The following is a 72,089-nucleotide window of genomic DNA, read 5'->3' on the forward strand; positions in this document are numbered from 1 at the left end:
ACCCGGGCATTTCCTCCGCGGGACGACCCGTCAGCATACCTACAGACATAACGCTGTTAGTTGGGTTCTTTGCCGAATACCTTTAAAGGATTCGTTCAAGCACTTACTAAAAATGCCGCATCGAAGCCTCTTATTCTCCTTCTCGGAGTCTGCAAACTGGCCCCGAACGTGTTTTAGTTCCACATTGAGCCTTATATTGGCATCTTGGAGATTGTTTTTCTCCCACCTAACCTCCGTCAGCACGCGTTTGCCAGCTTCTAGCTGCCGCATAACATGCTGGTCCCCCGGATTTTCTCCGGATTCATCTGCAAAATCTATTGTTAGATTTGCAGCCACGCCGCGCACTATATGGTAACCATCATTCTTTAAAATGTTTCCAGTGGGGGGCTTTTTCTGTTCCTGCAGTGCGGTCATAGCGGCCCGTAGTTGGGTCTTGCATTCCTCCAGATCCTGGGACAGCTTAGTATTCTTCTCTGTAAGAACCTGCACAAGAAGGATGATTCTTAAATCAGTTCTGCTAACCGTTTCAAGTCTCACGGGCTACTGATACATATAAATCGTCAGATTCACTAACCCGTACATCCTTTACATACTGATTCGTGGCTCGGGCTAGACCATCTTGAGCGGCACGGAGGTACGCTTCTCTAGAATTAAAGGCATCAAACGCCTCTGGTGAGAAACAAGCATCACAGAGTACGGCCCGGCGGCGCCTATGATTCATAGTGCTTTCCAGTTCTGAGTTTGTAGCAGATAACCTATCCGCATCCTCTGTAGGGGGATTATTCAGTGCCTGCCCCATATCGGCTTTTGCATCCGTGTCCGGTCCTGGTGCCCGACTGGTGGAAGCGTGATCGGCGATATCGCCGGACATATTCCAGCGAGCGTTTTTTCTGTTAAAGAAACACAAGTGTCATTATACTTTGAGAAAGACAACAACCATGGAGCAGGGTTTGTTGTACCTTTGTGCCGGCATCTCCGTCCTAACCGCCTTCCTTTTTGGCCTACCCGGCCTCGGCGCCTCCTGTTGGCGCGTTGCTGCAGGGCGTCCCGAATGCCTTCCCTGTAAAAAGGCCATGTGAATATGGTGGGTGAAGTGTCTAAAAGGGGATCCTACCTTTTTGAGTTGGGACTTTTCGATTTTTCTTACGTGCGATGTAGGGAGCAGCCCGGAATAGTCGGCCGTAATGGCCACCATGGCATCATCACATCTCAATTGATAGAACTGCCGGTTTATCAGCTCCACGGAGATAATCGGATCTTCTTCGAGTCCGGAGTCGAGAGCCCGGTCAGGGTCCTCCGGTTGTGGAGAAGGGCTGCGCACCTCCTTTATGGCCTTTCGCAGTTCCTGCCGTAAATTGGCAAGGTGAATACTTACAACGAAAAATGCGGGAAGATGGAAGTAAGGGGGTATATCTTACCCAGCTTGGAGGATTGTACATGGAGAATCCGTCTCGTGGCTTGATGCGAGTGAACTCCTCCTCCTCTCCCTTGAACAGTTCGGACAGCATTTTGGCTAATGCGGCAGCATCGCCCGGACCCTTACGACCGTAGCGGGTGGCGTCATCCTCCCCGTTGAAATACCATAAGGGATGCCCACGATATTGAAGTGGTTGCACTCCCCGCATTATGCAAATCGACATAACTTCGGTTATTGTCAAACCTGACTGAGCCAGTGCCTTAATCTGGTTCATCAGATAGAGGACTTCTCTGTTGTCTTCCACCTGGGGGCTCCGCGGGCGCCAACTTTGGCGCTTCTTCAGAGGAGCATTGTTGAACTCAGGGAGACCCTGCCGAACAGGGTCCAGAAGGGGAACGTCCTCCATATAAAACCATTCTGAAGGCCAGTCTTTGGACGGCTTCTTCAGAGTACCGGACAGATATCCGGTATCGGCGATGCGCCATAATTCAGCTCCGCCCACTTGATAAAGTGATTCCCTTTGTGTGCGAGGGACAAGGCAAAATAGCCTTTTCCACAGCTCGAGGTGAGCCTCGCAGCGCAGGAACAACTCGCAAAGAGCCACGTAGCCGGAGATGTGTAGGATGGAGGCAGGGGTGAGATTGTGTAGTTGGAGGCCGTAGAACTCCAGGAGCCCGCGGAGGAACGGATGAATTAGAAATCCGAGTCCCCTTAGTAAGTAAGGAACAAGGCAAACCCGTTCCCCCATGGAGGGATAGGGAAAGTTCTCCGCTTGCTCCCTGCCATTGTAGGTGGCGAGCCCGGCTCGAACGGGCACCATGTATGCTGGAGGAAGAAATCCTTTGGTCTGCAGTTCGACCAATTGACTATGTGGAACTGAACACCTCTCCCAATCACCGAGCTTAGGGCTACGGGGGCGGGAGGAGGAGCTGCGGAGGTTGGCCATGCTGGAATGGATCTTTCCGAAACGCGCTCTGATGGATTCTCGCTGAGGGGAGAATGGTGTGGATCGGATCTAAGAATCCCAATCCCTTTATAGACAATTTATTTATCTGGCTAGGGGTGAATGTAAAAATACCCTGGCACCTCGTATTCAATTGATAAATTGCCCTTATTGGGCGCAGAAGCCAAGAGGATAAAAATTTATGGGGCCGGATACTATTTACAAACACTTGGAAATTGGAGAAGAACCCGCCTTGCAATGCTGAAGACAATACTGCGCGCCGGACTCATCGTCATTGAAGCCTGCTTCGGGGGCTACTGAGGGAGTCCTGGATTAGGGGGTCTCCGGACAGCCAGACTATATCCATTGGCCAGACTATTAGACTATGAAGATACAGGATTGAAGACTTCATCTCGTGCCTGGATGGGACTCTACTTGGCGTGGAAGGCAAGCGGCAATATGGATATGTATATCTCCTCCTTTGTAACCGACCTTGTGTAACCCTAGCCCCTCCGGTGTCTATATAAACCGGAGGGTTTTAGTTCGTAGGACAACATACAATCATACCATAGGCTAGCTTCTAGGGTTTAGCCTCTCCGATCTCGTGGTAGATCTACTCTTGTACTACCCATATCATCAATATTAATCAAGCAGGACGTAGGGTTTTACCTCCATCAAGAGGGCCCGAACCTGGGTAAAACATTGTGTCCCCTGCCTCCTGTTACCATCCGCCTTAGATGCATAGTTCGGGACCCCCTACCCGAGATCCGCCGGTTTTGACACCGACAGTGGTAGACTAGCAGATGTAGGGGATGTAGGTTGGTACGGTCTACCCGTTCGTAAGGTGCTAGCGCTTCTGAAAGACTATGTATCTGTCATCCGTTTCTCAAACACCATGTAGTGCGAGAAATCCAACGGAGGAGATCGAGTCTTGTGGGTAAAAGTGCGCAAACCTCTACAGAGTGTATAAACTAATGATGGTTAGCTGTGTCCCTGGTTATGGACATCTTGAGTATCTAGTACTTGGATTATCATGTGAATATCATCATGTTACTCTAAATTAATATTGTGGGGTTTTGTCTTAATGCTGATGCTTAATTGGGATTGAGAATGCTGTCAACCATTCTCAATGTTTAACAACTACCATGATAGTTAACCATAGAGCTTTCCACCAGCCAAATATGCATGTAGTATAGCCTTATTTGTTCATTACTCTCTATGTGTTACATTGCCAGCATATTCCATGTGCTGACCCATTTCGGGCTGCAACGTTAATGTTGTAGACTTTTCAGGCGATGAGTAAGGTGCTTTTAGGTCGTGGTTCTATACTCAGTGATGCCATTGGAGTTGATGGACTCACTTATCTTCCAAGCCTTCCGCTGTTATCGTTATTAGATGGCCTTAAGCCATATTTATTGTAATAAGTTCTCTTTTGAGACTCTCAATGTAATAAGTGTGTGATTGCTACTCTGTTATAAAGCCTTCAAGTACTGTGTGGTGTCAGCATTACTGATCCAGGGATGACACCTGAGCACAGAGATTGGACCATTTGAGGTCTAGTCACTACAGATAATGAGGGTATCGGGATTTGCATGGTGTAAGGACAATAGATACTTAGTATACTGGCGTCTAAAGCGGGAATTTATGTCCGCCCTGTTCTCGTTCAACGATGAGTACGGTGCTCACCACCTGATGTGTTGCCGATATGTATAATGACATCGGTTCACCGGCGTTTGGTGCGGCCATGATTGGATTGCTCGCAAGAAGGGTTTTTATTTCCTCTAGTCCGGCTGTTGCCGCGTCCGTCCACTCGAAGTGGTCGGTTCGCCGTAGAAGGAGATAGTGTGGCAATGCCTTTTCTCCCAATCTAGAGATAAAAGCGGCTTAGAGCTGCTATGCAACCCACGTGCTTTTGAACTTGCTTAAGGTCTGTTGGCTTAGCCAATTGTGACAAAGCCCGGATTTTGGCCGGGTTTGCTTCAATTCCTCTATTGGAAATGATGAAGCCCAACAGTTTTCCAGCAGGGACGCCGAAAACACACTTCTCCGGATTGAGCTTAATGTCATACACGCGGAGGTCGTCGAACGTGAGACGTAAATCATCTATTAGTGTTTCGACGTGCCTAGTTTTGATGATGGCGTCGTCCACGTAAGCTTCAACTGTCTTGTCGATCTGTTTCTCCAGGCATGTTTGAATCATGCGTTGGTACGTGGCGCCGGCGTTCTTGCACCCGAAGGGCATATTGTTGAAGCAGAATGGCCCATATGGGGTGATGAATGCCGTTGCAGCTTGATCAGATTCCTTCATTTTGATTTGATGGTATCTGGAATATGCGTCAAGAAAACACGGTGAGTCGTGTCCTGCGGTGGCGTCAATGATTTGATCGATGCGGGGGAGGGGGAAGGGATCCTTGGGGCATGCCTTGTTGAGGTCTTTAAAATCGACACACAGGCGCCAGGATTTGTCCTTATTTGGTACCATCACCAAATTTGCCAGCTAGTCCAGAATTTTTATTTCTCTAATGAATCTGGCCTCGATTAGCTTGGCAAGCTCTTCCCCAATAGCTTGGCGTTTGGGTTCGGAGAAGCGCCGCAGTGTTTGCTTGACTGGTTTGTGTCCCTTCAATATATTGAGGTTGTGTTCGGCCAACTCGCGTGGGATTCCTGGCATGTCAGAAGGGTGGCAGGCAAATATATCCCAATTCTCGCGTACGAACTCTCGTAGAGCAGCGTCAACCGTTGGGTCTAGTTGTGCTCCTATGGATGTTGTCTTCTTTGGGCCCGTTGGGTGGACTTGGAATTTGACTATTTCTTTTGTCGGCTTGAATGAGGTAGATTTGGGTCGCTTGTCTAGGACCACATCATATCTGTCCACCGTGGAGCGCAGCGTGGTTAATTCTTCGGCCGTGAGGGCTTCAGATAATGCCTTAAGGGCCAGGGACGCGGTTTTATTCTCGGCGCGGAGTGCTATGTCCGGATCACTAACTAGAGTGATTATGCCGTTGGGCCCAGGCATCTTAAGCTTCATGTACCCATAATGGGATATTGCGTGAAAGCGCGTGAATGCATCTCGCCCCAAGAGGGCGTGATATCCGCTGTTGAAGGGGGGCACCTGGAAAGTTATTTCTTCGGACCAATAGTTCTTCGGCGTGCCGAATACCACATCGAGTGTGATTTTTCCCGCACACCGTGCCTCCCGACTAGGAATGATTCCTCAGAAGGTCGTGTTGCTTTTCTCAATGCGGCTCATGTCTATTTCCATCTTTCGTATTGTATCCTCATAGATGAGGTTTAGTCCGCTGGCACCGTCCATGAGAACCTTGGTGAGCCGAAAGCCATCCACAATTGGGCTGAGGACCAAGGCGGCTGGTGCTCGGACAGTCCTGTGTTTTGGTTCATCGCCAGCGTTAAAGGTTATCGCTGTGTCATTCCAGGGGTTTATTATTGCGATCTGGCAGACTTTGGCGAGCTCGCAGAGTGCCCTTTTGCACCTATTGTTTGAAGTGAATGTCTCAAAGACTACCAGAACTCTGGGTTTGTCGTCTTCTGGAGGGTGTTGCTCCGGGATGTCCTTGGTGAGGATGTCCTCACCATTTTTGGCTACCTGCCGGAGTATCCAACATGCTCTAAGGCTATGGGTTGGTATAGTATCTGGTGTGTTGTGTATTTTGCAGGGGCCATCAAGCCATCCCTCCAGAACGGTTCCACGTCGCGTAATGGGTTTGTATTTCTTGGCTATTGGTCTGGGCGCGTTAGAGGGGTGCACCCTTTTTGACTAGACCAGTGGTTGAGTTGGGGCCGATAGCTCCCAAACTGTGTGATTTCTCTAGGCGCTCTCCATTGCGCTGTACTTCTGTACAATAGTTGCCAAGTTAGTGAAGTGTAGTATGCGGCAGCGATTAATGGCGTTGAGGAGTCCTTCGTTCGTGTAGTTATTGCGGAATGCTGATATCGCGTCCTCGTCGCGGCAATCCTTGACCTTCTCCTTGACAAGGAGAAATCTGGCCTAGAAGTGGTGGACCGTTTCTCGAGACTGTTGTTTTGTGCTCGTGAGAGCACTTATGTCTGGGTGGGTGGGTGGAATTGGATCTGAACCCTGACTCGATCGATGATCCGGAGTCTGGGGTTTTTCCAGACTGAACAGTCCGGGCTCCGAGTGTCTTCTGATTTTTGAAGCCTACCATCCGACTCTAAGTTCGGAGGGCAAGGCGTGTCCTTCTGCCGGTTGGTGTCCGGCTTCTCGAGGTCGAAGATCCAAACATAATTCGTCCTCAATGTAGAGGAAGGTTTATCTTGCTCCTCGACTACCGCTATCTGGTGGGTGATTGGTGGAGAATTAATCTCTCTATGGTCGGGTCTAAGCCCAATCCGGTCGTAGTCTGTAGCGACTCCCAAGGCGGTAATGCGATCTAGGAGTTCATTCAAAGACGATAACTCCGTCGGATCCATCCGTTTGGCATATTAAGAATCAACGCAGATGTGTTTTTCGATGACTCGAGAGGTCATCCTCGCTGGCTTAGAGGCCGAGCGGGCGATCATGGTAAAATCGCCCAGCCGGAGGGTTTGGCCCGAGGCTAGAGCTCCTCCGGAGGTAATATTTTCCTTGACGGTAAGTCAAGCCATCAACCTCTACGACAACGGCACAGTGGAACTCTCAATGAAAGAACCAATGTCGGTGTAAAAACCGGCGGATCTCGGGTAGGGTGTCCCGAACTATGCGTCCAAGGTTGATGGTAACAGGAAACAGGGGACACGAAGCTTTATCCAGGTTCGGGCCCTCTTGATGGAGGTAATACCCTACGTCCTACTTGATTGATATTGATGAATATGAGTATTACCAGAGTTGATCTACCACGAGATCGTAACGTCTAAACCCTAGAAGTCTAGCCTGTATGACTAAGGTATTGAGTATCCCCTATCCGGACTAAGTCCTCCGGTTTATATAGACACCGGGGGATCTAGTGTTACATAGAGTCGGTTACATAATATGGAATCTTCATAGTTGTTCGCCAAGCCTGCCTTCCACACCAAGGAGAGTCCCATCCGGACACGGGCACCGTCTTCGGTCTTCATATCTTCACAGCCCATCAGTCCGGCCCATAGATAATAGGCCGGACGCCCGAGGACCCCTTAGTCCAGGACTCCCTCACCCATACCCGATACTCAATTCTCCTTTGGTGATGAAGAAGATCGAGACGGTGATGAAGCGATCCTATCCTTAAGGATCAAGAGATTCTCCAATCGATGGATGATGCTCCGGAGGTGGATGATATGCTTTTGATGCAGGATATTTTCACGAGTGAGATACTTATTTTGTATGCGAACTATTTCAATGATGAAAAAGGCTTCAATCTCAGGAGGTGTAAGGTGAACAAGGTAGGGTTTAAGTATATCTTCCTCATCCTCCTCGGCTGGCAGTGCTTGTTCAAAGACCGGAGACTGATCTACAATAACCTCCTTTCTCTCATCTCCTCTGATGGCTTCCGCGGGCTCTTCTCTCTTCAGCTCGATCTTCATCAACCAAGCTTCGTCTTCCACGTTTTTGGAGGAAGAAGAAGACATGGTGCCTAACTCAACAGATCTGACAGAAAACAGCAAGAAAAGAGAATAGGGGATTTTTCTGCGATATGGTGGCCAACAGGTTTGGGAAGTATATATATATATATATATGTATATATATATATATTATCTTGGGGGACAAGCAAACGGAAGAAAAACGGAGTCCGGAAGGTGTCCAAGGTGGGCACAACCCACCTGGGCGCACCAGGCAAGCCTGGCGCGCCCTGGTGTCTTGTGCCCACCACGGTACGCTTCTCAGTAGTTTCTTATTTTCCTATTTTTCTAAATATTCCAAAACTGACAAAAATATTTTTGCGGATTTTTCGGAGTCTGTTTACTTACCGTATCACATACCTCCTTATTTTCACGATTCTGGAGTGTTCCAGAAGGACTCTTTTATGTGTTCTTCCGTGTTATAGTTTGGATAATATTATTTTCAACATTAATGGGCGTTCCTGAGATATGATGTTTTATTCGTTGCCCATTGACAACCTTCGGATTAGTACCTTCGACATTATTTATTTTGATGGCCCTAGACCGATAAGCCTCCTTGATAACATAAGGGCCTTCCCATTTTGAGAGGAGTTTTCCTACAAAGAATCTGAAACTAGAGTTGTACAAAAGAACATATTCTCTGACTTTAAACTCACGCTTTAGGATTCTTTTGTCATGCCATCTTTTAACTTTTTCTTTGAATAATTTTGCATTTTCATAAGCTTGGGTTCTCCATTCATCTAATGATCTAATATCAAATAACCTCTTTTCACCAGCAATTTTGAAATCATAGTTGAGCTCTTTGATAGCCCAATATGCTTTATGTTCTAACTCAAGAGGCAAATGACATTCTTTTCCATAAACCATTTTATAAGGAGATATACCCATAGGATTTTTATATGCTATTCTATAAGCCCAAAGTGCATCATCTACTTTCTTACACCAATTCTTCCTGGACCTATTGACAGTCTTTTGCAAAATTAATTTTATTTCTCTATTGCTAAGTTCAACTTGACAACTAGACTCATGATGACAGGGTGATGCAATTCTGTGGTTAACATCATACTTGGCAAGCATTTTATGGAAAGAACCATGAATAAAGTGTGAACCACCATCAGTCATTAAATATCTAGGGACTCCAAACCATGGGAAAATAACTTCCTTAAGCATTTTAATAGAGGTGTTGTGATCATCACTACTGGTTGGGATAGCTTCTACCCATTTAGTAACATAATCAACATCAACCAATATATGTGTATACCCATTAGAGGAAGGAGAAGGTCCCATATAATCAAATCCCCAAACATCAAATGGTTCAACAGCAAGTGAATAATTCATAGGCATTTCTTGATGCTTACCGATATTACCTATTCTTCGACATTCATCACAAGATAAGATGAACTTACGAGCATCCTTGAAGAGAGTAGGCCAATAAAATCCAGATTGCAATACCTTGTGAGAAGTTCTATCTCCAGCATGATGCCCTCCATAAGCTTCAGAGTGACATTTCCGTAGGATTTGTTCGTGTTCATGCTCAGGTACACAACGTCTAATAATACCATCTACTCCTTCTTTATAAAGATGTGGGTCATCCCAAAAGTAATGTCGTAAATCATAGACGATTTTTTTCTTTTGTTGATACATAAAGCTAGGTGGTAAATATTTAGCAACAATGTAATTAGCATAGTCAGCATACCAAGGAGTACTATGAGCAACATTTATTGCAGCTAACTGCTCATCAGGAAAACTATCATCAATAGGTAGTGGGTCATCAGGCACATTTTCAAGCCTAGACAAATTATCAACTACGGGGTTCTCAGCTCCTTTTCTATCAATGATATGTAAATCAAATTCTTGTAACTAGAGAACCATCAAATAAGTCTAGGTTTAGCATCTTTCTTTTCCATAAGATATTTAATAGCAGCATGATCGGTGTGAACAATTACTTTGGAATCAACAATATAAGGTCTAAATTTATCACAAGCAAACACCGCTGCTAAGAATTCTTTTTCAGTAGTAGCATAATTTTTTTGAGCACTGTCTAGATTTTTACTAGTATAATGAATAACATTCAGTTTCTTATCAACTCTTTGTCCTAGAACAACACCAACAACATAATCAGTAGCATCACACATAATTTCAAAAGGCAAGTTCCAATCAGGTGGTTGAACAATAGGTGCAGAAATTAAGGCTTTCTTGAGTGTTTCAAAGGCTTCTAAACAATCATCATAAAAAACAAATGGAATATCCTTTTGCAAAAGATTCGTAAGAGGCCTATAAATTCTAGAGAAGTCTTTGATAAATCTCCTATAGAAACCAACATGACCAAGGAAACTACGAATACCTTTGATATCTTTAGGACATGGCATTTTCTCAATTTGTCCACTTCAATACCTTTTTCAGAAATTTATGGCCCAAGACAATACCTTCATTAACCATAAAGTGGCACTTCTCCCAATTCAAGACAAGATTTGTTTGTTCACATCTCTGCAAAACTTGATCAAGATTGCTTAAACAATCATCAAAAGACTTCCCATAAACAGACAAGTCATCCATGAAAACCTCAACAATCTTTTCACAAAAGTCAGAGAATATAGCAGTCATACATGTTTGAAAAGTAGCAGGTGCATTACATAAACCGAAAGGCATAAGTCTATAAGCATAGGTTCCAAAGGGACAAGTAAAAGTGGTCTTTTCTTGATCAGGTTGAGAAACAGGTATTTGTGAAAAAACAGAATATCCATCAAGGAAGCAAAAGTGTGTGTGCTTAGACAATATTTCAAGCATTTGATCAATGAAAGGTAGAGGGTAATGGTCTTTTCTAGTTGCTTTGTTTAATTTTCTAAGATCAATTACCATTCTATAGCCTGTAACAATTATTTGTGGAATAAGTTCATTCTTATCATTAGGAACAATAGTTATACCTCCTTTCTTAGGGACACAATGAACGATACTTACCCATCTACTATCAGCTATAGGATAGATTATACCTGCTTCCAGAAGTTTTAAGATTTCCATTCTTACCACTTCCTTCATTTTTGGATTTAACCGACGTTGGTGATCAACAACAGGTTTAGCATCAGGTTCCATATTAATTTTGTGCTGACATGGAGTGGGACTATTTCCCTTTAAATCATCAAGAGTATATCCAATAGTAGGTCGGTGCTTCCTTAGAACTTTCAATAATCTTTCTTCTTCATGTTATGAAAGGTTAGAACTAATAATAACATGATATATCTTATTTTCACCTAGATAAGCATATTTCAAAGTGTCTGGCAATTGTTTTAATTCAAACACAGGATCACCTTTAGGTGGAGGAGGTCCTCCTAGAGTTTCAATAGGAAAATTGTGTTTAAGCAGAGGACGTTGTTCAAAGAAAATCTTAGCTATTTCATTTCTTTCATGCATATGTAAATCATTTTCATGGTCTAGCAGATATTATTCTAAAGGATCAGTAGGAGGCACAACAATAGATGCAAGACCAATTAATTCATCTTTACTAGGCAATTCTTTTTCATGAAGCTTTCTACTATACTTGGAAAAATTAAACTCATGAGACTCATCACCAAAACTAACACCGACAGTTTGTTTCTCACAGTCAATTTTAGCATTAACGGTGTTCAAGAAAGGCATGCCAAAGATAATGGGATAAAAGTCATCTTGTGGGGAACCAAGAACAAGAAAATCAGTAGGGTATTTTATTTTCCCACACAAGACTTCAACATCTCTAACAATCCCAATTGGTGATATAGTGTCTCGATTAGCAAGTTTAATAGTAACATCCATGTCTTGTATCTCTGCAGGTGCTATGTCATTCATAATTTCATGATATAAAGTGTAAGGAATAGCACTCACACTAGCACCTATGTCACATAAACCATGATAACAGTGATCTCCTATTTTAACTGAGACAACGGGCATGCCAACAACATTTCTATGTTTATCCTTTTTATCAGGTTTGGCAATTCTAGCAGCTTCTTCACAAAAGTAAATAACATGCCCATCCACATCTTTTTTCAAGAGATCTTTAACCATATCAATACTAGGTTCTACTTCAATTTGTTTATCAGGTTTAGGTGTTATAATATAGCTTTTGTTAACCACAGTTGAAACTTTAGCATGTTCCTTTATCCTAACAGGGAAAGGTGGTTTCTCAATATAAGTAGAAGGAACAGCATGATCAACATTGTAAAGTGTAGTTTCTTATTTAACTGGTACCGGTTCTTTAATTTATTCTTTAATAGGTGGGTGATATTTAAACCACTTCTCCTTAGGGATATCAACATGAGTAGCGAATGATTCACGGAAGGAGGTTACTATCTTAGAGTCAAGTGCATATTTAGTGCTAAACTTTTGAAAAGCATCGGTATCCATAAAAGATTTAACATAATCATACTTAAGTTTAATACCTGACTCTTTGCCTTCATCGAGTTCCCAATCTTCAGAGTTGCGTTTAGTTCTTTCCAAAAGATCCCACCAGAATTCAATAGTCTTCTTCATAAAAGAACCAACACAAGAGGTATCAAGCATGGTTTGATCATTACGAGGAAGCTGAGCATAAAAGTTCTGGATAATAATTTCTCTTGAGAGCTCATGATTGGGCCATGAATGTAACATTGACTTAAGCCTCCCCCAAGATAGAGCGATACTTTCTCCTTCATGAGGCCAAAAATTATATATATAATTCCGATCAAGATGAACTAGATGCATGGGATAAATTTTTTGATGGAACTCCAATTTCAAACGATTCCAATTCCAAGATCCAATATCGCATAGCCTATACCATGCCAATGCCTTTCCCGTCAAAGATAAAGGGAAAACCTTTTTCATAACTTCATATCTGGGTAAACCTGCAAGCTTGAACAATCCACAAATTTGTTCTACATATATCAAGTGCATATCAGGATGTTCGGTTCCATCTCCTGCATAAGGATTAGCTAGCAGTTGTTCTATCATACCCGAAGGAATTTCATATTCAATATTTTCAGTAGGTGTAGTAGGTCGAGGGGTGGCTAATTGTGGTTCCTGTCGAGGTGAAGATACCCCGAACAAACCCCTCAAAGGACTGTTTTCCATAGTAACAAGTGACAATACATTTCAGCACACTATATAAATGTTTCCTTACCAATTCCACTTACCAAAGGCCCTTCACTCCCCGGAAATGGCGCCATAAAATAGCCTTGATGACCCACAAGTATAGGGGATCAATTGTAGCTCTTTTCGATAAGTAAGAGTGTCGAACCCAATGAGGAGGAGAAGGAAATGACAAGTGATTTTCAGCAAGGTAATGTCTGCAAGTGCTGAAATTGTAAGTAACAGAGTAGTTTGATAGCAAGATGACTTGTAACGAGCAAGTAACGATAGTAGTAACAAAAGTGCAGCAAGGTAGCCCAATCCTTTTGAGTCAAAGGACATGCCAAAATGGTCTCTTATGATAAGCAAAGCGTTCTTGAGGGTACACGGAATTTTCATCTAGTCAATTTCATCATGTTGGCTTAATTCGTGTTCGGTACTTTGATAATTTGATATGTGGGTGGACTGGTGCTTAGGTGTTGTTCTTACTTGAACAAACCTCCTACATATGATTAACCCTCCCGCAGGCATACGCAACTATGAGAAAAGTATTAAGAATAAATTCTAACCATAGCATTAAACTTTTGGATCCAATCGGTCCCTAACGGAATAGCGCATAAACTGGGGTTTAAGATTCTGTCACTCTCGCAACCCATCATCTAACTCCTACTCCACAATGCATTCCCTTAGGCCCAAATATGGTGAAGTTTCATGTAGTTAACGCTCACATGACACCACTAAGGGAAGCACAACATACATACTATCAGAATATCGAACACATATTAAGTTCACATGATTACTTGCAACATGAATTCTCCCGTGACCTCAAGAACAAAAGTAACTACTCACAAATGATAATCATGCTCAAGATCAGAGGGGTATTAAATAGCATATTGGATCTGAACATATAATCTACCACCAAATAAACCATATAGTAATCAACTACAAGATGTAATCAACACTAGTAGTCACCCACAAGCACCAATCTATAGTTCCCGTAACAAGATTGAACACAAGAGATGAACTAGGGTTTGAGATGAGATGGTGTTGTTGAATATGTTAATGGAGATTGCCCGCCCCAAGATGGGAGAGTTGTTGGTGATGATGATGAAGATGATTTCCCCCTCCGAGAGGGAAGTTCCCCCGACGGAATCGCTCCACCGGAGGGCAAAAGTGCTCCAGCCCAAGTTCCGCCTCAAGACGGCGGCGCTCCATCCCAAAAGTCCTCTCCTGATCTTTTCTAGGTCAAAATGACTTATATACCAGAAGATGGGCACCAGAGGTGGGACTGGGTGAGCACAACCCACCAGGGCGCGCATGGGCTCCCTAGCATGCCCCAGTGGGTTGTGCCCACCTGGTGGCCCCCCTCTGGTAGTTATTTGCTCCAATATTCTTCATATATTTGATAAAAAATCTCCGTGAAGTTTTGGCTTGTTTGGAGTTGTGCAGAATAGGTGGCCTGACGTAGCTTTTCCAGGTCCAGATTTCCAGCTGCCGGAATTCTCTCTCTTTGTGTATACCTTGCATATTATGAGATAAAAGGCATTAGAATTACTCCAAAAAGCATTATTATGGATAAAAACATTATAAATAATAGTAAGAAAACATGATGCAAAATTGACGTATCAAGACTCCATTGTTCCTTGTCTACGGAGCTAAAGCGGTTCTCCCACATGAGGTCAGGCATCGCTCCGCGCGGGACTTGGCATTTGACAAGGCACGCCAGGACGCCTCACGGGGGATGGACCTCGTGCTGGGGGAGGAACACCGCCGCCAAGCCTCGCTTCGAGCATCGAAGTACCAGAAGGCACTGCGGTGGTACCACTGCCGTAGCGTTTGCTCCAGGACGCTCGAGGTGGGTGATCTCGTGCTGAGGCGGGTGCTCTCCAGGGAGGGGCTGCATAAGCTCTCGCCCATGTGGGAGGGGCCATTCAGGATCACCCATGTCTCCACGCTTGGTGCCGCACGCCTGGAGACGCAGGACGGGATCCCCATCCATAACACATGGAACATCCAGACCTCCGGAAGTTCTCCCAATGAAGCAAGGCCCCGTGCCTATGAAGGTCTTCACTCACGACACTCTCACGTAATAATGAGTTGGGGTTGTACACACCTGGAGTCTCCTGAGGTCGTCCCTGGGCCTCACGGGGGCTCCCACCCACGTCCTAGTGGAGGCCCCATGCTCCGCGCTAGTGGGAAGACAAGAAGACTATTCTAGGTGCCGGACGCGGCTATTCTTTTGCTTGCTTTCTGTAGCTGGTTTTCAACTTCTTGAATGACATTTGAAGCTTTTGCGTCTTCCATTCACCAGATTTAGAATTTTCTCTCTTGATTCACTCGCTTTTCCAAACTTGTCCCAGGAAGAGCGGCAGTTGCCCGTCGGTCCTACTCGCGTGTCCCGCGCACGGGGGCTAGGTAGGTGTGTACGCCTGGGCTCGCCCGCATCCACACCTCACAGAAGCCTTATTGCCCTAGATCTTTGGTGTCCTTAACCCTCGCGAGATGCTCTTGAACGAGCTCGTGGGTATGCGTACCCTCTTAAGTCCATGCCTCTAGGCATCGCGATGTGGTGTACCAGCCACAACCAACCCACGCTCGGGGGCTTGTGCGAGGTAGGACGAGATGCCTCATGAGGCCTTCTAAAAACTCTGCAGCTATACAACATCTACTGAGGCTTGACGGCTCCTGAGTTGGCAGGAAGGAAGCCCTTGGAAGATACCTCTGGAATGGCGCGCCCTCGCGACATGGGAGACTACCACAACCCTAACCACACCTAGTAGAAACACGGGTATCACGGCACAATCAGAATAAAAATATAGCATAGTGGCACAAGCGCCATGGTTCATTACACACCCCAGCAGGGCCCTCTACTTTTTTCGAATACAGGAGAAAGGAAAGGAAAAACAAAAGCATGCCGCACGATGATACGTCTCCAACGTATCTATAATTTTTGAATGCTCCATGCTATATTATCTACTGTTTTGGACATTATCGGGCTTTATTATCCACTTTTATATTATTTTTTCGGACTAACCTATTAACCGGAGGCCCAGCCCAGAACTGCTGTTTTTTTTGCCTGTTTTAGGGTTTCGAAGAAAAGGAATATCAAACGAAGTCCAAACCGAATGAAACCTTCGGGAATGTGATTTTCTCACCAAATACAAACTCAGGAGACTTGGACCCTACGTCAAGCCAACCAACAGGAGGCCACGAGGTAGGGGGCGCGCCTGCCCCCCCCCCCTAGGCGCGCCCTCCACCCTCATGGGCCCCCTGTTGCTCCACCGACGTACTTCTTCCTCCTATATATACCCACGTACCGCCAAACGGTCAGATACGGAGCCAAAAACCTAATTCCACCGCCGCAACTTTCTGTATCCATGAGATCCCATCTTGGGGCCTATTCCGGAGCTCCGCCGGAGGGGGCATCGATCACGGAGGGCTTCTACATCAACACCATAGCCCTTCCGATGAAGTGTGAGTAGTTTACTTCAGACCTACGGGTCCATAGTTAGTAGCTAGATGGCTTCTTCTCTCTTTTTGGATCTCAATACAATGTTCTCCCCCTCTCTTGTGGAGATCTATTCGATGTAATCTTCTTTTTGCGGTGTGTTTGTTGAGACCGATGAATTGTGGGTTTATGATCAAGTCTATCTATGAATAATATATGAATCTTCTCTGAATTCTTTTATGTATGATTGGTTATTGTAACATCCCAAATTTTCAATTTGGAATGTTATACATTAGATCATCATGCATATCATATTTTATTTTGCATTTTGGTTGATCCTAGAAATTCTACGCAACTCAATGACCCAGGAGAGAGTTGGGGATTTCATAATTTTCATATTTGAGTTTTCTCAAATTTTGAGAATAGGATCATTTGATTTTATTTATTTTATCATCAATTATTTCTAATACAAAAATATGAGAGAGGGAATAAAATGACTTTCCCAAAATAAAGAAATATTGAGGATTTAATAATAAAATCAAATAAGATTTTATTTCGGAGTTTTTCGGTGTTTTATTTGAATTTAGGAAAAATGTGTGTTTTTCAAAATTGCATTTAGGGCCCAAATAAATGTTCACCTTGTGCGGCTTGATTTTAGAAGCCCGTGGAAATTTATTTCGGAATTTTTGGAGTCCGTTTAGTATTTCTTTTTATTTTTCTTCCGAGCGGAATAATTAAAAAAAACGAACCGACTTGGGGCCGTACCCGAGCGGGACACCGCCCGGGGGTAGCCTTTAAATAGCGCCGCCCCGAGCCGCCCCAGCCCATCAGCCCCGCCTCGATCCGTGCACGCCGCCTGAGCCGCCGCCGCCGACGACGATCCCGCCGCCCGAGGTTCGTCGCGCCTAGTTTTCCGTGCCGAAAAAAGAGAAAAATAATTCGGTGTTCATCGTTTTTTTTCTCAGATTAAATCCGCGATTTTTCTGATCGCGATTCCTGATCCGATTTTTGTTTTAGTTTAACTTTTCGCTCGTTTATCGGAATCAGGCGATTCAAGCGCCTAGAGTTTCGTCTCGAAACCCTCTATCCGTTTAACCAACTTAAACAAGATTTTGCAACTGTAAAATTTGCCCTAGATCCAGATTAGTAGAACGAAGTTGTTTTCTTTCGTAGTTTGATTTTCGTTGCTTCGTTCGATTTGATTCTTTTTGCCAACCGGAGTTCTTAAGTTGAACCATCTGGTTAGATCTCTTATTTGAGTTTTACCCGTGCTTTAGATGAGTACTTATTGTATGCTTGTTTGTTTGTCTGTGATAGAATACCCGGAGTGCGCCGCCTGTTACTTCGAATCGTTAGGTTTCGCGGATCATCAGTAAGGCAAGTAACACTTTGATCATACCTTTTCTACTACCCAGTTTTATTGCATTAGATCAATCCTCACACATTGCATGATTAGGATCTAATTAAACTGTGGGATGGGAAGTAGATGAGGTAGTACCTATTACCTGTTTATTATCAAACCTTTGGGAGTTACTTCTACGTTTGCTTATTATGCCATGCTATGCTAGTAGACGTGGGTTGGGTGAGTGAAATCCATGACATATGTGAGATTGTTAATTAATGGTTTATCTAAGGTGGCAACTTAAACACACATCTGGGTGGATTGAGGCACCTGGGTATTCCATGATTTGCATGTTTTCTTTTGGACCGCCACCCAGGCTCAAAGGGATCATGAGACTATTCATACTAGAAACTTCCGTGTGCAGCCACAAGCTATTATGGGCTCTAGCATAGTTGACTAAGTTGTGCGAACTCTTATAGTGGTAGACTAGCAGATGTAGGGGATGTAGGTGGTACGGTCTACCCGATCGTAAGGTGCTAGCCCTTCTGAAAGACTATGTCTCGGTCATCAGTCTTCTCAAACAACCTGTAGTGCGAGAAACCAAACGGAGGCGATCGAGTCTTGTGGGGGAAAGTGCGCAAACCTCTACAGAGTGTAATAAACTAATCATGGTTAGCCGTGTCCCCGGGTATGGACATCTTGAGTATCTAGTACTTGGATTTTCATGTGAATCTCAACATGTTACTCTAAATTAATTTTGTTGGGTTATGTTTAATGATGATGATTAATTGGGATTGAGAATGCTGTTAACCATTCTCAATGTTTAACAACCACCATGATAGTAATTAAATTTTATTCCTTTGAAGTAGGGAAAAATTGGCTTTACGCAAAACTGTAACCATAGAGCTTTCCACCAGCCAAATATGCATATAGTATAGCTGTTTCATTCCATTACTCTCTATGTGTTACCTTGCCAGCATATTCCATGTGCTGGCCCGTTTTCGGGCTGCAACGTTAATGTTGCAGACTTTTCAGACGACGATTATGGAGTTTTTAGGTCGTGGTTCTATACTCAGTGATGCCGTTGGAGTTGATGGACTCACTTATCTTCCAAGCCTTCCGCTGTTATAGTTATTAGATGGCCTTAAGCCATACTTATTGTAATAAGTTCTCTTTTGAGACACTCGATGTAATAAGTGTGTGATTGCTACTCTATTATAAATCCTCCGAGTACTGTGTGGTGTCAGCATTACTGATCCAGGGATGACACGGAGCACAGAGATCAGACTGTTTGAGGTCTGGTCGCTACCGAGACGGCATCAGAGCACACGCTGACTGTAGGACACGACCACTAAGCTAAAGACCTAGATCACTATTCACTCTCTTCTCTTCTGACCTCTCATCTTTTCTACTCTTTAGGATGGCGGATGCAAGGAACAAGTTCACACAACCGGATGAAGATACACCCTTTGGACGACACTTGAAGGAAGTCACTAGATACCTGAACATAGGAGTACCAAGCTTCACAGGAACCTACAACGCCACTTTACCTGAAGAAGAGCGCTGGATGATTCAAGTTCAAGTTCCAGGAAAGACTTTCATGCCAGTCACTGAGCCCATAGAATTTTCTTTTGATGCACCAACTTGGAATCTAGGAAAGAGCATGGCAGCTCACATCGCCATGGGACGCATTGGAGAAGTCTACCACAAGGATCTCAAGGATACTATCTACCAGATTTGTGGGCGCCGAGATGAACACTGGGAGATGATCAGCACCCGGAAGGATAGATCAATTGCAGCTTTTATCCAGGAGCTAAACCAGCACATTCGACGACAGGAGAACCAGATGTGCACCGACATGATAGATCTGAAGAAGGCTAAGACTAGAATCAAGGAACTGGAGGAAGAACTCAAGGCTACACATGAAGATTATGAAGAAGAAATTGAAGTGTTGGTGGAGAAGAATGATGACCTAATCAAGAAGATTGGAATATTTATGGGAGACCCTACGCCAGTAGATGAAGACGAAGAACCTCAGGAAATTATCCCGGAAGACTACATCATCGACGGCACCGACTCGGAAGCAGATAGTAGCGATGATGACTATGTTGATGAAGCTAGAGCAGATATTATGGAGTCAACGACCGTAGAATATTTCTAGTAGACCACCTCATCAGTAGTAGTAGTCCACCATGTAAATATAGTAGTCCGAGCACTTTTGCGATAGATAGATCGATTGTATGCCCTTGTTTGATTGATTGAAGTGAATTGTTTGTTTTGCCTCATGTGCATATGGGTAGTGTTTTCTCTTTAGACCCCCTCTATTCTTATATCTCATCTTTTCTAAACCCTCAGATGCCTCCGAGACGTGACCCCGGATTTGCCTTTCCACCGAAGCTCACCTAGTTGATCCAGCAGCAGAACACATTGACGCAGTTGCTAGTCCAGAATCAGAATCAGGGGAACAACAACAACCCACCACCACCACCACCACCTGTTGACCACTTAGCCCGTTTTCTCAGGCTGAATCCGCCGGTGTTTTCCAGTAGCATCGAGCCGATAGTAGCAGATGATTGGCTTCGCAAGACAGCTAGGGAGTTGACCACAGCAGGATGCACAGATGCGGAGAAGGTGAAGTTTGCCGCACATTAGTTAGAAGGACCCGCAACATCACAGTGCGAGAATTTCACAGCCACTTTCCCAGTCGACACTGTCATATGGGACCAGTTTCAGTAGGCTTTTCGTACTGCCCATGTTTCAGCAGGAGCTATGGCCATGAAGAAGCGTGAGTTTCGCAACTTGCGCCAAGGAGGAAGGACAGTTGGCCAGTATGTGGAGGAATTTAGTAAGCTAGCACGGTATGCCCCAGATGACGTCGCTACGGATGCAGCTAAGCAGGAGAAATTTCTGGAAGGACTGAATGATGAGTTGAGCATGCAGTTGATGGTAGCCACCTTCAACAACTACCAGGAGTTGGTAGATCATGCTCTTATGATTGAAGGGAAGCAGCAGCAGATTGAGAATCGCAAGAGGAAGTATTGACAAGGAAAGTATAATTCAGGAGCTCAGCAGAAGCCACGTTTTACCCCTAGACCGGGAGGACATTTTCAGCATACCCATGGAGGAGGTAGCTCGCACAATCACAATGGCGCCAAGAATGTTAATGGCAACGGAGGAAGCACCGGCCAGAACTGCACCAACCCCTCAACCCCAGCCAAGAAGGACCTAAGCCAAGTCACTTGTTTTAAGTGTCAGAAGACCGGACATTATGCCAATGAATATCCTGAAGGCCAAAATGGCAATGGAAGTTCTGGGAAGAAGCCGAACCCTTTCAATAGGGGACAGGTGAACCATGTTAGCGTGGTGGAGGTTGAAGCTCAGCCCGATGCAGTAATAGGTTAGTTTTTGGTTAAGTCATTTACTACACTCGTTCTTTTTGATACTGGTGCATCACATTCTTACATCTCAAGGGGATTTGTGGATAAGTATAACCTATCAACCCAAGCCCTTAGGTCACCCATGTTAGTAACCTCGCCCGGAGCAGAGTATGTGGCTAGTCTATGGTGTGATTGGTTACCATTAAGGATTGGTAACTATGTTTTTCCCTCAGACCTAATAGTATTGGAATCTCAAGGATTGGATGTGATATTAGGCATGGATTGGTTATCAAAGTATGAAGGGAATATTGAGTGTGCTAGTAAGTCAATTTTGCTTACCACACCAGAAGGGAGAAGGATTAAGTATGTATCCCGGCATGTGCCAAAGAGGACTCAAGTAAATTGCCTAACAGGAGTTGTGCAGGAGGAAGTACCAGTGGTAAGGGATTTCCCTGATGTATTTCCAGAAGAGTTGCCAGGCATGCCACCGGATAGAGATATTGAGTTTTTGATTGAGCTATTGCCAGGCACAGGACCAATATCAAAGAGACCATATAGGATGCCAGCAAAGGATTTGGTGGAAATTAAGAAGCAGATTAAGGAGTTACTGGATAAAGGATATATTCGCCCAAGTTCTTCACCTTGGGGATCGCCAGTACTTCTGGTGGAGAAGAAAGATGGATCGTTAAGGATGGTTGTTGATTATCGAGGATTAAATGAAGTAACGATCAAAAACAAGTACCCACTACCAATGATCAACGATTTGTTTGATCGATTGCAAGGAGCTAAGGTATTTTCCAAGATCAATCTGCGATCAGGATACCACCATTGAAGATTCAAGAACAGGATATTCCGAAGACAGCTTTTACCACCAGGTATGGACTGTATGAGTATACCGTTATGTCATTTGGTCTGACTAACGCACCTGCCTATTTTATGAACATGATGAACAAAGTGTTTATGGAGTTTTTGGATAAGTTCATCGTAGTGTTCATTGATGATATCCTGGTTTATTCGAAGAATGAAGAGGAGCATAAGGAGCATTTGTGTTTGGTACTTGGAAAGCTTAGAGAACATCAATTATATGCCAAGTTCAGCAAATGTGAGTTTTGGTTGAAGGAAGTAGGATTCCTCGGACACGTTATATCTAGAGAAGGTATAATAGTAGATCCCGCTAAAGTTGAAACTGTGACCAAGTGGGAAGCCCCAACAACAGTTGGAGAGATCCGGAGTTTTTCTTGGACTCGCAGGATACTACCGGAGATTTATTGAGAATTTCTCAAAGATTGCGAAGCCTATGACTGAGTTGTTGAAGAAGGATACCAAGTTCATATGGACAGAGGAATGTGAGGCTAGTTTCCAGGAGTTGAAGAAACGCTTAGTTACCTCACCAGTATTGATCTTGCCAGACCAGACCAAGGATTATGAGGTGTATTGCGAAGCTTCACGTCGAGGACTTGGAGCAGTGCTTATGCAGGAAGGGAGAGTTGTTTCATATGCCTCAAGACAACTGAAACCTCATGAGTTGAATTATGCCACGCATGATTTGGAGTTAGCAGCCGTAGTGCATGCATTGAAAACATGGAGACATTTTTTGATTGGAAATCATTGTGAGGTGTACACGGATCATAAGAGTTTGAAGTACATTTTCACACAGAAGGAGTTGAATCTCAGACAAAGGAGATGGTTGGAGCTTATCAAGGATTATGATATGAAATTGCATTATCATCCCGGAAAGGCTAATGTAGTAGCTGACGCATTAAGCCGTAAGAGCCATGTCAATACATTAATGACGGGAGAAATACCCACGGAGTTAGCAGAAAATCTTCGTGAACTATGTTTGGAAATAGTTCCGAGAGGCTATGTAGCAGCATTGGAGATTCAGTCAACTTTGATGGATAGAATCAGAGAAGCTCAGAATGCTGACAAAGAGATTGCCGCTATAAAGGAGAAACTCAATAAAGGAAAAGCTAAAGGATTTCGCGAGGATGAGCACGACACCCTATGGTTTGAAGACCGCGTTTACGTGCCCAATGACCTGGAGATCAGGAAGTTGATACTGCAAGAGGCACACGACTCACCGTATTCAATTCACCCAGGAAATACCAAGATGTATTTGGATTTGAAGGATATTTTCTGGTGGACCGGAATGAAGAAGGATATAGCGGAGTATGTAGCAGTTTGTGATGTATGTCAGAGAGTAAAGGCAGAGCATCAGAAGCCAGCAGGATTGTTACAACCATTGCCAATACCCGAATGGAAGTGGGATAAGCTAGGCATGGATTTTATCACGGGATTGCCCAGGACTCGTTCAGGCTATGACTCGATTTGGGTTGTAGTTGATCGATTGACGAAAGTAGCTCATTTCATCCCAGTAAAGACCACTTACACCAGTGCTAAGTTGGCAAAGATATACATGACCAGGATCGTATGTTTGCATGGAGTTCCAAGGAGTATCGTATCAGATAGAGGAACCCAGTTTACCTCAAAGTTCTGGAAGCAGTTGCACGAAACTTTGGGAACCAGGCTAGAATTCAGTACAACTTTTCATCCACAGATAGATGGACAGACCGAGAGAGTCAATCAGATTTTGGAGGATATGCTGAGAGCTTGTGCGCTAGATTATGGATCTAGTCGGGAAGATAATTTGCCATATGAAGAGTTCTCTTACAACAACAGTTACCAAACCAGTTTAAAGATGGCCCCTTTCGAAGCCTTGTACGGAAGGAGGTGCAGGACACCGTTGTCATGGGATGAAGTTGGAGACCACCAGTTGTTTGGACCTGACTTGATTAAGGAGTCTGAACAGAAGGTGAAATTGATTCGTGATAGGCTCAAGGTAGCCCAGTCCAGACAGAAGAGTTATGCAGATTCTAAACGCAAGGAGACAGTTTACGAAGTCGGAGGTAGAGCTTATCTTCAAGTATCTCCATTTCAGGGAACAAAGTGTTTTGGAGTTAAAGGGAAGTTAGCACCACGATTTGTAGGACCCTATCGAGTTTTGGAGCGTATGGGAGAAGTAGCCTACAAGTTGGAATTGCCCGAAGGATTGTCAGGAGTACATGATGTGTTCCACGTTTCTCAGTTAAAGAAATGTCATGCGGAGATAGCTAATATACCGTTGAGAGACACAGTGCCTTTGGAAACTATTCAGTTGGATAATGATTTGACCTACGAGGAGAAACTAGTCAAGATTCTCGAGATTGCCAGCCGAGTTACCCGCAGCAAGGTTATCAAGTTTTGCAAAGTTCAGTGGAGTCACCACATAGAGGATGAAGCCACCTGGGAACGAGAGGAAGATTTAATCAAGGACCACCCTCACCTATTTTCTAGCCAACCCGAATCTCGAGGGCGAGATTCATCTTAAGGGGGGTAGGTTCGTAACATCCCAAATTTTCAATTTGTAATGTTATACATTAGATCATCATGCATATCATATTTTATTTTGCATTTTGGTTGATCCTAGAAATTCTACGCAACTTAATGACCCATGGAGAGAGTTGGGGATTTCGTTATTTTCATATTTGAGTTTTCTCAAATTTTGAGAATAGGATCATTTGATTTTATTTATTTTATCATCAATTATTTCTAATACAAAAATATGAGAGAGGGAATAAAATGACTTTCGCAAAATAAAGAAATATTGAGGATTTAATAATAAAATCAAATAAGATTTTATTTCGGAGTTTTTCGGTGTTTTATTTGAATTTAGGAAAAATGTGCGTTTTTCAAAATTGCATTTAGGGCCCAAATAAATGTTCACCTTGTGCGACTTTATTTTAGAAGCCCGTGAAAATTTATTTCGGAATTTTTGGAGTCCGTTTAGTATTTCTTTTTATTTTTCTTCCAAGCGGAATAATTAAAAAAAACGAACCGACTTCGGGCCGTACCCGAGCGGGACACCACCCAGGGGCAGCCTTTAAATAGCGCCGCCCCGAGCCGCCCCAGCCCATCAGCCCCGCCTCGATCCGCGCGCGCCACCGGAGCCGCCGCCGTCGCCGACGATCCCGCCGCCCGAGGTTCGTCGCGCCTCGCTTTCCTTGCCGAAAAAAGAGAAAAAAAATTCAGCGTTCGTCGTTTTTCTTTTTCTCGGATTAAATCCGCGATTTTTCTGATCATGATTCCTGATCCGATTTTCGTTTTAGTTTAACTTTTCGCTCGTTTATCGGAATCAGGCGATTCAAGCGCCTAGAGTTTCGTCTCGAAACCCTCTATCCGTTTAACCAACTTAAACAAGATTTTGCTACTGTAAAATTTGCTCTAGAGCCAGATTACTAGAACGAAGTTGTTTTCTTTCGCAGTTTGATTTTCGTTGCTTCGTTCGATTTGATTCTTTTTGCCAACCGGAGTTCTTAAGTTGAACCATCTGGTTAGATCTCTTATTTGAGTTTTACCCGTGCTTTAGATGAGTACTTATTGTATGCTTGTTTGTTTGTCTGCGATAGAATACCCGGAGTGCGCCGCCTGTTACTTCGAATCGTTAGGTTTCGCGGATCATCAGCAAGGCAAGTAACACTTTGATCATACCTTTTTTACTACCCAGTTTTATTGCATTAGATCAATCCTCACACATTGCATGATTAGGATCTAATTAAACTGTGGGATGGGAAGTAGATGAGGTAGTACCTATTACCTATTTATTATCAAACCTTTGGGAGTTACTTCTATGTTTGCTTATTATGCCATGCTATGCTAGTAGGCGTGGATTGGGTGAGTGAAATCCATGACAGATGTGAGATTGTTAATTAATGGTTTATCTAAGGTGGCAACTTAAACACACATCTGGGTGGATTGAGGCACCTGGGTATTCCAGGACTTGCCTGTTTTCTTTTGGACCGCCACCCAGGCTCAAAGGGATCATGAGACTATTCATACTAGAAACTTCCGTGTGCAGCCACAAGCTATTATGGGCTCTAGCATAGTTGACTAAGTTGTGCGAACTCTTACAGTGGTAGACTAGCAGATTTAGGGGATGTAGGTGGTACGGTCTACCCGATCGTAAGTTGCTAGCGCTTCTGAAAGACTATGTCTCGGTCATCAGTCTTCTCAAACAACCTGTAGTGTGAGAAACCAAACGGAGGCGATCGAGTCTTGTGGGGAAAAGTGCGCAAACCTCTGCAGCGTGTAATAAACTAATCATGGTTAGGTTATGGACATCTTGAGTATCTAGTACTTGGATTTTCATGTGAATCTCAACATGTTACTCTAAATTAATTTTGTTGGGTTATGTTTAATGATGATGATTAATTGGGATTGAGAATGCTGTCAACCATTCTCAATGTTTAACAACTACCATGATAGTAATTAAATTTTATTCCTTTGAAGTAGGGAAAAATTGGCTTTACGCAAAACTGTAACCATAGAGCTTTCCACCAGCCAAATATGCATATAGTATAGCTGTTTCATTCCATTACTCTCTATGTGTTACCTTGCCAGCATATTCCATGTGCTGACCCGTTTTCGGGCTGCAACGTTAATGTTGCAGACTTTCAAACGACGATTAAGGAGTTTTTAGGTCGTGGTTCTATACTCAGTGATGCCGTTGGAGTTGATGGACTCACTTATCTTCCAAGCCTTTCGCTGTTATCGTTATTAGATGGCCTTAAGCCATACTTATTGTAATAAGTTCTCTTTTGAGACACTCGATGTAATAAGTGTGTGATTGCTACTCTGTTATAAATCCTCCGAGTACTGTGTGGTATCAGCATTACTGATCTAGGGATGACACCGGAGTAGAGAGATCGGACTGTTTGAGGTCTGGTCGCTACAGTTATCTTTGCAAGTCTCTTCGAATTATCAGTTTGGTTTGGCCTACTAGATTGATCTTTCTTGCAATGGGAGAAGTTCTTAGCTTTGGGTTCAATCTTGCGGTGTCCTTTCCCGGTGACAGTAAGGGCAGCAAGGCACATATTGTATTGTTGCCATCGAGGATAACAAGGTGAGGTTTTCTTCATATTGCATGAGTCTATCCCTCTACTTCATGTCATCTTGCTTAAGGCGTTACTCTATTTTAACTTAATACTCTAGATGCATGCTAGATAGCAGTCGATGAGTGGAGTAATAGTAGTAGATGCAGGCAGGAGTCGGTCTACTTTTCTCGGACGTGATGCCTATATACATGATCATACCTAGATATTCTCATAACTATGCTCAATTCTGTCAATTGCTCAACAGTAATTTGTTCACCCACCATAGAATACTTATGCTCTCGAGAGAAGCCACTAGTGAAACCTATGGCCCCCGGGTCTATCTTTATCATATAAATCTCCTACTACTTAGTTATTTACTTTGCTATTTATTTTGCCTTTATTTTAATTTGCATCTTTATCATAAAAATACCAAAAAAATATTATCTTATCATATCTATCAAATCTCACTCTCGTAAGTGGCCCTATAGGGATTGACAACCCCTATTTGTGTTGGTTGCGAGGATTTATTTGTTTTGTGTAGGTACGAGGGACTTGCATGTAGCCTCCTACTGGATTGATACCTTGGTTCTCAAAAACTGAGGGAAATACTTACGCTACTTTGCTGCATCATCCCTTCCTCTTCGGGGAAAACCAACGCAGTGCTAAAAGAGGTAGCAAGAAGGATTTCTGGCGCCGTTGCCGGGGAGGTCTACGCAAAAGTCAACATACCAAGTACCCATCACATACCCTTATCTCCCGCATTACATTATTTGCCATTTGCCTCTCATTTTCCTCTCCCCCCAATTCACCCTTGCCGTTTTATTCGCCCTCTCTCTCTATCCTCCCTCTCTTTCTCTATTGGCCCTTTTTGTCCACTTGCTTTTTGTTTGCTTGTGTGTTAGTTTGCTTGCTTGTCGTTATGGCTAGTCCCTTATCTTCTCCATTGTCTCCTGAGAATGAAATTCTAAATTTTAAGCAGAGGGAGGGTGAAAATCTAAAAGATGCCTGGTATAGAATTTGCAATGCTCAAAATAAATCTGCTAGGAAGCAATCTACTACCATTCTCTTCGCAATTTTTATGTAGGCATTACTCCTTGGCACCGTTATGTTCTTGATACTATTACCGGAGGGAATTTTTTGGGTAGCCATACTTTTGATTCTTATAATGCTATTTTAGATTTATTTGCCCCCCCCCCTCTTTTGGTTAATGGAACTATATTAACTTTGGAGCATGTAATGCAAAGGCTTGAAATTATTGAAAATAAGGTTGCTACCATAGAGTTAATTGAAAATTTGGATAAAAAGATCCACAGCCGAATCTCTCAATATGGATCTAAAGTAGGAGTTACTTCGAAAGATATTAAAGAAAAGGAACCCATAGTTAATGAGAAAATAAATCACGATTCCGTTAGGATCGATAAACTTGAGAATATTATTACCAATTTGGGAACTGCTTTTTCTTCCGTAAAGAATACTCCAAGTTCCTCCACTAAAGTTTCCAAGCTTATGTATGTTCCTAAAAATAAGGGTGAATCATCTAGTAAGGAAAATGCGGATCTTAAATCTATAAGTGTTCATCGCAATCTTTTTGCTATCATTAAGGAACCATTTCTTACGAATGAATTTTTCAATCTTGTGCCTAAAAGTTTGATAATTAATAAAAATAAAGAAATTCCTAAAGATGGTAGATGCCTCATTGAAGAATTGCCTACCAAAGATGGCAATACCTAGATCTATTCTTGCTTGTTATGCCTAGCTAGGGGCATTAAACGATAGCGCTTGTTGGGAGGCAACCCAATTTTATTTTTATTCCTTGCTTTTTGCTCCTGCTTAGTAATAAATAATTTATTTAGCCTCTGTTTTGGTTGTGTTTTTTGTGTTTAATTAGTGTTTGTGCCAAGTAGAACCGTTGGGAAGACTTGGGGAAAGTCTTGTTGAACTTGCTGTAAAAAACAGAAACTTTAGTGCTCACGAGAACTGCTGTCATTTTTATTTGGAAAGTGCTATTTAGTTAATTCTTTTTGCAGATGATTAATAGATAAATTCCTCACGTCCAGCAGTTTATTTTAGAATTTTTGCGGTTCCAAATCTTGCGCTAGCTACAGATTACTACAGACTGTTCTGTTTTTCGTGTGTTGTTTGCTTATTTTGATGAATCTACGGCTAGTAAAATAGTTTATAAACCATAGTGTCGGTGTCAAAACCGGCAGATCTCGGGTAGGGGGTCCCGAACTGTGCGTCTAAGGCGGATGGTAACAGGAGGCAGGGGACACAATGTTTTACCCAAGTTCGGGCCCTCTTGATAGAGGTAAAACCCTACGTCCTGCTTGATTAATATTGATGATATGGGTAGTACAAGAGTAGATCTACCATGAGATCAGAGAGGCTAAACCCTAGAAGCTAGCCTATGGTATGATTGTATGTTGTCCTACGGACTAAAACCCTCCAGTTTATATAGACACTAGAGAGGTTAGGGTTACACAAGGTCGGTTACAAAGGAGGAGATACACATATCTGTATTGCCTAGCTTGCCTTCCACGCCAAGTAGAGTCCCATCCGGACACGAGACGAAGTCTTCAATCTTGTATCTTCATAGTCTAACAGTCCGGCCAAAGGATATAGTCCGGCTGTCCGGAGACCCCCTAATCCAGGACTCCCACAGTAGCCCCTGAACCAGGCTTTCAATGACGATGAGTCCGGTGCGCAGTATTGTCTTCGGTATTGCAAGGAGGGTTCCTCCTCCGAATATACCACGGAAGAATTTGAATATAAGGATAGTGTCCGACCCTGTAACATAAGTTCCACATACCACCATAGAGAGAATAACATTTCCACAAATCCAATTTGCTGACTTGTTTTGGCAACACGACATTATGTCACGGCCCGGTGATTATTCGGATCGTTTCCTTTAACTAGCCCCGCACATAACGCGAGGCAGTTTTTTGACACGTCTTGTCAAAGCAGAGATCGTGTCCCCTTATCATGGGATTCTCATCAATACGGGTGTGGGTAACCCAACCGTGTCTAGGACTCCTAGATTATAGGCAAGTCCCAAACGGCTACGGAGAGGACGCTTGATATTCACCCTCTTTATAAAGGGACAAGGCTTTTACTTTTTTCCCTCCCATGCTTAATCGAATCCTTCCCCCACCTCAAGTTCTAACACCCAAAGCCCAGGTCAGGTGCTTCGGACCTTCAATCATGTCTGGATCTAGCCTTCAAGGCTGGTGGATGCCCTCCTCCATCACGGGAGAGGATATCAAGAAGTTGAGGGAGGCCAGATACCTGACCGCCGAGGTTTCGCATCGGCTGCCTGCCTGAGGGCAGGTCGTCCCTACTCCTGAACCCAACGAGAACGTTGTGTTCACCTCCCACTTCCTCCGAGGTCCGGGCCTCACCCTGGATCCCTTTGTTAGGGGTTTGATGTTCTATTACGGGCTAGATTTCCACGATCTAGCCCCGGAATCCTTTCTCCACATCTCGACATTCATTGTCGTGTGTGAGGCCTTCCTCCGCATTACCCCTCACTTCGGCCTATGGCTCAAGACCTTTGACGTGAAGCCGTAGATGGTCAAGGGGCAGCATGCAGCGTGCGGAGGCGTATTAATACGCAAGATAGCAGGAGCTCCGTGGCCCAAAGGTTCCTTTCCAGAGGTGTCCGGATTATGGCAACAGGAGTGGTTTTACATCACAGCTCCCAGAAGTGCCAAGTGGGTGGCTGCCCCTGCTTTCCGCTCGGGCCCTCCACCACAACTGATGTCATGGATTAGCAGAGGACTGAGCTGGGGTCCAGCCAAGGACGTGCCTATACTGCAGAGCCGCATTCGCGATCTCTTCGAAGGAGATTTCAGTCTGGTTATGGTGACGCAAGTCATGCTGGTTCGTCGAGTCCGGCCTTGCAAACGCCGGCCACTCCGCATGTGGGAGTTCAACCCAGAAGGGCCGCGAACAATTCAGAATTTCCTCGGCCTGACGCACGAGGAGATGTACAAATCATTCTTCGGACCCCAAATAGAGTGTCCGCATATTACCGAGGACATGGGCCTTAGCAGCAACCGTACTGCCGACCAAGTAAGTAATCCTTTAGCCGAACACACCTTCTTTTATGTACCATGATGTCATTCTGAGAAGTCGCTCTTTGACCAGGACTGGCTAACAAAGGCGAAGATGATTCGGTGTTCGGCCCCCCTTCCTGAGGGTTTGGAGAATCCGGTACTGGAAAAGATGCTCAAGCTAGCACCCTGCCCGGAGCCCTCAAAGGAAGATAAAGGGGGGAATAATGAGGTCGAGAGCGGGGCCCCTCGCTACCAATTCCAACCGAGGGAATGAGCACCTCCGTGAAGGAGGATAACCAAGGATAAGAATCCGACCTTCTCTCGCTTCGGGGAAGGAAGAGGACTGCCTCTGAAGATCTGGAAACCGAGGCTTCCAAACGGGAGAAGAAGTCTCCACTAGAGGGTCCTGCCTTGGAGGGTGATTTTGCCGCACAAAGTCCACGCGATGATCAGCCCTCCAACGAGCTGTAAGTAATCAGAAAGTACTTTAATAGTGGAGATATACTACCTTACCTCTGAGGAAAATAACCAAAGCGTTTATCTTGCAAAGCCCGTCTTCAGGGGATCTTCTTCCGGAGATGATGGAGAGCGAAACGCCTCCCCCGGACTCCCCCGCTCAAGAAGCGGGCGACCTTGAAGTGTCGTCGTGGAGGGCCTCTCCGGATCCGGTGAGGCCAGAAGATAATCCTATAGTCACCCGAAGTCCCCAGCGTCCGGCTCTTGAAGAGAGCAAACAAAAGAGTCCGGCACCGTCTGGTATGCGGTCGGACGTACTAAGGGAGCTGTTGGAGCGAGCGGCCATCTTAGAAGAACACCGTACATTGATGGGTACAGTGATGGAAAGAATTTCGTCCGCCGAAAGCGGATTGCATGGAGCCTTTATGAGTCTACTAACGGGCTTTGAGGTACGTGAAACGATATACTTTTTGCTAGTACCGCACATTTTTAGGTGTGCCCTGTGTAGATAGTAGCCCCTGAGACTGTGGTCGTCATCGAGAACGGCAGCGAATAGAGGGTCGTAGTCCCAAGTAATAATCATACTGCTTTATGTGCAGGTGATGGGAGCTCCGGTGGCTGGTCGGACAAACGAGTTTGCCGAACTAAAGTGGCAACTGGATGCGGCAGATGCCAACATCGAGCTTGTTAACAAGCGGCTTGACGAGGCACATGGTAAGTAATGTTTGTCCGATTAACATCACATAGTAAGAGCAGCATGATGCCAGTATCTTTAATATGTTGTGACTGCAAACGGAGCTGCCACCGTGGAGACCCTTTGGGCGGAATTTGCCCGAGCCAAGGAACAAGCAAGAGTTAGTAATGCGGCTGCTTTGAAGGCGGCCGAAGAGTTAAGAGCCGAGAAGGCCGCGCATTGTGAAAGCAAAGAGAAGATGGCCAAGATGGCCGTAGGATTCAAAGACACTGTCGACCGTTGCTAGTTCCTTGAAAAGGAGAACCGAGTGAAGGCAGCGGATGTTGAAAAGGCCACGATGGTGACCAAAGACACTCGCTCTGCTATGAGGGCGAAGAAGGAGGAGTTGTGTGAAGCTGTGGATATTGCGGCTAGGAACCCCTTTCTGCCGCAGAGGAAGTTCGGATATCCGCAGTATGCCCCTATGGATCGGCTGTGGAGTTCGGCAGATGCATATATGGACTTGGCGGCAAGCGCTGTCGATGCGGTCGAATACTTCCGAGATCAGACAGATCGTGAAGTGGACAAGCTGTTCTGGTCGCAATTTAACGTTCCAGAGCATCCGCTTCCCTTGACTGATCAACTAGCCGAATGGGCCGAACTTAATAGGTTGTCCGGACTTGCCATGAGGTCCGTCGTAGATCATTTGTGGCCGGAGAAGCCGAAGCCGAACAGCTATTTCATCTTAGTGCAGTAGTTCCTTGATGCGATGCCGTGCATCAATGCAATGAAGAGGTCGGCATGCATAGAAGGCTCGCGGATGGCCTTTGCCCGTGTTAAAGCATACTGGGCGGAGATGGATGCTACCACTGTTGCGGCGCAGGGTTCGGCCATAGGCCGAGTGGCTGCCGAGCACTATTTCGAAGAGGTTCTCGAGGGTGCTCGTTTGATAGAGGCCCAGTGCTCGAAGAATATTATGTTTGAGTGACATGTATTCCCATTTTGAACACAATGTTTTTATGAAATTTATTAAGGCCATGTTTATACTTTTGCTTGAAAGTAATATGATGCCTCCTGTGCAGCCATTTATGTATACATGTGTATAACCTAAAAGATTGCAGTCGTCGGCTTCAGCCCCCATGCATATAATGCGGAGGTGTTCGCAGAAGACGCGTGTTCACACTTAACCCAATGTCTTTGTCCTATTAAGGAGGTGATAGCGCAGCGAACGAGGCAACCGAACTATAATGCTTTAACACTTTCACTTAGCCATAGGAGTTTGACGGTGGGGCTACTATATAGCCCCTGTTGGCTCCGCACTCTCCCAAATTCGGGGTGCGTACATGCCTGGCTGGGAAACGGCCCTTCGTTAAGGCGGAGGAATTCTAACATTCCGATAGGTCATCGAGTGGTTGACCAGTCTCACGCTATATCATGACAGTCAGTTTTTGGCTTTGTCTACTGAGGTGCTCGTCCGGATGACCCGGGGCACAATCGCAGTAGTTCTCCTAGTGCTACCTTAGCCGATAGAGCGGAACGTAAGGTACCAAAACATAGGAGCTGGGCAAACCCAACATTTCACCAAAGACATGATTCGGAGCTGATGCATATAAGGCCAAACTCGCGACGCCGAACACTCCCTAAGGTATTCGGTCTTTATGGTATAAACCGGGCCTAAATACTGCCCTTTGTTCGAAGCCCCTGGTGTCCAGGTACGTGCATTATTCTGACGTGGCCACATGCCAAGACGCCAGCATCCTTCTCAATTGTACTAAGAATCCGAGGGATGTGTATCAACAAGAGACAGTAAAAAAAGGTTGCCGCAGGGTCTTAATCTAAAAAGAATCCGTGGGGCGGGTCCCTGCTGCATGTCTGCACCTCTGTCTCCGTTGTGCCGTATCCTGGACGGGTGTAGCACGGTGGTCATCCGTAAAAGAGAGGAACTTAGATGAAAAGTTGTCATGCGAAAAGGTAGGTTTTAAAGAAACCATGTAAATTTCAAGATGAGTGAAAATTGCCACTTGTCTGCGCGCGTTGAGCCCCTTGTGTTTAGGAGAGGGGTGTGGCCATCAAACATGTACGAATTTCATATAGCTATGCCGGACTCATCTAATCATGTCCGTGGTCTTGATGACCTCTTGGGTATTTTAGTTGGCAAGGCCGTTTTAGTGTGCGGCTGCCACGGCAGCCGCACCCTCCTCGGTGCGCAGGGATCGCTCGATATTTCCATTTACTAGAATGATGCCATGTGGACCGAGCATCTTAAGTGTGAGGGAAGCGTAATGCGGTATTGCATTAAAGCGAGCGAAAGCTTCACGTCCAAGTAGTGCTTGATAGCCACTTTGGAACGGAGCAATGTGGAAGGTTAAATTTTCGCTACGGAAGTTATCGGGGAAGCCGAATATAACTTCTAGTAGCAGGGAACCCGTGCAATGAGCCCCTGGGCCTGGCATTACTCCTTTAACAGTAGTATTGCTGAGGCAAATTTACGTTGGGTCTATCCCCATTTTGCGGATTGTGTCCTGATATATCAGGTATAGACTGCTGCCACTGTCCATCAGGACTCGTGTGAAGTGGTATCCGTCAATAATTGGGTCTAATACCAAGGCAACCCATCTGGCACGCTAGATACTTGCTGAGTAATCCTGATGGTCAAAAGTGATCGGTTGAAATGACCAGTGGCAGGGCTCCGCAGTAATAGGCCCTTCGGCATATTTATCTGGGAGTGCCGCATTGTTTCTCCCCTTGATCACGTGTAACACGTTTACTGTTTTGACTTCTGGTGGAAACTTCTTTTGTTTCCCAGTGTCCTGCTTGAGAGACTCATCCTCGTGTTCGCTTGCTGTATCCTCCCCCTTGTGTACGGCGTTGAGCTTGCCGGACTGCTTGAAGACCCAACATTCTCGGTGGGTATGATTAGCGGGTTTACCAGGGGCGCTATGGATCTGATATATTTGGTCCAGAATTTTGTTCAAGCTAGACAGTTCATCTCTAGCGCCTTTAGAGGGCGGCTTTTGCTGACCTGGCCGAGAGCGTCTGAATCCGGCATTTACCGCCGTGCTCTTCGGGTTGTCTTCTTTATTCCAGCGCTTATTATTTTTGCTGCGTCGTGATTTCCCGTTTTCATCTCTAACTTCGGATGTGCTTGGGTCGCTGGTGCTGCATCTGGCTAGCCAGCTGTCCTCACCCGCGCAAAAGCGGGTCATGAGGCTTGTTAATGCTGCCATTGTTCTCGGCTTTTCTTGGCCGAGGTGTTTGGCAAGCCATTCATCGCGGACGCTATGCTTAGAAGCTGCCAAGGCTTCGGCGTCCGGACAGTCAACTATTTGGTTCTTCTTAGTAAGAAACCTGTTCCAAAGCTTTCGGGCTGACTCTCCGGGCTGTTGAGTTATATGACTCAAATTGTCCGCATCCGGGGGTCGGACATAAGTCCCTTGAAAATTTGCCCGAAAAGCGTCTTCGAGCTCTTCCCAGCTTCCAATGGAATTTTTGGGGAAGATTTTAAGCCAGTGCCGAGCTGGCCCTTTGAGCTTGAGGGGTAAGTACTTGATGGCGTGGAGATCATCTCCTCGAGCCATATGGATATGGAGGATATAGTCCTCAATCCAGACCCCAGGGTCTGTTGTTCCATCATATGCCTCTATGTTTACGGGTTTGAATCCCTCTGGAAATTCATGGTCCAGCACCACATCGGTGAAACATAGGGGATGTGTGGCACCCCTGTATCTCGGTGTACCGCGTTGTTCGGATGTTTGTTGTGTTGCATCGTATGCTGGAGCGCGCTTGTGTGGTCCATAGATGGATCTGGTTGCGCCATCCTTTTGGTGCGAGCCCTTGCGTGGATCGCGTATTGTCTTATGTGTGGCGTTGTTTGCTGCTCTATGTTGGCCGTGAGGTCGTCTATCCAGCCAGATGGCCGCTTTGATTTTTGGTTGCGGGGGATCTAAGGCCTCCTCATCGAATTTGGGTAGCAACTTCCGCTTCGGGTAGCTCTTGGTGGGGCGATTACCGCCGTACTTCGCCCCTGCGTTGAGTACTTGGCTCCATCTGATTCCGAGTGTGTCTTGTGCAGCCTTGAGCCTTTGCTTCTGATTTTTTAGACTCCTCGCGGTGGCAACGAGCCTTTGATGGGCATTCTGTTGCTCCGGGTGTCCGTCCGGTGTGACGTCATCTGGACTATGATCTTTGACAGAGTCGGGTTGTTCGGCTTGATTTTCCGTGTTGCCGTGGTCCGGCAATGGTTCCCCCGGCTCTAATGCTGGGTCTGCATGATCGTTGCTTCTGCCGAGGTGGGATTTGGGGCGGCGCTTACACCGCCGTTTTGACTGCTTCTCGAGGGAACAACCCTTTGTTGCATCCTTCCGTTCCTCGTCGTCGTTTTCCTTTGGTGTGTCCACCATGTATACGTCATGTGGTGAAGTGGGCGTCCAGTGCCCTGTGGGCAATGGTTCCTCTTCGTATCCCGCATCGTCGTCCATACCGTCGATGTCTTCGGAGTCGAAGTCGAGCATGTCGGTTAAGTCATCGACAATGGCTACTATGTGGGTGGTGGGTGGGCCGCGAATTTCTCCGTCGTCCGCATCCTAGTCCTGCCAGACATAGTTCGTCCAGGATTCTCCTGACAAGGAGAGAGACCTTAATGAGTTCAGTATGTCGCCAAAGGGCGAGTGCTGAAAAATATCCATGGAGGTAAGCTCCATGATTGGCGCCCAATCGGATTTGATAGGAACGGGCGCAGGCAGCTCGGAGTCCGTGGCCGGAGAAGGATCTGGCAGTTTAACAACACGACTCTTGTGCAAGGTAAGGTCAATGTTTGGCTCGATCGCCGCTGCGGGTAAGGCCTCCGTGGCGGGGTCCATCCACCCATCCATGGACGGCGCAACTGGCTCCGAATTGAGGGTCGGAGTGGCTGCCTGTGCGATCTTCTGAACATTGTCCGATGGTAGAGCTAAATCGTACTCATCGTGACCGCGTGACGCACAAGGCAGAGGCTCGAATCTGTCGAAGATCAAGTCTCCACGGATATCGGCCGTGTAGTTTAAGCTTCCAAACCTGACCTGGTAGCCAGGGGCATAACTTTCAATCTGCTCCAGATGGCCAAGCGAATTGCCCCGCAGTGCAAAGCCGCTGAACACGAAGATCTGTCCGGGGAGAAAAGTCTCACCCTGGACTGTATCGCTATCGATGATAGTAGGAGCCATCAAGCCTAACGGCGACGACACAGAGGAACTCTCAATGAAAGCACCAATGTCGGTGTCAAAACCGGCAGATCTCAGGTAGGGGGTCCTGAACTGTGCGTCTAAGGCGGATGGTAATAGGAGGCAGGGGACACAATGTTTTACCCAGGTTCGGGCCCTCTTGATAGAGGTAAAACCCTATGTCCTGCTTGATTAATATTGATGATATGGGTAGTATAAGAGTAGATCTACCACGAGATCAGAGAGGCTAAACCCTAGAAGCTAGCCTATGGTATGATTGTATGTTGTCCTACGGACTAAAACCCTCCGGTTTATATAGACACCGGAGAGGTTAGGGTTACACAAGGTCGGTTACAAAGGAGGAGATACACATAACCGTATTGCCTAGCTTGCCTTCCATGCCAAGTAGAATCCCATACGGACACGAGACGAAGTCTTCAATCTTGTATATTCATAGTCTAACAGTCCGGCCAAAGGATATAGTCCGGCTGTCCGGAGACCCCCTAATCCAGGACTCCCACACATAGAGAAGTTGGAATACGGTAGGTATAACACACATATAAATAAAGAATGAGTTCATTACAGTACCTTGAAGTGATCTTTTGTTTTATTTCGCTAACGGAGCTCACGAGATTTTCTACTTTAATTTTGTGTTGTGAAATTTTCATGTTTTGGGTAAAGATTTGATGGATTATGGAACAAGGAGTGGCAAGAGCCTAAGCTTGGGGATGGCCCGGAAGGCATCCCCTCTTTCGTCTACATCTATCGGTAACTTTACTTGGGGCTATATTTTTATTTACCACATGATATGTGTTTTGCTTGGAGCGTCTTCTATGATTTGAGTCTTTTCTTATTAGTTTACCACAATCATCCTTGTTGTACACACCTTTTGAGAGAGCCATACATGATTTAGAATTTGTTAGAATACTCTATGTGCTTCGCTTATATCTTTTGAGCTATATAATTTTTCTCTAGTGCTTCACTTATATCTTTTAGAGCACGGTGGTGGATTTGTTTTATAGAAACTCTTGATCTCTCATGGTTCACTTAGATTATTTTGAGAGTCTTAAATAGCATGATAATTTGCTTAAAATCCTAATATGCTTGGTATGCAAGATTAATAATAAAAATTCTCTTATGAGTGTGTTGAATACTATGATAAGTTTGATACTTGATAATTGTTTTGAGACATGGAGATGGTGATATTAAAGTCATGGTAGTTGAGTAGTTGTGAATTTGAGAAATACTTGTGTTGAAGCTTGTGATTCCCGTAGCATGCACGTATGGTGAACCATTATGTGATGAAGTCGGAGCATGATTTATTTATTGATTGTCTTCCTTATGAGTGGCGGTCGGGGACGAGCGATGGCCTTTTCCTACCAATCTATCCCCCTAGGAGCATGCGTGTAATACTTTGCTTCGATAACTTGTAGATTTTTGCAATAAGTATATGAGTTCTTTATGAATAATGTTGAGTCCATGGATTATACGCACTCTCACCCTTCCACCTTTGCTAGCCTCTCTAATACCGTGCACCTTTCGCCGGTATCATACACCCACCATATACCTTCCTCAAAATAGCCACCATACCTACCTATTATGGCATTTCCATAGTGAGGGAGTCCTGGATTAGGGGGTGTTCGGGTAGCCGGACTATACCTTCAGCCGGACTCCTGGACTATGAAGATACAAGATTGAAGACTTCGTCCCGTGTCCGGATGGGACTTTCCTTGGCGTGGAAGGCAAGTTTGGCGATGCGGATATTCAAGATCTCCTACCATTATAACCGACTCTATGTAACCCTAACCCTATCCGGTGTCTATATAAACTGGAGGGTTGTAGTCCGTAGGCAATCAACTCCATACACAACAATCATACCATAGGCTAGCTTCTAGGGTTTAGCCTCCTTGATCTCGTGGTAGATCTACTCTTGTACTACCCATATCATCAATATTGATCAAGCAGGAGTAGGGTATTACCTCCATCGAGAGGGCCCGAACCTGGGTAAAAACATCGTGTCCCTTGTCTCCTGTTACCATCCGGCCTAGACGCACAGTTCGGGACCCCCTACCCGAGATCCACCGGTTTTGACACTGACATTGGTGCTTTCATTGAGAGTTCCTCTGTGCCGTCACAATCAGGAAGGATGCCTCCTCCCGTCTTTAAAGACGGCGCCGTTGCTAAGGGAGCCTTGGCTATCGGCCAAACCCTCCGGCTAGGTGGTTTCCTCATGACCACCTGTTCGGCTGTTGCGCCGACGGTGACCTCTCGGGTCATCAAAAGCAACCTACACATCAGCTCGGAGCTCGTCGAGCAGCTAGATCCAATAGAGCTCTTTTCCATAAATGAGCTCTTAAATCGCATCGCCGCCCTGGGGGTCGCTACGGATTACGACTAGGTTGGGCTTAAACCCGGTCTAAGAGAAATTAACTCTCCCCAAGTCACCCACCACGTTGCCGTGGTAGAGGCGCAGTGCGGCGACCCTTCATCTATTTTAAGGACTAGCTACGTCCGAATTCCCGACTCCTCCAAGCCGGATACCCGCGGAGAGGAGGATGTAACTCAAGACCTGAGCTTAGGATCAGGCAACGGGCTAGATTCGTTGGACAACATCCTAGAATCCGAACTTCAGAGTTCGGAAACTCTTCGGCCTCCGAATCTTGGATTGGGTGAGGTTTCAGATTCAACGACACCCGCCCACCCGAACATAAGCGATCTCTCCCAAATCAGGCAGAAGCCCGAGGAAACAGTACATCACTACTGGGCCAGATTCCTCCTGGTTATGAACAGGATAAAGGATTGCCGCAAGGGAGACGCAATCTCAATTTTCTGCAGTAATTGCACGGACGAGGGAATCCTTAACGCCGTAAGTCTTCGTGATATTACACGCTTCACTGACTTGGTGTCCATAGTACAAAAATATTGTGCGATGGAAAGCGCCTGGAAAACTGAAATAAAATTTTGGGATAATCCGGCCTTGAATAGTAATCCCGTCCGAACTAAGAGGGTGCATCATCATAGGACACCCGGGATAAACACCAAAAAGCCAAAACCCTCTACAGGGCATGGAACCGTACTGGAAAGGTGGCTTGATGGACCCTGTAGAATTCACAGTACAGAGGATGCCACACCAACTCACAGCCTTAGAGCATGTTGGATACTCCGGCAGGTGACCAAAATTGGCAAGGACCTCTTAATTCTGGAGGCCGCAGAAAGCCAGCCCGAGGACACCAGTACCGCTCTCACAGTCTTCGAGACTTTCGCATCAAACAATGTGCGAAAAAGAACACTCCGCAGCCTCGCCGAAGTCTATCAAGTTGCAACAATAAATCCATGGAGCGACACTGCCATTACCTTCAACTCAAGTGATGAACCTAGATTCCGAACAGCCCGAGCACCAGCCGCATTGGTCCTCAGTCCCATAGTGGACGGCTTTTGCCTCACCAAGGTGCTCATGGATAGAGGCAGCGGACTGAACCTCATTTATGAGGAAACCCTTAAAAATGGAAATAGACTGGAACCGCGTCGAGCGAAGCAGCACAACCTTTAGAGGAATAATCCCCAGTCGGGAAGCGCGCTGCACAGGAAAAATCACACTAGATGTGGTGTTCGACACGCCGGATAATTACAGATCCGAAGAAGTCACGTTTCAGGTGGCCCCGTTTAAGAGCGGATATCACGCTTTACTAGGGCGGGAAGCATTCACAATCTTCCAAGCAATACCCCATTACAGGTACATGAAGCTTAAGATGCCCGGGCCGAATGGAATTATCACTCTAGCTAGTGATCCGGACATAGCACTCCACGCCGAAAACAAGACGGCCGCATTAGCCCTTGAGGCGCTATCCGAAGCCTTAGCGGCCGAGGAACTGACTGCGCTGCGCTCCACAGTTAACAGGGATGATGTGATACTCGATAAGAGATCCAAATCCACATCCTTCAAGCCAGCCGACGAAATAGTCAAATTCCAGGTCCATCCAACGGACCCCAATAAAACAGCTTCAATCGGGGCACGACTGAACCCTGAAGCAGACGCCGCACTGCGAGAGTTCCTACGAGAGAACTGGGACATCTTCGCCTGGCACCCTTCAGACATGCCAGGGATCCCACGCAGGCTGGCCGAACACAGCTTAAATATCCTAAAAGGATTTAAACCTGTCAAACAAGCCCTTCGGCGTTTTTCCGAACCCAAGAGACAGGCTATGGGAGAGGAGCTAGCCAAGCTATTGGAGGCCGGATTCATCAGAGACATAAAACATCCAGACTGGCTTGCAAACCTGGTGATGGTACCAAAGAAGGACAAATCCTAGCGCCTGTGTGTCGATTTCAAAGACCTTAACAAGGCTTGCCCAAAGGATCCCTTCCCCCTCCCCCGCATCGATCAAATTATTAATGCCACCGCAGGACACGATTTGTTGTGTTTCCTCGACGCATACTCCGGTTACCATCAAAATAAGATGGCAGAATTAGACCAAGCTGCAACAGCATTCATCACACCATACGACCCATTCTGCTTCAACACAATGCCCTTCGGGCTGAAAAACGCCGGCGCAACATATCGGCACATGATCCAGACATGCCTGGCAAATCAGATCGACAAAACAGTGGAGGCGTATGTGGATGATGTGGTCATCAAATCAAGACATGTCGAATCTCTAGTAGACGACTTGAGGCTTACATTCGATAACCTCCGAAAATATGACATCAAGATCAACCCGGAAAAATGCGTCTTCGGCGTTCCAGCCGGAAAGCTCTTGGGCTTCATTGTATCCGGTAGAGGAATTGAAGCAAATCCAGCCAAGTTCCGAGCTTTGTCACAATTGGATATCCCAAAGGACCTCAAACAAATACAAAAATTAACCGGATGCGTGGCGGCTTTAAGCCGCTTCATCTCCCGCTTGGGAGAAAAGGCACTACCCCTCTATCGCCTCCTTCGGCGCACCGAACACTTCGAGTGGACGGAGGCCGCCACGGCCGGACTTGATGAAATAAAAGCCATATTGGCAACAAACCCAGTCCTGGCCGCGCCAAACACCGGCGAACTAATGTTATTGTACATTGCAGCAACACATCAAGTTGTTAGCGCAGTGCTTGTTGTCGAGCGGGAAACGGATGGACACAAATTCCCCCTTCAAAGGCCGGTCTACTACGTATCCACTGTCCTCACTCCATGCAAATCATGGTACCCGCATTATCAAAAGATTGCATACGCGGTATTCATGGCATCCCAGAAGCTACGACACTACTTTCAAGAGTGTTCCATAACAGTAGCCTCGGAAGTGCCACTAAACGATATTATCAACAACCGCGATGCAACGGGCCGGATTGCAAAATGGGCCATCGAGCTTCTCCCGTTCGATATAACCTATAAGCCACGGCGAGCTATTAAATCGCAAGTTTTGGCCGACTTCATCGCAGAATGGACGGAGGTCGAGCTCCCTAAAGAGTACGGCACATATTCAAACTGGATTATGCATTTCGACGGCTCCAAAATGTTGGCCGGACTGGGGGCTGGAGTCATCCTGACGTCCCCCACACGAGACATAGTCCAATATGTGCTCCAGATCATGCACACAGATTCCAACAATGCAGCCGAATATGAGGCCCTCCTACATGGTCTCCGGATAGCAGTATCCATGGGTATCCAGCGCCTAGAGTTACGCGGGGATTCAAACCTCGCGATATCCCAAATAAATGGAGACTTCGACCCCAAGGACCCAAAAATGGCAGCTTACCACAACGCCGTCCTAAAAATGTCAGCTCGGTTCGAAGGGCTGGAGTTTCACCATATAGCCCGAGAAAACAATCAAGCAGCGGACGTCCTGGCACGCATCAGAGCAAAACACGATGCAGTCCCCCCAACATCTTTTTGGAAAGATTGTTCAAGCCATCCGTAGCATGGGAGGGGGAACCCGCAAATAACAGCCCGGACCCAGCCGCACCACTCGACGCCGAACAATCTAACACAATTGGAGGCTCTGCCAATGAAATTACACCTTCAGCCCACGTAATAATGGCGGTCATCGCCCCGTGGACAGAATCATTCCTAGCCTACCTTACCTGGCAGGAACTCCCGGAGGACCAAAACGAGGCCCGCTGCATAGTGCGGCGATCTAAAGCCTATAGAGTCCATGAGGGAGAGCTTTATAAGAAAAGCACTACCGGAGTCCTTCAAAGGTGCATCTCCGAAGAGGAAGGGCGTAACCTTCTGGCTGAAATTCATGCCGGACTCGGTGGTCACCACGCTGCTGCTCAGTCCCTTGTTAGCAAGGCTTTCCGTACAGGCTTTTATTGGCCGACGGCCCGGGCAGACGCTCAGGACCTAGTCCAACGATGCGCTGGTTGCCAACTTTTTGCCAACCAAAGCCATATGCCACCCACCGCACTCCAAACTATACCCATCACCTGGCCTTTTGCGGTCTAGGGGCTTGACATGGTCGGACCCCTTAAAGGTGGGTCCGCTAGGAAAAAATACTTACTGGTCATGGTGGATAAGTTCACCAAATGGATAGAAGCCAAGCCTGTTAAAACGGCAAAATCTGGACCTTTGATAGACTTCATATCCGGGGTTGTACACCATTATGGCGTCCCCCACAGCATCATAACCGATAATGGTACAAACTTTACCGCCGACGAGGTAGAACTCTGGTGCAAAAACATGGGCATCAAGCTCGATTATGCTTCCGTCTATCACCCACAAACCAACGGCCAAGTCGAACGTGCAAATGGTCTTATCATGAGCGGCATTAAACCCAGACTGGTGCGGTCCCTCAAGGAATCTAACATGCACTGGGTAGAGGAGGTCGACTCCGTGCTATGGGGCCTGCGGACCACGCCAAATCGCACCACCGGATACACACCATTTTTTATGGTGTACAGCGCAGAGGCAGTTCTGCCCTGCGACATAATTCATGACTCACCTAGAGTGCGCATGTACGAAGAAAGAGAAGCCAAGATTGATCGGCAGGACAACTTGGACACCCTGGAGGAAGAGCGTGACGTGGCAAGAGCTCGTTTCGCATTTTATCAACAGCAGGCCCAAAGATATCAAAGCAGAGAAGTATGGGCCAAAAGTTACAATGTTAGCGAACTAGTTCTACGCCTGCCGGATAAGAAAAAGGACAAACTCAAGCCCAAGTGGGAAGGTCCATTCATAATCGACCAAGTCCTCACTGGCGGGGCGTACCGCCTGCGAGATGCGTCGGATAACCGACTCGAGCTAAACCCGTGGAACGCCACCCGTCTCCGAAGATTCTATGCCTAGCGCCTGACTCTATGTTCGTCTCCTTCCTCTGTCCATTTTTTTGCATTTTTCTTTCTTACATTTCTCTCCTTCCCCTCTTTTCTTTTATAGCCCTTAAAGTCTCATCTAGTGACGCGCCACTCGCGCTCATTAAACCTGGGGGCTTCTTTAACAGAAGCTTATTTATACGGGCTTCACGCCCAACACATGCGTCAAACTTCCGCATGTACCTTTTTCTTCACCATTATATGCATCGATATGACTTAAGTTTTGGCCAAGCTGGGTTGCCTGGCTCTTGTGCTTACCCCTACGTTCCCGATTGTTCGGCTAGGCGGTAAAGGGAGAACCTCTGCGATTGTTACTGCCGGGTCAGCCGGATGTGTACCTCAGACTGGGTGAAGCCGAAAGCTAGCGTTCTTAAGGGAATATTCGGTCGGTGAGATAAAAGATGATCTTTTTACTCATTTTATGCGCCCCCAGATGCTTTTTTCTGCATCTTTTTACGCAGTCCGGACATGCACTTTAGGGCATGCCTCCCAGCAAAAGGAACCCCTAACAGAACTATTCTCTCTGGAAGATGTTTCTTACTAACCATGTAATATAACATAACTAGTTGGGCACTTTTCTGATAAAGCACTAATGACCCCTACGCCTGGTCTCCACGCATACCACGGTTCTTATATAACCGCTATGGTATTCGGACACACTCCGGACCGTCAGGTCCCGAGGTTGAAGCAAAAAGGTCGGCAACGACAAATGATCTACAATCTGGCTAGAAGGCATTACACATGTCAATTCAAAATTACATAGTCATTCTGACTGATTGTATTCCTCTTCTATACCATCTAACAAGCTGTCTAATTTACAGTCCTGCTGGGAATACTTCACGGCCAACTCTACTTGGCCATATACTAAGCTCACAGGGATCTCCTTCTTGTCAGGCCTCACTGGTCCGACCTCGGCCATGTGGTTTGGGTCAGACTTCGTAAAACGGGTCTTCACCATGGCCCAGGCTTCCCTAGCGCCTTGTCGGCAGGCCGATATCTTCCACAACCGAAAGCACCGCCGAGCTCCCTTCAGCTTCTCCGCAAGCTCTCCAAGGCCCTCAGGCATGGAGTGGGCAGGCCATAAGGCTTGGGCAACACCTCGCATCGCCTGACGAATTCGCTCGTGCAGTTGCATGAGTTCGGGAAGAAGGTCACCCGTAGAACCGGGCATCTCCTCTGCAGGATGACCTGTGAGCATACCTACAGACATTACTCTGTTAGTCGACTTCCTCGCCGAACTCTTTTTACAAAGTTCGTTCAAGCACTTACTAAATATGCCGCGTCGAAGCCGTTGATTCTCCTTCGTGGAGTCCGACAGCTGGCCACGAACATCTTTAAGTTCGACGTCCAGCCTGGTGTTGGCATCCTGAAGATCATTCTTCTCTCACCTCACCTTTGTCAACGTACTCTCACCGGCCTTTAGCCGGCGTAAGAGTTGTTGCTTTTCCGGATCGAGTCCAGCGCCATCTGCAACATGATTTGTCAGATTTGCACCCACACCGCACAATACTAATCTTTCGAAGTGTATCTTACCTGAGGGGGTCTCTTTGGGCTCCCCTGTTGCGGCTAGTGCGGCCTCTAGTTGGGCCTTGCACTTTTCCAGCTCCTGGGACAGTACAGTATTCTTCTCTGTAAGAACCTGCATATTAAATGATCCTTAAATCAGTTGCTCTAACTGTTTCAAGTCTCGGGGGCTACTGGTATATATATATTTGACCAAAATTTTCTTACCCGTATGTCTTTTACATACTGCTCCGTGGCTCTGGCTAAACTATTTCAAGCGGCACGGAGGTACGCATCTCCCAAATTAAAGGCATCTAAAGCCTCTTGGGAGAAACAAGCGTCGCGTAGAACTGTCCGGCGACGCTGTGGTTCATGGCACTCTCCACTTCAGAATTTGTGGCAGACAGCCTGTCCGCATCCTCTGTCGGAGGAGCGTCTGGTGCGCGCCTTGTGCTCGCCTCCGCTTCCTGGCCAGATGTTGGAGCCTGGCTGGTGGAGGCACGATTGGCAACCTCTCCGGATGTAGTCCGGCGAGGTCTCTTCGTTCTGAAGATAGCACGAACGTTAATATGCCCTGACAGAATAACACCAGGGAAACAGAGGGTGTGCTATACCTTTGCGCCGGCATCTTAGTCCGGACTACATTCCTTTTTGCCCCACGGGGCCCTGCGGCCCCTCGTTGGCTAGCCGCCGCAGGTTCGGCCTCCTACCTCGGAAATCTCCCCTGCAAAACACGGTTGTCGTCAGAAACACCGGAATACATGAGAGTGGAATCTCTCTCAAGGGAATGAGACTCCGGTTTCTGTCACCTGGGAGGCCGGGATTAACCCTGGGTAATCACCCGTGATGGCTACCAAGGTATTGTCCTTGCTTTGCTGATGGAACACCCCGTCGATAAGCTCCACCGATATGTCCGGATCCTCTTTGGAGTCCGGATCGAGGGACCGTTCTAGGTCCTCGGGCTGTGGAGGGCGGCTTTTTATATCCTTTACCACCTGTCGCAGTTCCTGCATTGAAGTCGTTAGACTACATATCTAACCGTGGGAGTATAAAACAAATGGGCAAGCGCAGTTGTTCACTTACCCAACTTGGAGGATCGTACATAGTAAATCCGGCCTACGGAATGACGCAGAGGAATTCCTCCTTTTCTCCCTTGTACAAAGAGGATAAGATCTTTACTAAAGCGGCAGCTGAGGCCGGCCCCTTACGACTGTAACGGGTGGCGTCATCCTCCCCGTTGAAATCCCACATGGGGTGGCCTCTGTATTGAAGTGGCTGCACCCCCCGCATAATGCATGCGGCCATGACTCCAATCATGGTTAGTCCGGAAACCAACAGTCTTATCCGGCCCATCAGGTAAAGGACGTCTCTGTCGCTTTCTCTCTGAGAGCTCCGCGGACGCCAGCTCAAGCGTTTCTTCAATGGAGCACTGTTGAACTCAGGGAGACCGACCCGGATAGGGTCCGGTAGCGGGACGTCATCTATATAAAACCATTCCGAAGGCCAGTCCTCGGACGCCTTCTTTGGGGTTCCGGATAGGTATCCGGTCCCGGCGATGCGCCATACTTCGGCTCCGCCCACTTGATATATAGACCCCTTTTGAGAACGGGGCACCAGGCAGAATAACCTCTTCCACAGCGTGAAATGAGCCTCAACGCCTAAAAATAGCTCGCAAAGGGCGACGAAACCCACAATATGCAATACGGAGGCGGGCGTGAGATTGTGCAGCTGGAGGCCGTAGAACTCCAGAAGCCCGCGGAGAAATGGATGAATTGGAAATCCCAGTCCCCTTGTTAGATAGGGGACGAGGCACACCCGCTCTCCTTTAGAAGGATTGGGGGTGCTCTCCGCTTGTTTTCCGCCATTGTAGGTGGCGAGATCGGCTCGGACCGGGACCATGTATGCCTGAGGGAGAAATCCCTTGGCCTGAAGTGACGCTAACTCGCTATGCGGGATGGTGCAACTCTCCCAGTCCCCGGGTTTAGGACCGGAGGGGCGAGGGGAGGAGCTGCGACGGCTGGTCATGTTGGAAAGGACCTTTGCTGGAAGCGCTTTGATGATAACTCGCAGAAAGGAGAAGATATGGTTTGGACCTAAATCCCCATCCCGTTAAATAGGCGTCTCGTTTATACAGCTAGGGGTGTGGATGTAAAAACACCCCGGCTTTTCGCATTCGTTTGAACACGTGGAAGACGGCCATTATTCGGCATAAAAGCCGAGGAGCACTACATTACAAAAAATCAGACATTATTCCTACAGGTACACAAGATTTGGAGAAGAACCCGCCTTGCAATGCCGAACAATCTGCGCGCCGGACTCATCGTCATTGAAGCCTGGTTCGGGGGCTACTGAGGGAGTCCTGGATTAGGGGGTGTTCGGGTAGCCGGACTATACCTTCAGCCGGACTCCTAGACTATGAAGATACAAGATTGAAGACTTCGTCCCGTGTCCGGATAGGACTTTCCTTGGCGTGGAAGGCAAGTTTGGCTATGAGGATATTCAAGATCTCCTACCATTGTAACCGACTCTATGTAACCCTAACCCTATCCGGTGTCTATATAAACCGGAGGGTTGTAGTCCGTAGGCAATCAACTCCATACACAACAATCATACCATAGGCTAGCTTCTAGGGTTTAGCCTCCTTGATCTCGTGGTAGATCTACTCTTGTAATACCCATATCATCAATATTAATCAAGCAGGAGTAGGGTATTACCTCCATCGAGAGGGCCCGAACCTGGGTAAAAAACATCGTGTCCCTTGTCTCCTGTTACCATCCGGCCTAGACGCACAGTTCGGGACCCCCTACCCGAGATCCGCCGGTTTTGACACCGACACATAGCCATTCCGAGATATATTGCCATGCAACTTTCCACCGTTCCATTTATGACACACTCCATCATTGTCCCATTGCTTAGCATGATCATGTAGTTGACATAGTATTTGTGGGAAAGCCACCGTTCATAATTCTTTCATACTTGTCACTCATGCATCATTGCATATCCCGGTACACCACTGGAGGCATTCATATAGAATCATATCTTGTTCTAAGTATCGAGTTGTAATTATTGAGTTGTAAGAAAAATAAAAGTGTGATGATCATCATTATTAGAGCATTGTCCCAAGTGAGGAAAGGATGATGGAGACTATGATTCCCCCACAAGTCGGGATGAGACTCCGGACGAAAAATAAAAAAATGAAAATAGGCCATAAAAAAGAGAAAAGGCCCAAATAAAAATAAAAAATAAAATAAAATATGAGAGAAAAAGAGAGAAGGGACAATGTTACTATCCTTTTACCACACTTGTGCTTCAAAGTAGCACCATGATCTTCATAGTAGAGAGTCTCTCACGTTATCACTTTCATATACTAGTGGGAATTTTTCATTATAGAACTTGGCTTGTATATTCCAATGATGGGCTTCCTAAAAATTGCCCTAGGTCTTCATGAGCAAGCAAGTTGGATGCACACCCACTTAGTTATTTTTGAGCTTTCATATACTTATAGCTCTAGTGCATCTGTTGCATGGCAATCCCTACTCACTCACATTGATATCTATTGCTGGGCATCTCCATAGCCCATTGATACGCCTAGTTGATGTCAGACTATCTTCTCCCTTTTTTTCTTCTCCACAATCACCATTCTATTCCACCTATAGTGATATGTCCATGGCTCATGCTCATGTATTGCGTGAAGATTGAAAAAGTTTGAGAACACCAAAAGTATGAAACAATTGCTTGGCTTGTCCCCGGGGTTGTGCATGATTTAAATATTTTGTGTGGTGAAGATAGAGCATATCCAGACTATATGATTTTGTAGGGATAACTTTCTTTAGCCATGTTATTTTGAGAAGACATAATTGCTTTGTCAGTATGCTTGAAGTATTATTATTTTTATGTCAATATGAACTTTTGTCTTGAATTTTTGGGATCTGAATATTCATACCACAATTAAGAAGAATTACATTAAAATTATGCCAAGTAGCACTCCGCATCAAAAATTCTATTTTTATCATTTACCTACTCGAGGACGAGCAGGAATTAAGCTTGGGGATGCTTGATACGTCTCCAACGTATCTATAATTTTTGATTGCTCCATGCTATATTATCTACTGTTTTGGACATTATCAGGCTTTATTATCCACTTTTATATTATTTTTTTGGGTCCAACCTATTAACCGAAGGCCCAGCCCAGAATTGCTGTTTTTTGCCTGTTTTAGGGTTTCGAAGAAAAGGAATATCAAACGGAGTCCAAACGGATTGAAACCTTTGGGAATGTGATTTTCTCACCGAATACAACTCAGGAGACTTGGACCCTACGTCAAGCCAATCAACAGGAGGCCATGAGGTAGGGGGGCGTGCCTGCCCCCCAGACGCGTCCTCCAACCTCGTGGCCCCCTGTTGCTCCACCGACGTACTTCTTCCTCCTATATATACCCACGTACCCCCAAACGATCAGATATGGAGCCAAAATCCTAATTCCACCGCTGCAACTTTCTGTATCCACGAGATCTCATCTTGGGGCTTGTTCCGGAGCTCCGCCGGAGGGGGCATCGATCACGGAGGGCTTCTACATCAACACCATAGCCCTTCCGATGAAGTGTGAGTAGTTTACTTCAGACCTACAGGTCCATAGTTAGTAGCTAGATGGCTTCTTCTCTCTTTTTGGATCTCAATACAATGTTCTCCCCCTCTCTTGTGGAGATCTATTCGATGTAATCTTCTTTTTGTGGTGTTGTAACGCCCTCGATGCGGCTATATCCCCCACGTGTCGAAGCACGACTTAGAGGCATAACCGCATTGAAAGCAATGTCGCAAGTGAGGTAATCTTCACATAACCCATGTAATACATAAGGGAAAGAGATACCTAGTTGGCTTACAATCGCCACTTCACACAATACAAGAATAAAGCATTACATCATCCAGATACATTCAAGGTCCGACTACGGAACCAAAATAAAAGAAGACTACCCCAAATGCTACACAGATCCCCGATCGACCCCAACTGGGCTCCACTACTGATCAACTAGAATCGAAACACCACAAAGGATAAGATCTTCATCGAGCTCCTCCTTGAGCTTGGTTGCATCACCAGTACGGTATCGTCGAGCACCTGCAAACTAGTTTTGGAAGTATCTGTGAGTCACGGGGACTCAGCAATCTCACACCCTCGCGATCAAGACTATTTAAGCTTATAGGAAGGGTAAAAGGTATGAGGTGGAGCTGCAGCAAGCGACTAGCATATATGGTGGCTAACATACGCAAATGAGAGCGAGGAGAGAAGGCAAAGCACGGTCGAACAACTATGATCAAGAAGTGATCCTAGAACAACCTACGTCAAGCATATCTCCAACACCGTGTTCACTTCCCGGACTCCGCCGAGAAGAGACCATCACAGTTACACACGCGGTTGATGCATTTTAATTAAAGTCAACTTCAGGTTTTCTACAACCGGACATTAACAAATTCCCATCTGCCCATAACCGCGGGCACGGCTTTCGAAAGTTCAAATCCCTGCAGGGGTGTCCCAACTTAGTCCATCACAAGCTCTCATGGGCAACGAAGGATATTCCTTCTAGCGGGAAGACCCAATCAGGCTTGGAATCCCGGTTACAAGACATCCTCGACAATGGTAAAACAAGTCCAGCAACACCGCCCGAATGTGCCGACAAATCCCGATAGGAGCTGCACATATCTCGTTCTCAGGGCACACTCAGATGAGACTAGCTACGAGTAAAACCAACCCTCAAGTTTCCCCGAGGTGGCCCCGCAGGCAGCTCGGTTCGGACCAACACTTAGAGAAGCACTGGCCCGGGGGGGTTAAAATAAAGATGACCCTTGAGTCTGCAGAGCCCAAGGGAAGGTGGTAGGTTGTTAGTGCAAATGGTAAAACCAAGGTTGGGCATTGCTGGAGGATTTTTATTCAAGGCGAACTATCAAGGGGTTCCCATTATAACCCAACCGCGTAAGGAACGCAAAATCCGGGAACATAACACCGATATGACGGAAACTAGGGCAGCAAGAGTGGAAGAAAACACCAGGCATAAGGCCGAGCCTTCCACCCTTTACCAAGTATATAGATGCATTAATTAAATAAGAGATATTGTGATATCCCAACAAGAATATCCATGTTCCAAACATGGAACAAGCTTCAATCTTCACCTGCAACTAACAACGCTATAAGAGGGGCTGAGCAAAGCGGTAACATAGCCAAACAACGGTTTGCTAGGACAAGGTGGGTTAGAGGCTTGGTTCAACAATATGGGAGGCATGATAAGCAAGTGGTAGGTATCGCAGCATAGGCATAGCAAAAGAGCGAGCAACTAGCAAGCAAAGATAGAAGTGATTTCGAGGGTATGGTCATCTTACCTGAGATCCCGCAAGGAAGAAGAACGAGTCCATGAAGAAGACAAACGGACGTAGACAAACGGGTCGTCACAAACGCGACGGTAGGAACCAACCCGAAGAAGCAACACCGGAAAGAAGCACACAACATAGTAAACAAACCACACACAAACATGGCATGATGCACAATCAAGTATGATGCATGTCCGGTTTAAAGGAGCATGGCATGGCAAAGTGCACAAACAAAACTACAAGTTAAATGGAGCCGAATATGCAATGAGTTGCATATTGACGGAACACCACTTCAATTATTTAGTTCACTCCCGGTTAGGTACTCAACAATATTAAATGTTGTTAAGCATGTCAAGAGGTGAAGCATAACAAAACTATATCATCTAAACAATTTAAATGGGGCCGGATATAACAAATAACGAATCCGGTAAATCCCCATATGCCTTAGTAATTTATTGCAACAACAATTTAAACATTTTAAGTGTTGTTATCATGATGCAGATGACATGAACAGTTAATGCAATTTCTATTAAAAGATGGCAAGAGCATTATGAAGCATTTGTCACCATGGCGGAACGAAAGGGGTGCCACAGCAATGACAACTTGAGTGAGATACCAATGCAAACAAGAAGTGTGCAGATGTGTGGAACACGCAAGAGATGGGGAGTGATCCCGGATACTGGGTGTCCCACATGACGGTGGCAAGGCAAAAGAGGGGCATCGCACGCGACAACTCGATCACGGTGCAAACACAAGCATCTCATACATCACACATGCATTAGTTCACGGGCGGCCGTCTCGGCGGTTATACCTTTCGGAGCATGCCTAGGGGATAGTTCTCGTTCGTAGAGGGAAGTAGGCATTCTCGCGACGACGGTAGTGGAAGTAGTCGATCTCGCATGCTCTAGGATCGACGGTAGAGGTCTTCGCGATCTCGACGACGGTAGTGGTACATGTTTATCCGTAGTCGAACATGACGATCCGGAGAGGGTACTTGGCAACATGCGCGTCGTCGGTAGTTGTACACAAACGTTGTCGAACTTGACGGGTTCGCGGTCTCCGGACGTAGTGGTACACGTTCACGGAGTAGGTCATACACGTCGTCGATAGATGTTCACTTGACGGTCTTCAATGGTGGTAGTTGTTCTCGTTTCGTTGTGGAAGTAGTTGCACATCTCCTAGCGGTACTTGACGATTTTGGAGATGGCGGAAGACGAACTTGGCGGTCCTTGTCGTCCTCGTAATTGCCATTATTTCCGGTTCGTGATCGTTTTAGGCGTCGGGCGTCGTGGAGGAACTTGGCGTTCTTAGCGATTCCGAAGACGGCGGTAGTGAAAGTAGTGGTTCCCGTTCCATAGTCGAACTTGTCGAATCCGAACTCTTCGAGGGTCGTCGTGGTACTTGGCACTTTCCGTCTTGATAGCTTGATGGGGTGCTTGGCATTCTCGTCCTTGCAGGTCGTGGTACTTTGCCCGGAGGTAAACCTCAGGCCGCCATTCATTGAAAACGAGCTGCACCAGGGAAGTTTAAGGCAGCGGCGGTAGAAACCGGCTTGACCGAAAGGGACGGCTCAGACAAGAGCTTCTCTGCCCAGGGAGGAGGCACAAGTCATGCAGAGCTGCAGGAGGAGCTTCACCATGAGCAGAGGCGGACGGTCTTCGCGTGGGAGATATAGCTGCATCGAGGGCGTTACAGGTGTGTTTGTTGAGACCGATGAATTGTGGGTTTATGATCAAGTCTATCTAGGAATAATATTTGAATCTTCTCTAAATTCTTTTATGTATGATTGGTTATCTTTGCAAGTCTCTTCGAATTATCAGTTTGGTTTGGCCTACTAGATTGATCTTTCTTGCGATGGGAGAAGTGCTTAGCTTTGGGTTCAATCTTGCGGTGTCCTTTCCCGGTGACAGTAAGGGCAGCAAGGCACGTATTGTATTGTTGCCATCGAGGATAACAAGGTGGGTTTTTCTTCATATTGCATGAGTCTATCCCTCTACATCATGTCATCTTGCTTAAGGCGTTACTCTGTTTTAACTTAATACTCTAGATGCATGCTGGATAGCGGTCGATGAGTGGAGTAATAGTAGTAGATGCAGGCAGGAGTCGGTCTACTTGTCTCAGACGTGATGCCTATATACATGATCATACCTAGATATTCTCATAACTATGCTCAATTCTGTCAATTGCTCAACAGTAATTTGTTCACCCACCGTAGAATACTTATGCTCTCGAGAGAAGCCACTAGTGAAACATATGGCCCCCGGGTCTATCTTTATCATATCAATCTCCTACTACTTAGTTATTTACTTTGCTATTTATTTTGCCTTTATTTTACTTTGCATCTTTATCATAAAAATACCAAAAAATATTATCTTATAATATCTATCAGATCTCACTCTCGTAAGTGGCCCTATAGGGATTGACAGCCCCTATTTGCGTTGGTTGCGAGGATTTATTTGTTTTGTGCAGGTACGAGGGACTTGCGTGTAGCCTCCTACTGGATTGATACCTTGGTTCTCAAAAACTGAGGGAAATACTTACGCTACTTTGCTGCATCATCCCTTCCTCTTCGGGGAAATCCAACGCAGTGCTAAAAGAGGTAGCACGCGACTGCAGCAGCTCCCGAGCTCAGTCCAAGTCTTCCTCCCGCTTCACCGAAGCACGGGGGTGTGGTAGTTCATCATAGCTGCCACCGCTGGTGCTCTCGCTGCAGGAGGAGCCGCCGCTACTGTAGGAAGTGCGGCCGTAGCTAAGAGCAAACTCACCCTCGTCATCGTTGCGGTCGTCGCCAAGGGCAAGCTCGTCGTCGCCGCTGCCATCTTCCGGGCAGCACCCCGCATGACGGTCGTCTCCCCCAAATACCCTCACATAGAGGGTCGCAAGGCCATCGTACCTGAAATGGAGGGTGCACCTCCCGCTTACGCCCCACGCGCGGGCAAACGCCTGCCAACCATGGGTCAAGGACATGTTGCCCGCGGCGGTGACTTGGACCCCCTCCCATGAGGCCCTGCTGTAGCAGCCGTCAGCCTGCAGCCAGAGGCTGTCAAGCCTTGTGGTCGACAGTGCACCCGCGAAGAAGCGCGGGAGCGGGAGCTAGGTGCCAGCAGACCTCTCCAACCATGCGACAAACTCTGGGAACGCATCCATCGGGTGGGAGTGTGGCCGAGGAGGCCGAGCGACCACAGCGTGCCTACCCCCATCGCAGGAGCTTCCTTGTCCTTGGCGGCTCCCACCGCGAGAGCAAGTGCCGCCGTGGCTGCCTAAGGCAACTCCTGCCCTCAAAGAGGTGTGCCCGCTCCCCCGAGGCGCCACCGCCGGGGTCGCGGCATACTTGCGGGGGCGACCATGGCTCCTCTTGGGCGGCGGGGGGCCATCCCCTTTTCGGCGATGGAAAACCTTCTCGTCGGCGCCATGGATGCTATGGCAAGACGGCGAGACAAGGAATAAGAAGGAAGAGCGAGCAGTGATAAGATGGAGATGAGGAGGGGCTCTGCCCCTCCCCTCATTTATAACCAGAAGGAGGCCAACCGTCGGCCTCCACGATCCCGGTAATGATGATCTTTCTACATGCAACAGGGTCTAGTCAAGTCGACTGGTTGTCGAAGCTGCAGGGGGAAGCGAAGACGCCCATGTCCCATCAAGCGCCATGCGTCGACCGATACCGCAGGCGGTTGGGGCCCGCAGCGCTCCACCCTTGCCCCTTGGCTTTGCCTCGAAGCTAAGTCCAAGCGCGCCTTGGACCTGGGGGCTACTGTCGGCGTTCTGGGAATGGGGGTACCCAGACTTGCCTGCCTGCGGCCCACGACATGGCCTCATCGACGGTCTAGTACAGCCCATCTCCAGCACCAACAACACAAGACCCTCATGAGGCGGATGACGCCAAGACCTCCAGAGGGAGCGGCCTCCTTAGGCTGGCTCCTGAGGAGTGGAGATTTCTATGTGAGCCCTCGCCTCGTGAGGCTCGGGTGACGCAAGCCACGACGACCACGACAAGGCGGGTGCCATCGGGCGCAGTACAGTAGGTTTCCTCTTTGGTTCTCAAGAGGCAAGTGTAGGTGCAAAGTCCCGAGGAATCAACCAAAGGTTTCCATTTTGATGCAACAATACCAAGACCGCCAGGACGGCAGGACAGAGGTCATCGCCGAGCCCACCACGACGTCATGACTAGAGACTTTTCAGGAGAAGACCACCTTTCGTCAGGATAAGATGTACTAGTTGTCTCCCTTCGAATTTGGTCATTGTGGGATCCCCTCCCGCATTCGTTTTTGGGGAAGAGTACCAAGGCCACTATAAATATAGCCTAGCCACCACCTTAGACGGGGACGGGTCATTCGGACTATCCTCACCAGCTCACACAACCACAAGAACACACCTCCTGAGGATGTTCCTCCTCTGTACTAGTTCATCCTCAGCCCACCTCGAGGCTAATCCACCACAAAGTAGGAGTAGGGTTTTACACCGCAAGGTGGCCCGAACCTGGGTAAACTGCCTTGTTCCATTTCCTTCCAGTTCATCGAGCTAGGCCGTGAGATCAATGGGTAGGAAGACTGGGGAGGTTGAGTTCTTCACACGCACCCTAGAGTTCGAATCTATCAAGGGTCAGTGGAGCCCCGAATCCGACCTCCCCTCGTAGTTGAGGGGAAAATCTTGGTTCTTTGATCTTTCAAATTCCTCATAGTGATCAACGGATATAAATCCCAAGTGACTCAGAGAATAGAGCTATGCTCCCCGACAACAGTGCCAGAAAAAGGTCTTGATAACCCACAAGTATAGGAGATCGCAACAGTTTTCGAGGGTAGAGTATTCAATCCAAATTTATTGATTCGACACAACACTACAAAAGAACACTTCCGTGATGATACATGTTTGTCATAGTAGGTCACGTTTTCTGTCATGCATGTACATCCATGACGATTTTATGACACAATCAAGATAGTCATACCTGTGTTGTCGTAGAAGTGTTCCATGACATTACCAAAATTATCATCATGGAAGTGTCCACTTCCATGACGATAAATGGCACGTCATGGAAGTGTTTTCATCAAGGGTAACCGACATGTGGCATCCACCATAACAGGTTGCCGTTAAGCTATCGGGTCCGGTTTTGGATCCAATAACCCGTTAATAGCCCGGACCAATGGGGATTTTCCACATGTAAAACTCTCATTGGCCAGAGGAAACACGTGTTGGCTCACCGTTGGGACAGATGTCATCCACTCATTGGACAGGAGGCACCTACGATATGTCGACACATGGCACGGCCCAACAGAGGCACATTCCGGTGAAAAGGCCAGCCCATTTGACTTGGTCGAAGAGGTAGAGGGCCGGCCTACGGAAAGCATGTCAATGGTCTGTTAGCATATAGCCCTTTTACAACCCGCTAGGTCACGGCCCGTTACGGCTTATCCGAATTAGGCCCAGTAGCGTCATCTAGGCCATCTAGTATGATTCCAGCCCTTGTAATTTCTGGCCCATGTATGGCCCATGACGTCTTTCTGCCCATATGAGGCCCTTTGTAACTCTTGGCCCATTAACGACCCGTGGTGAAACTGGCCCGTAATGAATAGTGTATCACTTTATACCCATTAACAGCCCATTAGTCCGTCGGCCGTTTCCAGCCCGTGTTAACTTTCGACCTTCTAAGGGCCCATTTATTCTTGGGCTCATTTCCAGAATTCGATTACTTACGGTCCGTTACTGGCCTGTTCAGCTTGTGGGCCAAATTCAGCCCGTGGTTACAGTCGGCCTACTTGTGGCCCATTAACACGTTGGGCTATTTTCGTAGCATCATCAATTACGGCCTATTAACGTCCCATTATGGTTGGGCCATAAAATAGACGATTATCACTCTAGCTCGTTTACGACCCATTTTGCGGTCCGTCATTGGTCCACAAATAGTACGACCCATGTTTGGCGAAACGATTATACGACCCGTAGAAGGCCCATAGATGAGACGGTCCATAGAAGGCCCATGGATCCTACAGCCCGTAGAAGGCCCATGGATCTTACGACCCATGAAGGCCCATGGATCGTATAGCCCATGGAGGGCCATGGTCACTACAGCAGGTAGCAGGACCATGGTCACAACAGTCCATGTGTTGCCATGGTTATTGTGGCCTAGTTTATTGTGGCCACTAGAAAAACGCAGAAAAAGAACTACAGTGACTACAAGAAAACAACTAAACAAGACAATAAGGAAATAAATAAGCAAGGAACTAACGCTAGGCTATTACGGCTATTACACATATTACATCCACTGGGCATCAAAGTTCGCACCAGTGCAAATATAGGGAACAAAGCAGCATATTACATACACTCGCCGTCTAAATTGGCCACTAGTGTAAATAAATGCAGCAGCAAAACAAGTCCATAACTGAAACAACTTTAGAATAGCTCAAGAAACATTATCCTGGGTATCCACCATGCTGGCAATAAGTTTAGCAATCTTATTAGCTTTGTCTTGTTTGGCGCTAAAATCCTCCAACGCTTGTTGTTGCACCAGAAAGTATGCATCTGAATGCTCCAGGGACTTCCGCAGTCCTTCTGCTTCTTGTCGCAGCACAGCTGATCGATGTCTTTCATCTTGTAGTTGAGACTCAAGAAACCGAACTGATTTAGACAGTGTGTTTGAATAGCTTGTGCAAGCAGTAGTGGCCAGTAACTCGAACACTAAACCAAGACAGGACTTTGGGGTTGTCTCACTATCTCAAGATAGTTTTCCTTAGCTGTTTTATCAGCTTTGTTGGAGACCAACATGGATGTCTCACTATCCTGAACCTTATCTGCATTACTTCCTTTACCATTGCTTAATAAGGCACTCTTCCCCAATATTCTGTCAGCATTCTAAAAGAAGAAACAAGCAAACACATAACAGGTTTAGCACGTACTAGTATATGATACTCATTTTAGTGAACCAGTTCATTAGTAAGGTGGACAGGATTAAACTACCAAGTCTTCTATTGCCAAGTAGTACATAATAAAAGCATCAAACAAACATATATCTATGTCCTATGGTCACTACATTGTCTTGCCAAATCAAAATAGAGACACGGTTCAAATCATATCAGTTCAAGACAAAGTAGCACTGAAAGAATACAAAGCATGGGAAACTACATGGCACAACAATATTTCAGATGGGTACCACGGGTCTACATGTACAACAACACTATTAGCTCTGTTGTGGTGCTAGTAATGTGCATGATATGAGAAGTTAACTGTATACACAATTGAAATTGAAATCAACAGAGCTATTTATAAGAGCAAACATGTTAAAGAAACATGCGTGAACATACCTGCTATGCCATTGGAGTTTCGATTGGATCCTTCAATTTAAAAATAAGTTTGTATGAGTAAATACAGTGATACAAGAGCAAAGCAGTATGCACGATAGCAATGGAATCTTAAATGAGAAAGGTTGTTCTTCAGGTTTAAGCACTTGTTCTACATGAATAGAGTACAGTAAGACGCAAGAATATATTACTTAAAAATAGAAAATGAGCTCATAGACCTTACCACATTCTTGGTTCGAGACTAGTACAGAACAAGGAGTTTCCAGTCATCGTCCAGTAAATGTGTCTCAGGAGAACGTAAGGGAATTTGATGAGTTTCTTTGCCAGTGAAGTATGTTTTCTTCAGGTATTTCCGATACTGCCACCAAGCATTCCTGAAGATAGCAGAGGTATTAGCACAGGTTACCTCATCCTGAGTTTCCAAATCGGTCCTTCTTTATAGAGAAAAATGGGAGAATTTGTTGTATTATAACCATCATGGAGGTAGAATGTATGGGACAAAGCAAAGTAATTTCCATGAATAACATTACTTACACATAACTCCTGGACAAACACCTACAACTGGCATTTTCCTTCATCTTCGGTTATTTCGATGACGGGAAGATACGCACATAGGATTTAACAACATCAAATGCGATAGATGCTAAACTACGACTAGTTGGTTGTGCTTCCTCCACAAGAATATGTGTACTAACTAGTGGAGTTGAGGTGCGCTTTGGGCACTGGAGCTGCCTTACTAACTGCTCTTGTTTGGGAGCTCTCTGGTGGAGATGGTGTTGTGTCAACAGGAACTAGGTTACTATCTGCTGGGGTTGGGGTTAGATTGGGTGAAGCTGGTTCTCTGTCCATGGCAGTAGGGGTACAATCTGCGAGAGTCTGGGTTATGTATGGTAGTGCTGGTTCTCGTGCATGTACAACCGAGGTGCTATCTCCACCAAGAGGTAGCACTGTTTTATTTGAAGACCGTGTTTTTACTCCGCTAGATACTGGCATCACCTGCTCCAATTCAAATGGCCAATAAACAGGAAACATAGTTGAATGTACAGATATTGTATGAGACAGATGCAATATATAGTGTGGAAAAAAGAGGGCATGAAATAGTTGACATGTATATTGTTTAACTAAAACGGATAGCATGACATAATTTCACATATATGATGTCTATCTAAACTGGATAGCATAGCACAACATAATTCAAAGATATGATGAATAACTAAACAATATCGCATGACATAATTCACATACATGTTATCTAAGTAATCATGATCACATGATTTAATTCACATATGTGATTTATATGCTAAGCAGAGGGCATTCACATATATGATGTCTGAACTAAGAACATGGTGTTGAATATTGTGTATATGATGTCTAAACTATGCAATGCAAGACACCATATGCATGATATGAGCAGTATAACCATGCCAAGTTAGAGCATACACCTCGATGGGGGAATAGGACTGGTCATCTGTCTCTGAATCCATCTCTAAGGACCTATCGAGACCCAATAAGAGATCTACTTCGACAGGTATCATTGTCTGCTCTGAAGGCCTTGTTTTCACTCTAGATTTTTTCCATCTCCCACTCAAATGGCTGATTCACAGGAAGAGTAGTTTAACGTACAAACATTGTCTACAAATGGAAATGTAATGAAGGAAAGGATGGGCAAGATATCATTCAAATATATGATGCCTGGTTAAACAGGACGGCATTGCACATTTCACATATATTATGGCTGGCTAAAAGACATGGGACTGCATAATTCCCATATATGATATAGAAACTAAACAGGTGGCATTACAAAACATGTCTAAACTAAGTAGATGACATATATGATGTCGAAACTAGGCACTGCAAGGCAGCATATGCATGATATGACTAACACCATCATGCCAAGGTAGAACAAACACCTTGGGGGGTAAATAGGAGTGGCCAGCTGCGCCTGAATCCGCCTGAGAACGGATACCTTCCTCTGGATTACAATCTAGAGAGGGGGGAGGGTTTGCCATTGAACCCACCATGGAGCGATGTCTGCATGACATTGTATTGCTGCGCAAAACTCTTCTCTTTTTCTCTACATGCTCAGCATGACTGTGTACAATATCTGACATGCATACGAAAAAAATATGGTGAGATTATGTAAGGAGAGCATGCAGAAATCTAGAGTGAGGGTAACAACCAGTGGATGGATCCAAAAATAATGATAGCATGTTGATGATTGCATTAATTTAATAAAAAAGACAGATGATGATTGCTTTACTATTTTTTTGCCACCCAAGATGAACAACATAGGCATACCCTAGGTGAACCAGATATTAGACAGAGATACTATTCATTGCTGCCTCGATATGTGCCCCACAACTAATTTAGAACTCAAGTTTGAACATTAATTTGGACCTGACTTGGAGTCTAAGAGGTGAACAGGATGATAAAGTACCAGGTAATTTTAAGCAATGCATAACATAAGCAGAAACAAAAGAGTGTGACCTCTCTTGTGGACTCGTGCAATCCTCAAGTTCATCTGCTGAGTCAATGATGGTGATACTGTTGCGGTGGGTGCCGGCGGCAGGGAAGGAGATCTAAGGCGGTGAAAGATGGCCAGGAGTCGTGATGTCTGGTTTGGTGGATGCTTCTGTCGATGGAGCAGCTCAGGTGAGGTGGACGACATCACGGCAGGAGTTGGAAAAAAAACCACACAAAGTTTTCTTCGACACCTACCTGTAACTGAAGTACTTCTGTAAGGGCTCATTTGGCTTGCATGATTCTAAAAATGCAGGGATAGGAAAAACACCGAAATGTGATATGAATACAGATGGTAAACAGAGCAGTTGTAAACACATGATTTCTATCAACTTGGGTGTTTGGTTCACAGGAATTGGAAGAGCGAAGGAATGCAAAGAAACCTGGCCAAAATAAAGTGAAACCATATGAAAGCGTGCACAGTTAGAATGTTATTCTGCCACTAATGCATTTGGTAATGTTTTCATGCATAGTATTTTGAAAAGTAGGTCCAGGTGGATGTTTTGCTCCATTTCTTTCAACAAAATGCATGAATAATTCAATAGTAGAGTGTCATAGGAAAATTTCCTATTGCTATGTTTTTCCGTTGAACCAAAATAGCCCTAATGGATCGACATGAATGTATATTAATAAGTGATGCGACAAGTGTACAACCTCTTTGTCGTATTCGTGTCGACCTTAGCATCATTGGGTTGGTAACTGAAGAAGTTGAGGCAGAGGTGGCTGTCGGAGGTGTGGAGGAAGATCTGAGGAATCTGTAAACGGCGTCCAGGGCACTACTCTGTTGTGATGGATCGTTCCATCATTGGAGCAGCTCCGGTGAGCCATAAGAGGTCGAGGGTGAAGCAACACAAGACAAACATCATTAATCTCAAGTGGGATTCTAATATCATCTCCAATAGATGATGTAAAATACATTACCAAAAAGTGATAGATGTAAAATTTACGTCACCAAAAACCACCTGACTACAACAGATGAGGTAAAAACTGTTGACTCTGAACTTAACTGTCGAAACTGAAATTTACTATGGAATCTGAATGTTACTGTCGGAACTGAACGCAATGGTAGCACAGAGGCACTTCACATGTAGTTTAGGGAGGGCCTGCAGTTCATCTTCAACCTGCACCCCCCTGAGCCGCTAGCCACCACCGGCTGAACCACCGACCCCAGCTGCCCGCGGCCGCCGGTGCTCCTGTGCCGCCTCGCCGCCCCGAAACAACTCCCCACCGTCGGTCTGCCGTCGCCTCGGGCAGCCCTCTAGCCCCCCCCCCCCACGCCGAGCTTTTTCTCCGGCGATCCCCACGCCACCGGCCCACCACCGCGCCCCCCACTGCCGGTGACCACCGCCCCCATCCTGAACCCTAAGATAGATTGTGGGGTACCTCTCTGGCGAGCCCCCCTCCTGCTGCGGGTGGTTCTTCGTTAAGTCCGGCAAGCCCCCCCCCCACCCCTTGACAATCGATTGACCAAAAAGTTGATTCAGTCGACTGAAGTGTAGCTAAATCGGAGCAGAACGGTAGCACGAGCGAGGGGGAGAGGAGCAGCAGCAGCGCGCGCGAGCGAGCGAGAGCCGGAGTAGCAGCAGCAACGCGAGCGAGCGAGCAAGAGCCGGAGCAGCAGCAGCAGATCCAGCTAGTATTGCCGCCGCCGCCAAAGGGGCCTCACACTGGGGGAGAGTCGCTGTGGAGATGTCGCTGTGACGCCCAGATAATTAGGCTACAGTAATCCCACGTTAACGATGCCACGTCACTTTGATTACTGTTAGTAATCTCGCGTTAGTTCGAAACCGATTCAAATTCAAAATCAAAATCAAGCAAACAATAAAAGTTTTTCAAATATTAGAACTAAAATGTTCAATAAATAGTAGATAAATCAGAGGCTATGATAAAATTGTAAGAAACATTATTGAAATTTGATAAGTGACTTAAACAACCTCAAACAGTGGCTGAAAACAATATTTACTAACCTTTTTATTAATAAAAAAATAAATATGAAATGATAGTTACACCAAACTAGTTTTTGGTAGTAGGATATATTGTGTTGTGAATTTTGGGCCAACTCTCATGTTTTACAAAACTCATTTAGTGCCCAAACAATTAGCCAAAACAGAAAAGGAAATAAATAAAAGAAAGAAAATACATAAAAAAAAGAAAGAGAAAACCCCCTGCCCCCTGGGCTTCGGCCCAGCAAGACAAGGCCCAACCGGCCAGCCCACCTCACTCCCCTTATCCACTCCCCTCACCCCCCGCAACCCTAGCCGCCACCCACTCGTCCCCCCCACGTCGTTCCCACCCCCTCCCGATCCAGATTGGATCGGGGAAGAAACCCCCACGCCCCCCTCATCTCCTCCCTCTCACCCGATCCAGACCGGATCGGGCCGACCCCATCGCCGCCACCCGAAGACGCCACCCCGTCGCTGCCCCGGCGCACGTCCCCATCGCCAACCCCCGCCGCCTCGCCGGACCACCTCGCCTCCTCCCCGATGTGCTCCACCGACCCTGACGCCACCCCGAACCGCCAGCGCCGAGCGCCATCCACCCGGAGCTCCCCCGTTGCCGCCTGTAGTCTTCGTCCTCCTCCGCGACCCCCCCACTGCCACTCCCCTACACTACTTGGTGAGGGTCATGCCCTCTTCTCTCTCCCCTGTCCCGCGCACTCTACGGCGTCGTCGCCCCCTGCAGCTCTCGACCACGCCCCGCGTCTTCCCGTAGCCGCCATCGCGCCCTGACTGCGGGGTGGCCACACCCATCGTGCGCGCCCGGCCCGCGCCTGCCGCCTACTGATCTCACCAGCCCCGCCCCTCTCGTGCTCACCCCCGCGTGCTCGTCGGTGCCCTGCTCCTCTGCTCACGCACCTCCACGCTCGCCAGCTTCCGCGCGCGCCGCACTGCCGCGCCTCACCGTGTCCTCCCTGCAGCCGCTGCTGCTCGCCTTAGCCTCGCCCCTCCGCCCCTGACCACTGCTCCATCGCGCGACCCCGCCACCACCTCCACCGTTGTAGCTTGCGCGCGCCGCCGGATGCCTCACCTCCGACGCCTCACCTGGCCGGCGTCTTGCCGCCGTCCCCCAGCCGCCCCGTTGGCCACGCCCGGGCCAGCGCCCGCACACTCACGGGGCTCCGCCCGGAACGCCCCAATGCCCGTGCGCCCATTATGCCCCCCTAGGGCCAATGACACATGGGGCCCAGCCCCAGCCCCAGAACGTTTTGTTTAAAAAAAGAATTAAAAATAATATGTAAAATAAATAAAATAAATAAATAGATAATAATAATTTAATTAATTAATTAATTAAGGAATTAATTAAGTTAATTAATCATAATTAGATTAACCTAACTAACTAATTAGTTTAATTAAAACAGTAGTTAGTTTAGTTAAACACTTATTAGGCTAAACAGTCAATGACCAGTGGGTCCCACACGTCAGTTGACCAGTCAACACCTCTGTTGACTGCTGACGTCATGCTGACGTCATGATGACGTCAGCAAGCACTGTTCTAGATAATGTTGTATTAAAATAATTAAATAAATCCTGAAAATGATTTAAATCTTTTAAAATTAATAGAAAATAAACCGTAGCTCAGATGGAAATACTTTCTACATGAAAGTTTCTCAGAACGATGAGACGATTACGGATACACAACCCATTCGTCTGCCACACCCCCCTAACCTATCGAACACGTAACTTTCCCCCTCCGGCTCCTCTGCCCGAAAACGCGAAACACCGCGGATACTTTCCCGGATGTTATCCCCCTTCACCGGTATCACCTACTACCGCGTTAGGGCACCTCTAACGCCGTTACTTGTCATGTCATGCATCGCTATGCATCTGTTTGCTTAAATATTTATTGTTTCTCCCCCTCTTCTCTCGCTAGACACCGAGACCGACGCCGCTGCTACCCAGTACGACTACGGAGTTGACGACCACTCTCTCTTGCCAGAGCAACCAGGCAAGCCCCCCCTTTGATCACCAGATATCGCCTACTCTTCTCTATACTGCTTGCATTAGAGTAGCGTAGCATGTTACTGCTTCCCGTTAATCCTATACTGATGCATAGCCTGTCCTTGCTACTACTGTTGTTACCTTTATCTGCAATCCTATTGCTTAGTATAGGATGCTAGTATTTCCATCTGTGGCCCTACATTCTTGTCCGTCTACTGTGCTATACTATCGGGCCGTGATCACTCGGGAGGTGATCACGGGTATATACTATTTACTTTATACATGATACATGTGGTGATTAAAGACGGGTCGGCTTGAGGAGCACCCGCGAGTGGAGTTTTGAGGCGGAGCGGCAGGGCAGGTTCCGACCACCTAGGAGAGAGGTGGGCCAGGCCCTGGTCGGCGTTCGCGGATACTTAACACGCTTAACGAGATCTGGGTATTTGATCTGAGTCTGGCCATTTGGTCTATACGCACTAACCATCTACGCAGGAGTAGTTATGGGTATCCCGGCGTCGTGGTATCAGCCGAAGCCTTCATGACATCAGCCACTGAGTGGCGCGCGCTGGATTGGACTGGAAGGCCACTAGGCTAGGTCTGCTTCCGGCCGCGTTCACAACGTGCAGGTGTGCTAAGGGCGATGGGCCCGGACCCCTGTGCGCTTAGGTTTAGACCGGCGTGCTGACCTCTCTGTTGTGCCTAGGTGGGGCTGCGACGTGTTGATCTTCCGAGGCCGGGCATGACCCAGGAAAGTGTGTCCGGCCAAATGGGATCGAGCGTGTTGGGGTATGTGGTGCACCCCTGCAGGGAAGTTAATCTATTCGAATAGCCGTGATCTTCGGTAATAGGACGACTTGGAGTTGTATCTTGACCTTATGACAACTATAACCGGATACTTAATAAAACACACCCTTCCAAGTGCCAGATACAACCGGTGGTCGCTCTCTCACAGGGCGACGAGGGGAGGATCATCGGTTAGGGTTATGCTATGCGATGCTACTTGGAGGACTTCAGTCTACTCTCTTCTACATGCTGCAAGACGGAGGCTGCCAGAAGCGTAGTCATCGAAAGGACTAGCTATCCCCCTCTTATTCCGACATTCTGCAGTTCAGTCCACCTATGATAGCCTTCTTCCAGTTGATACCATTGCATACATATGTAGTATAGCTCCTTGCTTGCGAGTACTTTGGATGAGTACTCACGGTTGCATTTCTCCCTCTTTCCCCCCCTTCCCTTCTACCTGGTTGTCGCAACCAGATGTTGGAGCCCAGGAGCCAGACGCCACCTTCGACGACGACTCCTACTACACCGGAGGTGCCTACTACTACGTGATGCCCGCTGACGACGACCAGGAGTAGTTAGGAGGATCCCAGGCAGGAGGCCTGCGCCTCTTTCGATCTGTATCCCAGTTTGTGCTAGCCATCTTATGGCAACTTGTTTAACTTATGTCTGTACTCAGATATTGTTGCTTCCGCTGACTCGTCTATGATCGAGCTCTTGTATTCGAGCCTTCGAGGCCCCTGGCTTGTAATATGATGCTTGTATGACGTATTTTATTTTTTTAGAGTTGTGTTGTGATATCTTCCCGTGAGTCCCTGATCTTGATCGTACACGTTTGTGTGTATGATTAGTGTACGATTAAATCGGGGGCGTCACAAGTTGGTATCAGAGCCAACTGCCTGTAGGAATCCCCTTTCCAACTCCTTGGCCGAAGTTGAGTAGTCGATGAAAACTGTTTTTCTAACATGGCTGTGCGGCCCATGGGCCCACGTCGCCATCTGGGTGGTATTAGGATCTTTTACTCCTCGAACCTTACTCTGGGACTCTGATCTCTCTTCTATTCGGGTTTAATAAATTTACTAAAAATCTAACTTAGGTTCTCGAAAATACTTTCTCCCGGAGAACCCCCTTCAGTCCAGACGATCGTCGGCTGCACTAGAGGATTTCGAAGATACTCTCCGATATTCTGTTGAAACCTTATGCCGTTGCTTTTGCAAGTCCCTACCACCGAAATATCCCTATGGATAAGTATTTAGACCTGATGTGCTTACTTTTATTCCCAGTCGATCTTGTTATTATAAGATACCCCGAGAATACTTTGTGCCTACTGCCTTGCAGTTCTTTGCCACATGCATACCACTACGGATAATTACTCGCATTTATCGAGTATCCGCTCATCCCCAGATATTCATGCAGTTCACAAAATTCTTCGAAATACCATTCGGTCTTCCGAAAATCCTGAGCAACCTATTGCTCCTGAAATTCTTGCTTGCTTGCATTATGGTTAATCCCATAAGTATAGTAATCTTATTGGCTACCTTTGTCAATATCATTTTGAGTCCATTGACTCAATATGTTGCGAATTCTCGCAATCCTCACTCAGATTGTAGAATTCATCCTTCCAGCTCAGATGTCATTTAAAACGTGAGCTGGTCCTCGGCCAATCAGATTGCCATCGATTGTACCCCTAAGTCTATTCAACTTGTCCGTCCTTGATCAGAGCGTTTTCTCCTGATCCCTTGATTTGAAAATCATAATTCCTTTGTTATTTAAATGTTGAATTATTCAGATGTTCTGTAAAATGATGCATTTGCATTCTTTCTTCCTCTGATTGGGTATCGATACTCACATGAGCTCCATTGTGGGTCACCATATCCACTGTTGGATTATTATCCGACAATGCCCTTCATAATTAATCACCTTGTGAGTTCTTTCTCCGATACATAATGCCTTTGGTAATTTGTATCCTCTCCTTTTGCCAACCATGCTCTGCTTTCGAGCTGGTAATATTTACTCATGAAACTTGTGGTATATGTTTCTAAGAAGCCCCTATGGGTTGAACATATGCCTTCTCTAAAACTGTGTGAACTCGAAAGTTTTCACGGGTCATACTCCTCTGATAATTCACCGGGTAGGTTTTGACACTGAAATCAGTTTTATCTAGAGCAGTGAATGAAAGGTTATGCATTGAAGAAGTGGGAGTCCACCTTGAACTTGTGTTCATGCCCATGGACACGATGTATATCCTATCATGGAAGCTTCTTGCAATAATAACTATCCTCCTTGATATAATATCATTTGGTATCTGTGAATTGATCCTTGCAATCGTGGTTCCGACCATATGTTCTTCTTTGACCCCATTTCTCGGGCAAGTTTAAGCACTTGTCTTGTGTGGACCAATACACCAGTCCAACCTTTACTTTGATCTACCGTCGAGTATTACAACCTGGTATCTCGGGAATATCATGGGACATCATAACTTCTTATGGGTTCTTCATAAACCATTATCACTCGCCGGATCCAATTGTTCCTAGGTTCTGGGTTGTCGTCAACCGAGAACATCGAATAGTGAATCGAGTCCGCACTCTGATTCAATAACTCTTAAGTAAATGTTGTTGCTTACGAGTTAATATTCATTTAAATCATTCCTAGCCTGATCGGCTATATCATCATTGTGCTAAATTTTAACTGTGCTACCTGGTCCTTCACGGAGCACAATTCTCGACGATGAGCTAAGCTTAGGTCGATTTTCCTCATCATATCATTTCTCCCTGAACAGCAAACTTGATTTCGAGTTTGTGTCATACCCATGGTTCCAATAACCATTCGCTTGATCATTCCTTTCACTTGATGTCATCGCCGATCGATTACATCTTCGTGGAGCCTCTCGACTAAATTTGTCGTGGTCATCAAACAACATTTTGATTCCTTCTAAAATATCAACCAAATGTATGATGACATGTAACCATCCTTGTCCCTCGATGATTTGTGTTATCACCGACAACATTATTGCTTTCCCTCCAACACAAACTTGTTCGTGTTTTGTGTTATACCTGGAGACCCGTGCTATCCAGCAATTATTCTTCGATACCTTGGAGTATTACCATCTTTTATGTCCAGAATGTCGTGAGAATTTCACCACCTCCTAAGAATTCTTGATACAGGTAATACTTATCACCATCACCATTCTTTCTTGGTCCCCGTGTTGGATCTAACCGGGATACCAACAGGTGAACGGTGCTGTTTGGATTCTGCCCTTCTAGCAACCCTATTGCTTTGAAGTTAATGGTCGGCCGTTCGTTCTTAGACTATTGATTATTGAATCACCATTCTGACATTGGTCGTGCAACCCAACCCATATTTTGGGCGCACCTTTCAACCAATGTTTAATTGTGTATGTTTTCCGTGAGCATACTTCCTTATATCATTTGATCTGACAAATGTTATCTCCTTGTTCACTTAATTGTGGAAATCCATCTTTTGTTAATCTTGATGAATTGTTGCTGATTCCATCAGCCACCTCCTCATTCTATCCTTGATTTAATAATGACCTCATGATTCGGAACTTGCTTCCACAGTTCAATTCCCGAGAATCTTACAATGTCGTCTCGTCAATTTGTCTTGCACCTTTTCTTCTCAGGCATCTTGAGTCTGAGGTTTCCTAACACCGATCAGATCGGAATCTCGATCAGATATGATGGTTGGAACATACTTTCAAGAGTTATAACATTTATCCTCATATGACCTGGTAAGGTGATGTCATGCCAGCACCCCTGGCCGGAGGACCTACTGTTATAGTTTTCTTATTAGCAAGGTTATCCATTCTTCCATGAGGAAATTGCAAGACTTATTCTATAAGTTGTTCCTGATGAATCCTTGGTGTATCCAAAGTACGACCTTTGCTTGAAGACTATGTCAATGCTATCTCGAAGCATGTCTATGGTACTCCAATTTTCAACAAGAACATTTAAAGCCCAATGCTAAATGTTTCCTGCTCAATTCTCCAAACACCGTTGTATGGGTAATGTCATGAAATTTCTCTCCCCTACCTAAAGAGTTTTCTAAATTATATCCTGTCATGGATATCATACTCTGCTTGTCCTTAGGAAGGGTATACCCCTGGTATATGTGTCAAACACGTTATCCTTTACACCGTTCGGTTTGATCTGATGATCACATTTTCCTTCCATTGGTTTGTTTAAACCTCCTTGTGATCTATAATATATTAGCAGTAATATTTCCCTGCTTGTGTAAACACCTCGTTGTACCACTCTGTCCGCAAGACCCTGTTGCGATTGTTGATGACATTCGGTAACCACCGATGGACGAGAACTTTGCCTATTGGTCCACCTCGTTTCAACGAGCAGGAGAATGGTTCTCTTCGTCCCTTTGGTACCGATGTTGTTGCCGACTTAACCGACGGACTATCTTGTGACGCCCCCGATTTGACCGTACACTAATCATACACGCAAACGTGTACGATCAAGATCAGGGACTCACGGGAAGATATCACAACACAACTCTACAAATAAAATAAGTCATACAAGCATCATATTACAAGCCAGGGGCCTCGAGGGCTTGAATACAAGAGCTCGATCATAGACGAGTCAGCGGAAGCAACAATATCTGAGTACAGACATAAGTTAAACAAGTTTGCCTTAAGAAGGCTAGCACAAACTGGGATACAGATCGAAAGAGGCGCAGACCTCCTGCCTGGGATCCTCCTAACTACTCCTGGTCGTCGTCAGCGGGCATCACGTAGTAGTAGGCACCTCCGATGTAGTAGGGGTCGTCATCGACGGTGGCGTCTGGCTCCTGGGCTCCAACATCTGGTTGCGACAACCAGGTAGAAGGGATAGAGGGAAAGAAGGAGAAAGCAACCGTGAGTACTCATCCAAAGTACTCGCAAGCAAGAAGCTACACTACATATGCATGGTAAATTTGTAAAGGGCCATATCGGTGGATTGAACT

Source organism: Triticum urartu, chromosome 7A (assembly GCF_056163025.1).
Source record: "Triticum urartu cultivar PI428250 chromosome 7A, HENAU_Tu73, whole genome shotgun sequence".
NCBI lineage: Eukaryota > Viridiplantae > Streptophyta > Magnoliopsida > Poales > Poaceae > Triticum > Triticum urartu.